The sequence below is a fragment of the Dioscorea cayenensis genome, chromosome 17 (genome assembly GCF_009730915.1).
Source record: "Dioscorea cayenensis subsp. rotundata cultivar TDr96_F1 chromosome 17, TDr96_F1_v2_PseudoChromosome.rev07_lg8_w22 25.fasta, whole genome shotgun sequence".
Lineage (NCBI taxonomy): Eukaryota > Viridiplantae > Streptophyta > Magnoliopsida > Dioscoreales > Dioscoreaceae > Dioscorea > Dioscorea cayenensis.
The window spans coordinates 15,670,398-15,742,486 of NC_052487.1; the positions used below are offsets into that span (position 1 = coordinate 15,670,398).

A 72,089-nucleotide genomic window follows, 5' to 3' on the forward strand; every position below is an offset into this window, starting at 1 on the left:
AGCATTAAATGTTCCATCAATCTTCAAACCAATTATAATTATTGAAAAAATATTTATTTATTTTTAGGATAAAGTATATCAAAATTATTTGGGGTATAGTTATTACAAACAGCTTAAACAACAAAATAGTGTCAGATTAAATGGTTCAATCATCATGGTCATTTAGATAAATGATAGGTTAATAAACAAATTTAAATATTATTTTAGAATTATAAATTACTTTTTAGTTATATGATACATAATATATAACATAATACTCACTACCATTTGTTAGTTATAAAACAACTAATTTGAAGGAAAAACAAAGAAAAAAAAATCTTAAACAAGAAAAAGCCTCGATTATAGTTATTAAAAACCCCTATCATTTTTTTCTTCTTAGTTTACGAAAATGGCATACTATTTATTTTTAACATAAAAATAAAAATAAAAATAAAAATAAAAATGAAAACTAAAGGAATGAAAAAGTTATTTCAAAAAATAAAATTCGATTCGCTTGGGTCATGGAAATCATGATGATTCATCAGTTTTAGCCAATTTAAGATATGTCAAAATATGTTACACTGAGTTGATCGCATAAGTGTTTAAATTAAAAATTTGGACTAATTTAGATGTTGGGTCCCTAGTTAGTCTGAGTTTGATAACTATATAAATTTATTTAATTATACACTGGGGATTATATGGGCTGTATACTTTCATTAAAAACATGGTGCATTAATGACATTTTAATGAAGAAAAAAAAAATATAATTTAAGGCCCATTCATTGGTTTAATTTAATACTCAAAATAATAATTATGGTGAGTATATTATTGCTTAATTACATTTATTTTTTTTCTTTTCTAAATATTATTTTTATTTTTATTTTTCCCTTGGTTGTTCTTCCGATTGGGCATTGTTTCATTGCAGCTATTTGTTTATTTTGTCCTATGTATAATATTATAATTTGGTTAGTGTTTTGAATTATATGTATATATATATTACCAGAATTCTGTGTCCATAATATTAATTGAAAAAAAAAAAAACTGACACAAAACAGAGGCATTTACCAAGTTAAAGATGAAAGCAAAGAGTCAAACCCCAAGATTGACCCCAATATTTGAATTATCGTTCTAGTTTTAAAAAGGGGCTTTTGCAGGTATACCCCTAAAAAATTTTGAAATTGCATATTTGCCCTTAAATAAAAGTTAATTGCATACATACTGCCTGAATAATATACGTAATTACGTATATACCTCGGGCTCAAATTTGTTGAAAAACCATCTATTAACAAACAACAAATATATAAAATTACCATTATACTCAATCAGATATATACCCTCGAAAAGTTTTTTTAAGTTGTATAAAGGGTTATTTTTAGACTTTTTGTATATCTTAATCCAAGTTATAACCATAGTTAATCGAGTTTGATTCACGGAATCTATGAGTAGGCGTATCCGTAATTACCTATATTTTTTTCGGGAGTATATATCTGATTATATTTTTTTCGGAAAGTAAATATGTAATTATAGAATTTTTGAGGGGTATATAACCAATTCTCCCTTTTAAAAATTATAAAATATATCATCTTAATTTTTCAACTTATTTAATTATAAAATAATAATAATAATAATAATACATATAACCAAAAGTTGTAAAAGCAGCCAAACCCAAGCCCAAAAGTAAGTCAATTTCAACCCAATAAATAAATAAATAAACAAACAAACCAACAAAAACTCAATCACACTAAAAGTTTCATACTTCCATTCTCCATCCCCAAACAAATAAATAAATAAATAACAAAATAATAATTAAAAAATCCACGTCATCATCCTCTTCCTCCTCCATTCACATCCCTAAATTTCACTCCACCGCGCACCGCCCTCACACGCAATCATTTCTTAATCCAAATTCCACAAATCCAAATGCACACATACCCGTGAAAAAGCAAACCCTACCCTACTTTTTCCAAGAATTCGAACCCACCCCCTCACAAGCACAACCGCCTTTCCAATCCCATTCTCACATGTGGACACCTACGTGAACCTTGCTTCCATCACCGCTCTCCCCCTTTCCCTCCCACTTCCTATATATTTTTCCACATCCTTGATCCTTGCACACCTTCAGATCCATCCAATTCAAGCCCTAAGCTTCTCCCATGGCCTCCGTCTCCATCCTCGTCACCGGCGCCGCTGGATACATCGGCAGCCACACCGTCCTTCAGCTTCTTCTCTCTGGCTTCCGTGTTGTCGCTGTTGATAATCTTGATAACTCCTCCCAGGTCGCCATCGACCGCGTTGCTGAGCTCGCTGGAGACCTCGGCAAGAATCTCACGTTTTTTAAGGTATTTTGGTTTGGTTTTCTTTTGAGTTTTAGTTATTGAATCGCTCTTCGGTTGTTTCATTGCAAACGATTTGATTCTGTTGTGGTTTGAAACGAAAAGATCTGGCCTTTTGGTGATGTTGATTATGCGGTGAATGAATGAATGAATGTTGTGAGATGAACTGGCATTTGATGTCATCGAGTTGGTGCTGTTTTGCTTCTGATGCCTGGATTTTTTTAAATTATAATAACATGATGGCCCCATTAGTGAAATGATTACTCTTTTTTTAATATATATTTTTCAGAAGAAAGAAATATATTCTTTTTATTATTTTAATCAAATATTCCTCAATTAAAGGGGAGGTATTGTTCCATGGACCATGTTTTTTGAATCACTTTCTAGACTTCGATGTTGGCCACCTTCTCACTTTGCTTTTAATGTTGTTCTCTAGATTCTTTTTGCTGTTAATCTGTTAAAGGTATCAGTTTTTCAAACATTTGTTGATGGAAGTTGCATTTATGCGGTTGGATAAAAACATTTGTTGATGGAAGATGGTAGAGATTTTTATTATATTTAAAATTGAATAATTATAATGCAGAATGTCATCATGATGAAGGAACTAAACTTTGGAATCTAAGCTAGCTGTGTAGCTTTACAACCTGTATGTTCAGTCAATGTGTGTGCAGTGTGGAAAAAGTTGGACTTTTGGTCTAAAGTTTTTCTCAAATGGCTAAAACTTTTCTTTCATTTGCTGTAGCAAACACCATCTGCGTCTCATAAAAGAAAGAAAAATATAAGATAAAATTTGTATTCATAAGAAAAATAAATTTATTATTTTATTATTTTATTCATATTTCTCAATTTAGGGAAGCAGGGAACTACCTTGTTCCATGTTATTTGGATCACTCTGTAAACTTTGATGTTGCCCAACTGATCCAAATTGCACCTTGCGTAATGTTGTTTTGCAGATTATTTGTTCCAATTAATCTGTTAAAAGCATCACTTGGTTAAGCATTTGCATGTATGCATTTGATGAATTCTGGTCTAGTGGAATTATTTTTTAATTGAATAATAATAATACTGCAAGTATCATGAAGAAGGAACTAGTTTTGGAATCTAAGCTAATTTACAACCTGTATTTTCCAATATGCATGGAGTGTGGATAAAGCTTAACAAACGGTATAAAGGTTCTCTTAAATCTCTAATACTTTTTTTTTTTCATTTGAGGTAGCAATTTATTTTGAATAATGTATGCATCTTATTAAAAAATAGATTTGTAAAATAAAATCTGTTTTCTACTACGCCTTTGATATAACCTTTCTTTATCTTTAGTTTGGTCAACAACCAAACACAGATTAAGCAGAAAAGTCATGTCTTAAGCATAATATTTTTCTTGTATGACTATGGTTTCTTCCCTATAGTTTTTTATACTGATATGAAAAATCTTTGTATCAATTTTACAAGCACCTGTTAGACTTCGATGCTTTTATATCAATCACAATTTCTCCTTTAAGGATTTCATTTGTGCAGATTGATATCCGAAATAAAGCTGATTTGGGGAAGATATTTGCTTCAGACAAGTAAGTAGAGTTTTCTGGATGAGTTCCTTTCTTTGTCATATCCCTCATTTCTTTAAATATAATGCAACTTCTTTTTTTGTAAGAATTATATCCCTGTAATTATTTCTTCCGAGTATATATTTTTGCAAAATTTTCCTGTGCAAATAATTTGTAGGAGCTACTTTTCAACCTAGAGTCATCTCAACTTTTTCCCAGTTAGTCCTTTAAGGAGACATTTTATTCCAGTGAATAAAGGGTTGTGTAGTTGGTATTGATATAACAGCCTGAATCACATATATCATTCTTCTATTCTTTGATGCTAGTTTTTTTTGTTTATCTAAAATTGGAGAGTAAAATGATCATCTTCCACTCACATCCTTTATTCTTGGCCTTAAATTCTTCTTACTTGGTGTTTTGAAAAACACTTAATGTTACTTTATTGGGTTCAATGGCTTTTTGTTAGATATATTTTTTCTAGCTCCTTTACATGCAAATTTATAAGCTTGAAGTATTAAATATAGCCCTTGAGATAAATTTGGTTCTGGTTTATGACATTTAGTGTGAAACTTGCGTCTGTTCCATGTTCTATTTCTTTTAACATTAGAAATTGCAAACTAATCTATAATTGGAATCAAAGTGCCATTGGTCTTTTCCATTTGCTTATTGTTATGCTCTGAGGGCCATTGATTATATAATGTAATACTTTCCCAAACAATTGATAGATATCCTAATCTTTTGAACTGTTAAACATATGGTCTTTCTATCATGTTTAATGTCATTAATTATCTTATCCAGCAGCATTAACAGTGCACAAATCTATGAGTGCATGTACATCAATTTATAGGTTGACAAATTGAAGTTTGAGCTGTCATAGTTGCCACTGCAATATCCTTTTTGTTTCTCAAAATGTTTTTCGTTCAGTGAGGGCCCTTGAAAAGTATAAGAGGTGAAGGCCTTTTGAGATGGATCTAAAGAGTTAGGGTTATTGGTGATGGAGGGATAGTACTACGGTTGATTAATACCATAATTGGTCTCTCTCTTCGAACAAATTTTTATCCAAGAGCAGTTGCAAATTTTTTCTTTCCTCTAAAATTTAGTTTTCCCTGTTCAAATCATACTCAACTATGGTGATGGAGCTTCCCTTTTGAGTAAAAATCTTTGATAAAGTTCTACTATACTTTTAACATATTCTTCATCTGATCCCTTGTTGTAGTTTTTGATGCTGTTATCCATTTTGCTGGCTTAAAAGCAGTTGGAGAAAGTGTGCAGAAACCACTGCTCTATTATAACAATAACCTTATTGGTACAATTACTCTCTTGGAAGTGATGTCTGCGCATGGATGCAAAAAGGTATTGTGTTTGAAATCTATATATAGTAAAATTTTATAGTTCCGATAAGGCTAGTCTAAAGTTCAGAAATCAGCACTTTTTTTCGGTTGATTTGCTCGAATTCTTTTACGATGATGTGCTGCTCTAGTGGAAGTACTCTATAAATTTGCCATTTTTGTTTCTCTTTAACTATGCTATTTTTATAGGTAAAATATTTGTGGGCAATTGATGTTTTGCAGGATATTTATACATAATTTTGAGTCAGCCTTATTTACGCATAAAATATTTTCAGTTGTGTCCATGAGTCTGACCAATTGTCCTATCCATGTTCCTTCCACTGCAATTTCTTATTTTTAATGAGAAAATTTAGTGCACTGAGTTTATTTGTATAAAATTTTTTTAATACTGACTTGGTTGCATTGACAAACAATGGTAACCAAGGTTTCTGTTTGTTGAAAAGATGATAGATCTGAAAGCGACCAGCTCAACATCAATTCTTTCCGATGTTATTTGTGGTTGGTGAGCATAACAAGTTACCAACTTAATGTGCCTGTTTATGAACAACTTAATGTGCCTGTTTATGAAAAGATTTGTTTACATGACTTATAATTTTATCTATAATTCATCTCTGGTATTTATACATTGTTCTACTTGATTCTATAAATATATAAATAAGTCATTGTATGCTAGTACCCTTACTGGTGAAAATTGTAGATCATGATCTTTTAATTCCTTCGAAAATTAATTGGCTGCTGTTGGCTGAACTTGCCAGCTTGTGTTCTCATCGTCAGCAACAGTTTATGGATGGCCAAAGGAGGTACCTTGTACAGAAGAATTCCCACTTTGTGCTGTAAATCCATACGGACGAACCAAGGTTTACTCTTGTATCTTTTAGAAAAAGTGTAATTCCAATTTCAATACTCTGTTTCTAGTGAATTAATTCATTCATAACTTGATCATTGCAGCTGTTTATTGAAGAGATATGTCGTGATATCCAACGGTCAGACACTGATTGGAACATTATATTACTTAGATACTTTAATCCTGTTGGAGCTCATCCCAGTGGATATATTGGTGAAGATCCTCATGGAATTCCCAACAACCTCATGCCTTTTGTACAGCAAGTTGCTGTAGGGAGGAGACCTGCCCTTACAGTATATGGCAGTGACTATTCAACAAAGGACGGGACTGGGGTATTGCTACCATCACCTTTTATTATTCAACCATTCTTTTCATGGTTTCTGACGTATTATTTAATTCTCCCCGCTATTAAAATTACAATTTCTGTCACATCCATTTTAGATCTCAAAACAGGACCCAACATACCCTTTTTCTTTTGTATGACTTAGACCTTCTGACTTAAAAACGCGGCATAGGTGTTTTATTTTGAAATTTCCTCTTTTCTTTCCACTTGCCTTTTTTTAATCCTTAGCTATAATTCTTCTTCAGACTTTTCTTTGCATCATCATTGGAATTAGACTTTCTCTGATACTTCTTACAACATGAAGCTGTCTTGGTTGAGATGATAATGTAATAAATCCCTTACAACAGGTTCAGATTATTCTCTTATGGGCATTTTTAAAAAAAATGTTTAGGAGCTTTGGATCCAATTGTTTCTTGTTCCTAGTAATTAATCTCTTATTTTATCTTGTGTTTTATGAGGTCAGTTGGAAGTTCAACGGCATCCCAAACTTATCCTTTACTTGAGGTTGCATGCAGTCATATGAGTATGGTGACTACTCAAGTGTATCTGTATTTGATGGAATTTTATTTGCCATTTACGACTGTTTGTTTGTTGATTGTGTCTCAGACATTTTTGTATCGAAATTCTAACTACTTGCAAAACTGAAATGAGAATTGCTTGTGGTAATGTTTTGTAGCATGCAGCATGGACTTGTAACAATTTATGCCCATTTCTGCAGGTACGGGATTACATTCATGTTGTTGACCTAGCAGATGGACATCTTGCAGCTCTGAAGAAACTCTTTGAAGATCCTAAAATAGGTAATTGATTGAAAATAAATATTTCTTATTCTTGGTTCTCCAAAGGAAGTTCACTCATAGTCTATACAAGTTGATTGCATTGCAGGCTGTGAAGTTTACAATCTAGGTACTGGAAAAGGAACTTCTGTTTTGGAAATGGTGGCAGCTTTTGAGAAGGCATCTGGGAAGGTAGTCTATGCTCCTGTTGAAATTTTGAACTGTAATCATCTTTCTGATCAGGAATTATAGATTGCTCTTTTCTTATGAAACATTCCGTCTTCTCTGGGAACTTTGCTGTTGAAGAGCCTCATACAACCCAAATACAGTTTTCATGAAGCCCAGAAATTCTGCCATTTACCTTCGTTTCATATTCAGTTTTATCTATTTCCATTGTTGTAACTTTTAACCTATGCAATTCCTGCAGAAAATTCCGCTGATAATGTCTGGTAGACGACCTGGTGATGCTGAAATTGTTTATGCGTCTACTTCCAAAGCAGAAAAGGAGCTTAACTGGAAGTATGTAATATACATTCTATATGCAATTGTGTCCATACATGAGGAAGCATGTGCTACCATTTGTGTGCACATGCACATTATATTTTCTCATTCTTATTTTCTATCTTTGATCCTCATTTGATGTCTTTTACAAATCTCACATATTCTTCTATTCATTCCCTTAACATCCATGAGTTCTTCCTTCTATGTGCATGTCGCATTTTGATATGGTTCTTGATTCTGTACCTATTTTATTTTATAGGGCAAAGTATGGAATTGATGAAATGTGTCGGGATCAATGGAACTGGGCCAGCAAGAATCCTCGGGGATACGGATCACCCGATGACGCTAATTGAATGAGCAGCATCTTCTGATTCCTTATTTTCTGATGTGCAGAGTATATACATGTTGATCAATGTATGTATTGAATTGGAACTTAGTCTACCTGATCTTGGTTTTTAACAGCTGATGTCATTTACCATACCCTTAACTAACCAATTATAATAAGACTTTGGTGTAAATGAAAATTTTCAGTGGCTTCTATATTTTATGGAAAATAAGACATGCCTCTTGTATATAAATACATTTTTCTGTACTAAATGATACAGATATTGATTTTTTTCTAATAGTTGGATCTCTCAAGTCAAATGTGTATCTTGATTTGGGTCTAATTGTATATTACTGCTTAATCATTTTTATTTTCTTGTGATGTGTTGAATTTTATTGATTACTTGTTGCTTGCCTAATAATCTTTTCATCTTTGAAGTTCAGCACTAACAAGGCAGGCAATTGCATTCCTACTGAATATTCCTACTTCCATACGGAAGCAAAGCTCAGGATTTGTTTCCTTTGAGGACTTAGGGTTTCCTTTATGCTCTGAAATGAAATCTTGGAATCACACACTATGAACAAGTTTCCTTGTCAATTACATTAGTTAATATAGAGCTGGATTAAATTTTTAAATTTTGTTAATGTGTTTATATCAATTTTTTGTTATTACATTCTCCAGGTACCTTTCATTGTGCACTAATTCTTTAATTGTATATGCTTATGAAAAGTTCAAAATTGTGCTTGTATAACCACCCCTTGCAAATAACTAGCTTAACATAAAATTATTAAAATTGTAAAGATAATTAAGATTTATTTCAAGTGAAATTAATATGCTTCAAATTTTTGTCTGGCTATAGAATTTAAGTAAAATCTGAGACATCTGTTCAAGGGCAGGGGTACCAGCCAAATCCCAAAGGCCCACTTGAAAAATGGGGGTTTGATAAAAATGTGGCTGTCGTGGCCTTTAACAAAAAAAAGAAGGCCCATTTGGAAAATGGGTCTGTGAAAAAATAAAATAAATATATTTATTGTTATAATTATTTATAATAAAGTTAAAAAAAATTATTTTTACTCTTTATTTTAAGAAAAATAATTCAGTGGACTCAATTTCATGCTAACCACCAAAGAACCAAGATGTTGCTTATTCTTAGGCATGGGTTTATAAATTTTGTTCTTTATTTATTATATAATTTAGGGATATATTAATAATTACATTAAAAGATGTTTACCTTTTATTTTAAAAATCACTAAATTGAGGCTATCTAACTCGTGAGAATGACTCATGTCTCGGTAACTACCACGGTTTTGTGTTTGTCGGATCATTTTCTTACTTAGGGTCCGTTTGATACACAAAATTTTGAGGTACAACATAACACAACTTCTTTTGTTCTTTGTTTGGTTTGTTAAAAAGTTTAAAGTACAACACAAGAGGATGTCAGAGTACAGCATAAGTAGTCAAAATTTTTGTACAATCAAAACCTCGGTACAAAAGTTTTAACGTGGTATAGCACAACTAAAAACTAAATTACCCTTAATAAAGAATAAAAAATAGAATCATGTATATCACATCACGACGCTAATCAATTTTAAAAATATAACATTCTTTTAAATGTAAGATCAATATCTTAAAATTAAAATTTTAAATCATATAAATTAACATAAATTTTTTTAATATTTCAATTTAAAAATTAAAAAATTAAATTGTATGAAAAATAAATATAAATCTCTTTATATCTTATATTCCTGAATCATAGATATAATTTTCATAGATATATCAAACATATTAGCAATCTCATATAAAAAATAATATTATTGAACTAACTGATATATTAACGGAATTTATCATGTATTTTCTTAAAAAAAATTAATTTTGCGTATATTTTGAAAATTAGAAAAAAAACATAATTATGATTTACTAAATTGATTAATTATAAAAAAAAAATTAATTAAAATATTGAAAACAATATCTTATTGTGAAATTGTTTATTGTAAAACAAACATAAAAAAATGTAAAGGGTATTAGAAGTAATTTTATAATATTTTTGTCCGAGAAGCTATCCATAGAATATCAAACATGATACTAAGGATGGCAATAATATCCAAACCCGACCCGACTCGACCCTGAGTTTGACGGGTAAAACCCGATTTGACCGGGTTTCAGGTCGGGTTCAGGTAAAACCCGACTTGTATTAAACGGATGCGGGTGCGGGTATGGGAATTCTAATACCCGACCCGAAATTAAAATTACTAAAATATTTATATAATATATATACATATATAAATATATATACTAATATGTTCTACAACTTAACAATTTAGGGTTTTTTATTTTTTCTCTTTGTTTCGTCTTGTAATTTTACAATAATTTTATTTTATTTTATTAAAAAAATTATAATTACTTTTAAGTTATTTTTCTATAAAAAATATATATTTTTTATTAATTTTTTTAATATGGGGCAGGGGCTGGTATACCCGCGGCTACCCGATTACCCATCGGGTGCGGGTGTGGGTTGGGGTTTTTAAAACCCGCACCCGACCCGACCCGACCCGTTGCCATCCCTACATGGTACAAGACAAATAGTTGTGTTGTATCACAATTACTTGTTCTGTTCTGTACTGCTTGTGTTGTACTTAGCTGCGTATCAAATGCACCCTAAACTTGTAAAATTCAAATATAATTTAATTTTTCTATCAAAACTCATTTAAATTTTAATTTGTTATTAAATTACTTTTATTTTAAAGTGTAAATTTTTTTAATAAATTTTAATTTATATTTTATTTTATTATTTTATTTTTAAATAACAAAAACTACTACTACTTCATGCAGGCATGGTGGTAATTTGTGGTCAAATGCTAATAACATAACAGAATCTTTTTTAGAATATTATTTTTTTTTAACTTAATTACGAAAATGCTCATGTCCCTAGTTATTTACGGACATGCGTAGTTTTATTTATTTTTTAATATTAAAGTTTTATTTTTTTAAAAAAAACCGCCGACCCATCTGGTTCTTATAGCTTGTTTTTATAATTTCATATTAAATAAAAAACAGTTTTACATTCAATTTTTTATAATTTCATAATAATTTTTTATAACTTGTTTTTTTCCGTTTCCACTGTCCTATTTCTACTTTTACTAATTTTTTAAACTATTAATAATTTAAATATTTTAAATATTTTTTTTCACAATAACAAAATATTTTCACATATTAAAATTTTAACCAAAAATTTTAACATGTAAAAATTACCCCCGCAACTAAAACAAACTCACTTGATATTTTGAATGGACGAAAAAATTATATATATATATATATAATAATTCAACAAATACAATATTTAGGTTACAGTACAACATACGAATTGGATTAGTTTTATTTGGGCAATTTCAACGACTATGACCTTCATTGCAATATAAACCACAACACTTTGGTCGGGGGTGGAACCAGAATTTTTTTTAGGGGGAGCCAAAAAATTTTTCAAAGGGAGATAGAAATTTTTTTGGGGGGGCCAAAAAAATTTTCAAAAGGAGATAAAATTTTTTTTAGAGGACAAGTAAAAAGTGAATGAGAAAAATATTACATTTTTATAAATATTTTCCTAAAACTATACCTTTTTAAATAGCATATATATACTAATTTTTCAAAAATCAAGTTATCGCATAATAAATTTTACAAAAAAAAATTGTTACTATATGACCAACTTATTAAATATCAAAAGACTAAACAGTAAAATTTGATAAATATGTTTGTCTAAAACTATAATATTTTAGACTATATATACTAATTTGTAAAAAAAAAAACAACTCATCAAACAATAGACTTGTGCCAAAAATACAAAATAAAAAACTATATAAATCAATTTGTTAAATACTAAAGAGCAAAACAATAAAATTTCACAAAAATTTTAAAAAAGATAATAATTTTTTATTATATGCATTAATTTGATATATATATATATATATATATATATATTATTAAAAAAACTGGGGGCCATGGCCCCCCTTCTACCACTCCTAGCTTCACTCCTCTCTTTGGCTCCCTTATATTCATTTTATTATAAATTATTGTAAATTTTGGGTATCCTAAAGATGGGATTTGCATTATACGATCAGGACATAGATGTTAAACTATTATAGAGGTTCCCATATCTCTCATTTGACATTGGTTGAAAATCTTTATGCTATACATTAAAAATTGTAAGGGTTTGAAATAAGAGAGTAGAAATGAGAAAAAAAAAATTATAAAAAAAATTATAAAATTATAAGGGTTTATATGTAAAACTTTGTGGGACTCACGGTTTTTAAAAAAAATAAAGTTTTAATATTAAAAAAAACAGCTCATGTCCGTAAATAGTTACGGACATGCGTATTTTGGTAATTAAATTAAAAATAAAAGTAATATTTTAAAAATAAAAATTAAAAATTAAAACTTAACAAAACCTAAAATTGAAAGATTTAGCCAATCTTAGGCCTTGGCTAATCTTTAACTGGGCTTTGTTGTTTGGCAAGGCCCAAACTCGTGGTATGCTTACAACGGACATATCATCCATGCATTTCACCATCATCATCATGCAAACGCTCTCTTCTTTGAATTCGTTCCATCCAGCTCTGCCAAAAACTCGTTCGTTTTTTTTCTCTATTTCCCCGGAGTTTTGACGGAATCGCCTTCCGAAATCCCAATTTTAGGCTGCAGTTTGAGAGAAGGAGCAAAAGGGCGATATGGAGACATTGATTTCTCTGGTGAACAAGCTGCAAAGGGCCTGCACTGCCCTCGGGGACCATGGCGAGGAGAATGCTTTGCCGACTCTTTGGGACTCGCTCCCCGCCATTGCCGTCGTTGGAGGGCAGGTCTGGTGATCTTGCATTTGTGTGGATCTTAATTTTCTGTTTGAAATTTTGAATCTTTTTTTTTCGTTTTTCTTTATTTATTTATTTGAAATTTCTTGGATTGCAGTTTGAAATATGAATTAAATGATAGAGTCCAATATTCAATGTTATTTCATTGTGATGCTCGATTATTGAGAATTTATTATTGTTATTATTATTTTTAATTTTAATCTTTGGTTCTTGTGTTTGTGTTGAAAGGTTTATATTTATATTTATATTTATTTATTTTCTTAAATTTCTTGGATTGGAGATTGAAATTTTAATTAAATGATCCAATCCAATGTTCAATTTTATTTCATCTCAAAAATATCTATTTTTGAAGTTACCGTGTATAAGTTAACCTTGCAGTGGAAGACATTTAAACGATTAGAGTGTGCTATTGGTATATAAATGTTCTGAAACTGTACTCTATCATGATGATTTGAACATTATTTTCATTTTGATTTTCTCGCTCCACCTTATGCTGTTAGGTGACATGTTGGTGTTAATTTTGGAAATAATGCATAGTGCTCAAGCAGTCATGCTTGTAGGGACACAGTGGTTAACCTGGTCCATAGTCCCACATCGTCTGTGAGAGTCAATCTCCCTAACCTTATATATCCTAAGCCAATCCTTCCCTCTAACTGCAGTTATGGAGAAGTTAGGGTGGTGGTCAGTACTAATACTAGTATCGTAGCTATTGTTCCGATCGGCCATGACTAGGATCTTGGGTCCCACATCCGCTGTGGGCCCAGGGGGTGTAGGGACGTAGTGGTTAACTTGGTCCATAGTCCCACATCGCCTGTGAGAGCCAATCTCCCTAACCTTATATATCCTAAGCCAATTCTTTCCTCTAACTGCAGTTATGGAGAAGTTACGGTGGTGGGTCCCTGTATTAACAATGCTATTATCGGACATATATTTTTTAAGCTTTTTAAATAAGTTTAGAAACTTGCAATTGATGTAGAGAAATGATAACATAAATTTTTTTTTGTCCCCTACATTTGGCTTAAGATCCTGACGGAAAAAATTCAATGGATTGACTGAACATAGATGGTTAATGAAATTTACTTGTTATATGTTCTCTTTGATGAATTTATGGCATCGTGATACTAAAGTGATTTGAAATTTTGATTTTTTGTGTGAAACTGAACCATGTGATATGTCCCTCTTCATTCTTGTCAAATAATTATTTACTTTGTGTACATTACTTCAGCATGGGGCAGAAATCACTGTTAGATTTATTTTTGCTGCGAGTTGTAAATTGAAAAAGAAAGTGATTCTAATGTATGTGTTCTTTGTAATGACATTTGCTTTTGTATAGAGCTCTGGTAAATCTTCAGTTTTGGAAAGTGTTGTTGGGAAGGACTTCTTGCCTAGGGGATCAGGTATGCTTTCATGTCATTCTTTTCTGTCTCTTACTAGTTTGTTTGTTAACAATTGTTTCCCAGGAAATTGAGCACTTGATATTTGATGAAATTTCACAGGAATTGTTACTAGACGTCCTCTCGTGTTGCAGCTTCACAGGATTAATGAAGGCCAGGAGTATGCAGAATTCCTTCATCTCCCAAGGAAGAAGTTCACTGATTTTGGTAATTATGTTTTCTTAGTTGTAAAAGTTTTAATTATATTTGCGTGAAACCTGACAGGAACCACACTTATATGAGTTGAGAAGTAAGGTTAGAAGAGGGGAAGTTGTGAAGAAATGCGTGGTTATATTTCTTCGTCTATTGTTTAGCTTTCTCTGGGTGCTTAAGTCACATAACATAATATTTCACAGAACCGTGTTTACATGCGCATCCATGTTCATCTATGGCTTCTTTTTTGCAGCCCTAGTGAGAAAGGAGATTTCTGATGAAACCGATAGGGAGACTGGTCGTAGTAAACAAGTTTCAACTGTACCAATCTATTTGAGTATCTATTCGCCAAATGGTAATGCATGTTTACAAGCTGAACAACTCACTACTAAGAACAAGAGTTATCTGGAAATCAGAATTATTTATATCTCATAACCTTATAATGGTCTAGCTAATTTATGGTGCTACATAAGGGTGCAAAAACCAATGGTAGTTTATTTTGGAATTCAATTGGCAATAACTCTCACATAATTTGCCCCATAATAAAACCTGATGCCTTTATGAGTCACTGAAAACTGCAGAAATTTGACTATATTACCATATTTTGCACTTAGTGCTCTTTTTTACATATAATACATCAGCCTATGTATTATTATATCTCATTCTATCTTGACCCGTGTTATATTGTAGCATCTTCAAGAAAAGTGATCGTAAGACAATCATTAGATGGAAGCCATTTTGTTGATTGAATATATTAAATTTCTACCTTCGTATCTAATCTGTAACATCTAATTGAACTTCTAAAACATTTCTAGCGCATATAATTGCATCAATGATTTCAGGCTCAGAGGAAATATTTGCGTGGAGCATTTGCATGGCTTCCTAAATGGTTTTTTTATATTCTCTTCGCAATATAGAAGAGAAGCAGTTTAATGAAATGTTTTTTATTTTATCAAAAGCCATTTGAAGTAATCTTTAACTTCTGTAAATTGGTGGACCTGTGTAACACCACAGCTCAGGTCAAATTTAAACATTTTTAGTTGAGTTCAACTAGCCATATGTTTATTAAGTTTTATAAGGTCAGTAATTTTATACTTATGCAAGTTAAATCAACATGCTATGAAAAATTTGATGACTTTTTTCCGCCTTCTGGTTGTTGAACATTTTTAGGCACTAATAATTCCAAATTTGACAGTTGTAAATCTGACTCTGATCGATTTACCTGGGCTTACAAAAGTAGCTGTTGGTAAGTTTCATGCTTATTATTTGAACATCCAAGATGTTCTATTTTCTGTCATCTCATATCTAGAAAAACTGACCAATTTATATGGCTTTCCAGAGGGTCAACCTGACAGTATTGTTGGAGATATTGAAAACATGGTCCGCTCATTTATTGAGAAGGTGATTTTATTTTTGTTGTCAAGTAATTTGCTTACACTTAATGCACAAACCTTCTTGATTAGAAAATATCTTAGTGCTCTAATGTTTACCATCTGAAATTCCTTAAAAGAAGTTTTGGTGAAATGCCTTTTATGCCTGTCTTCAAATGGAAATGTTGGTATGTTCCCCATTGCTTACCTCTAAAGATAATCTTAGTATTTTGCAATTATCGAAACATAGCTAAATAGATCACAAATTATTGAAGAGCAGCTAATTCAAAACTGTGATATTCACAAATTATTCTGAATTTTCAATTTTATCTTTTGAAGCTCTACAACCATAGGAATCTGAAGACATTACTGATTATCAATAGATAGTTTTCAAAGACAGAACATCTTTTGAACTAGCCCTTAAGTTAGACAAATTCACTGCCTGTTCTTAGACAGTGATCTTTTGCACTATTGAATAATCATGATCACCAAATTTATGAGTTACGACAATGAAAATTTACAGTCATGCTTTCCGCCCTTGATTATTTAAGTTAGTTAGAAAAAAAAAAAACATCCTTTACTCTCACCGTTCACAATATTAAAGTACAATCAATAGCCAAACATTTTGATTTATCTATTTTATGTACAAAAGAATGACCATCCCAAGTGAAATGTTTGGTTTAGACTATTCAAATTCAGTTTGGACCCCCTAGATACTATTGAAGTGAAATTCTGATATCTATCAGTGTTTTTTTTTTTTCAAACTTAGTCACTCACTGTGTATATTCCTTGATTAACTTATAGAATTAATGATTTGCATTTAGATCACCAAACACTTCATTTATTTTTTAAAATGAATTAACTTGGGGACTAAAACTTAGTTGTGCAAAGAAAAGAAGACAACATGACTTGGGGGCTCATTTTAATGGTGAGTTCAACAGCAATAGAAATGGGGTGATTCTTCCGTACCCTAGATACCTATACCTATCATCACTTACCTTTATCTGCCGCCCAATATTAAGGGTCTGTTTGGTTACTTATAAATAGTTGTAATGTAAGTGATTTTACATATAAGTAGTTGTTTAGTTTGATGTAAAAGCTCCACTTACACGTAAGTGAATTTACATCTCATCTATTTTTACAGCATTTCAACTTACAACAAATTTTGCTGTAAGTTGAAATGCAGTAAAGTAAGTGGTATCTACTCAACATCATTTTATGTCATGTTTAATTATAAAAATATTTAATAAAGCAATTTTGTTTAAATTTAATATAAAAATATTTTTAAGTAATAAAATTAAATAAATATTAAATATTTTTATAATTAATATTTATATGACTAAATATTTTTAGGACAAAAATATTTTATAATTGAAAATATTATATTAATTTTAAAAATTAATTATAAAAATATTTTTAAGTAATAAAATTAAAGAAATATTAAATATTTTTATAATTAATATTCATATGGCTAAATATTTTTATGACAAAATATTTTATAATTGAAAATATGATATTATTTTAAAAATTAATGATAGAAATATTTTTAAGTAATAAAATTAAATAAATATTAAATATTTTTATAATTTAATATTTACATAATTAAATCTTTTTTTGTGATAAATATATTTTTATAATTGAAAATATTATTAAAATAATTAATAGAGTAATTGTTTTTAAAATTTAATTATTAATTTTTCAAGTAATTAAATTAAATAAATATTAAATATTTTTAATTTATGAATAATTCATATGACATCCGATAATATATAAAATGTACTCTCTTAACACAATAGTAGAAATCATCATTAGGAACATCATCAGGGACTATTGCAAATTTCTCTCAAAGCCAATTCAATCTAACCACTCCAGCGGTGTTGACATATCCATTTTACCCTAAGTAGTGTTCACACATGCCAATAGGGCCATATTAATACTGTAACTAGCCTTCTATCAATAAGAAGTGTAGTCATATAAGCAATATCTTCTAATGTGATGCACAATAAAAATCCATTAAGTAAAAGAACCTATCCTCCTAATAGCATTCAACCTGAAATTTAGTGCAAAAGACACCTTATCATGCAGCATGGAGTCTAACAAGCCCTCCAAATCCATTGTTTTGGTCTTTAGGGGCTATTCTAGGGTCAAACTCATTTTGTGAAGGTTGTAAAATGACTAAAAGATTTGTTCTAACAAAAAACAAATAAAAATTAAGTCAAATTAAAGATTTGTTCAATTTTAATAAGTAAAGATGTGTTCATACTTGCCAATGACATCTTGAAATACAGCACCAAATCTATCAATGAAAACAACATTATCAAACCAGAGCAATTCCATATCAGCTAGATCATTTTCAAATCATGCATTGCAAGGAAAAATTAAAGGAAAATTGCATGAATTGCAAGTAAACATTTGTTCTAATTGTTGAACCATGAGATGTCAATGTGTATTAATGTAATGGTTTTGATGCTTGGTATGGTTTTGGAGGGAAAAATAATTTGAAGTGTTTGTCTAATTCACAAATCTTGCGCTAAAACGAAGATGGACTTTTCTTTTTATACAAACTAAAAGAAATTATTTGTAGTGTTTGGTGTTTCTTGTTTGTAACATGTGATTTCATCATGTGTTTTTTAATTAAACCACGATAGGTCTGTTATACCTATCTTCTAGTTGATCATTGTCAATATTTTTTTTTATGCTACCTGACTATAGTTGTTAATTTCTTAATCATTTTTCTAAATATATGATTTTACGCATAGGTTGAACATGTTGATATCCACTTATGACTATGATTTTAAGTCGCCTTCTTTGCTTGCAGCCTAATTGTATAATTCTAGCAATTTCACCCGCCAATCAAGATCTTGCTACATCTGATGCTATCAAGATCTCTCGTGAAGTAGATCCTAAAGGTTATTTTCATATTTTATAATTTAAAGTATTTATTACCATGTTTTTCTTTGTAGAGCGATTACTTAAAATTGCTCCTGTTCCCATCAAGTGACATTAACCAAAAAATTCTTGATATAATTCTGGGAAAGAGGCCGGTGTAGAAAATTTATGTTCACTAGTTATATATTATCTATCATTATTAAATAGATGACCTTAAATTTCTGTTACTCATCTTTGATTTCAACTTTATTAGGATAATCCTTGTCTATAATGTTCACTAATTTCTCATATGCTTGCTCAAACACTCATTACTTGTTAAATTGCAAAACCTTGGGAAATAGCATGGATACTATTATTATACGATACGTAATTCCTACTTATGCCGAGATTGTTTCAAAGTACTTGTGGTTGCATAAAATTAAAGCTGTACATAAATATCCAAGCCTTAAGGCCATTGCATTAGCAATCCAGCCAACAATTGACCATTGTCTTATTATGTAGACCTTTGTGAGAAATAGTGCTCTTTCTGGCACTTAAATGTTCTTTCTCATTTGCGAAGAAATGTGCTTTCTTGCTTCATTTCCAAGTCCAAAATTTAGCTCTCTATTTGGTCTAAAATGGTGTATTGACCATCATTTAACATTGGCGGATGGAAAACAACTCTTTGTTGATGCTAAATTGGATGCTATACAAGTGGTGAAATGTTGTTTATAGTTTATGATAGGTACTATTCTATCATTCTCTAATCTAAAAAGGTAGCTTCTGTTGAAGTTGTATTTTTTGAAATGACTTTCTATATAAAACAGTTGATGGGATGCAAGTCAGACATAACAGACACAGCCAAAGACTTAAAGATGATCATAACGAGAAAGAGAACTGAACAAGATTTCTCCAGGACATTTACTCTAAAGAGAAGAGGATGGTTGCATGCTGATGAGATAAACTTCTGTGGAAACTGCCTCAACCTAGAAATGAGTTTGTACAAAAGACGAAATCAAAAAAGTCCGAGCAGTCACAATTATATGACGATGCTTATGTTCAGCGATCCCATTTTGCTGATGAGCAACATAATAAGAAAGTTGAGGAAGAGTACCCTCAGATGAGAGAAATTGACGAAAAACAATAGACAAATATTCTCCCTCAAAATCTGAATGAAAAACATGAATGACAGTAGTAAATTGAGTGTGAACTATGCTAGCAAATGACTGATAGATAGATAACAACTGAGATCTATGTTTCATGAAATTGACGCATGTATGTATAGAGTAATCGTCAATGAAAATGACATAATACTTGTGACCACCCTTAGAAGTAAAAGGTGCAGGACCCCAAACATCAGAATGAACTAAATCAAAAGGACAAATAGACTTAGAAGTGCTGGAAGAATATGGGAGTTGTAGTTGCTTGCCAAGCTTACAACCTTAACAATGAAAACTAGCATCAATAGACACACGATCCAAAACACCCTGATTAACTAAAGAGACAAACGTGAGCCACATAAATGATCCAAGCGATGATGCCACTGTGGAAAAGTAACAAAAGCAGGAAAAACAGATCCTTGAACATGGAGCGTAGAAGCAGGAACAGTGGATAGCGTGGGCGTTATGGAAGGAAAAGGAAAAGAAAGACGATCTAGAACGTTGAGTCCGTGAGAATTACTATGGCGATGGCCAGTACTCATCACAGCTTTGGTCCGATGGTCCTGCACATAACAAGAAGAATTATCAAACCCAACAAAACAGTGAAGGCCGGTGAGTTGATCAACAGACATAAGATTTATGGACAGCTGTGGAACAAAGGACACATCAGGAATTGTAAATCGAGAAGTAGTAAGAATCCCCTGATGTGTGACAGAACAAAAAGTTCCATCGGTGGCCTGAATATACGTACCATCAGGAGCATGCCTGCCGGATGAAAGCTGAGAACCATTGGAGGTCATGTGAAATGAAGCCCTTGAGTCTTAGACCCAAGAGGAAGCAATAGTACCTGATGCAAACATTGAGGCAGCGGATCCAAATGCCCAGACAGGAGGATCAAAAGAAGCGCCAGTAACAACTCGCGACGAGATCCAGAGGAGCGCTTGACCCAGAACTTAGCAAGTCGCTCAAGATATAACTTGAAGCAGTTCTGAGCACGATAACCTATCTTCTTGCAGTGGGTGCAAACGATGGCGTCTACAAAAGAAGAAGCCCTGATCTTTCCAGTCCGATGAGGAGCTGCCAAAACAGTGTGTCAAATCACTTAAGTAGTAGTAAGAGCTCGAAGACGTGTCTCCTCACCAATCAATGATGCAAGTGCTTCAGTAAGGGTAGGAAGGGGAATATGTCCAAGAAGTTGAATGCGTACTGGCTCAAACTCGGAGCGGAGACACATCACAAACTGGAACATGAGGTTCTGCTAATGGTTTTCTCTTTCGGCACAATTCTTGCAACCGGAGCATCCCTTCGGTACAATAGCATCCAACTGACCAGATACACGAGTGAAGACCGTGTAGAATTCCTCCACTGATAGATCCCGTGGTTGAAGACTATGCAAGTTTGGTAGTAGCGAGAACTAGAGTGCCTCACTAGTGTATAGATAGCGCTGTTGAAGATTGTCCCAAATTTTCTTGGCTGATAAATGATCGACAAAGCTCATCTTGATGGAAACAGCAGTACTAATGTACAAGATACCCATGACACGATCATCGGCAACCACCAAGCCTTGACAACTGCTGCAGCAGTTGTTGCCTCATCATGAGGATCGTCAATGAGTTAAAAGGCGAGACCAATCAATCGCAAAAGCATGCGTACTGAAAATGCCCACTCACAATAATTATGACCATTAAGTCTAATATCCATGTGAACAAGAGCATCACTGGCAATAACTGGATCAGAGTGCTGAATTGGATTTGTCATGTTTTTTTACTATTCTATGTGCTCCATCACTGTGTGTCTACATGCAGGTTTCACTTTGTGTTTGTCTCCATGTGGGTATCTCTTTGTGTTTGTAAAAATTCTTTGAATTGGATTCCAGGAAGATGATTGAACCTCATAAGGAAGTGGTCGGCGGCGGCGACTTGAGGGAGGTCTGCGGGGAGTCGTGGTGCGGTCGACGGCGGTGACTTGAGGGAGGCCAGTGCTGGCAAATCTGGTGCAGGCGCGGGATCTAATTTGAGGTATAGAGAAGATGTAGATTAATCGGTGGAGATCTGACCAAGATGGCCGGAGATGGCCTGAGATGGCAGAAAGGATGAAGATATTATGGCCGGATGAAGATAATCGGAGAAGATGAGAAGATCTAGACCCGCCGAAGAAGATAGATCTTGGCTGGCAGTTGAGACGGAAGAGGCTGAAGTTTGATAAGATGATGACCGGAAGATGATCGTAGTTAAAGTTTCTCAATCCTTTCTGATACCATGTTAGAAAAGAAGATTGAAGAGAGAATCATCAATTATATTTAATGTCACAATGTTTACAAGTATATATATACAATAGAGTAAATAGTAATAGGCTTCATATGTTTAACATACCTTATATATTTTTAGTTGAAGATTGCATGCAACCAATTTTTTATATGATGAATATAAAATGCATTGTTGATTGGGAAAATTTTGGTGCCATTTTTTTATGTGCATTTTTTGGATATTAGATTGTTTTGGGTACAAGATTTCATAAGCTACAGTGTCATTCATGATGTTTTATCTTTGTTGAGACAAATGAGATAAATTGTGAAATGACCCAAATCTTGTTTGGTACTCCTTTTAGAATTTGAATTAAATGCATTGGGTAGGCTACCATAACCTATCCTTTTGACTATGCTTGCTAAGCAAATGCATCTGGTGATCAACTTGGTATATGGATAGTGGCACCGCAACAACCAAAACCTAGAACATGAGATAACTGTAAGGTTTCTCTCTGCCCTTAATGAAAGCTGGACTAAATTTAAGGTAAGGAAGGCCTAGAGGAAGAAAGGAAAATGAAAATTCTTGTAAGAGAGAAAAAAAAAGGTCAGAATGCTGCATTTATTGTGTCCTCTCATGCCTGGCACATCATAGAGCATTGTAGCCTTTTCGACACGTATCTCTAGCATTATATCATGTGAACACCAGAGGTCATGCTTACTGTGGTATAGATTCTTAGCCAGAAAAACATCTTTAGTTTATAGAAGTAAGATTTTGTCCAAGGAAAGCGGGTTAGCTGTTTACCTTTTGTTTATAATTAATGATAATTCAACGCCCAACGTTGAACACATAATGATTACTTTTTAAGAAGAAATTTTTTTTTCAACTTATTTAGTTTTTTACATTCTTTCATTTCTCTGAAATTTAGCAGTAGCGTTCAATTTTTGTCTTTCCTAGAATTATTTTGTCATTAGTTGCAGTGTATAGGTATCATAAGTGCACCAACTAGCAGGATGCTTTTAATTGTTTATTTATTATTATTTGACTCTAGTCTCAATGGCTCAGCAATGAGAAAACCAGTGTTTTGCCTTCTAATGTTATTTTCCTTTTTTCTTTTGCCTTTATTAAAATCCAGGAGAAAGGACATTTGGTGTGCTGACTAAGATTGATCTTATGGATAAGGGAACTGATGCTGTTGATGTGAGTTGCCTTAATACTTCACAATGTAACTACTGATATATAAGTGTAGGAGTTTCATTCCTTCCATGATTTTTATTGTTATAGGTAGAAAAGTCTCTTGGTTTATATTCTTTTGCCATTATTCATTCCTGTATGATTGTCAGAATTCGGGTTATGTTGTCAAGTTTAGCCTTAACTGACAGTTCTTGTTGAATGATTTTTTTGCTTTGAATTCCTTGATGATCAAATTGTAATTGTTATGGTTATTCAAATTTCAATCTTTTTATTTTTATATCTTGATGCTTACAGTATTCCTTTTGAAAAGAATACTATTGTTCATTGAGCCCTTCTTTTTCATTGAGATAGATCTGATATCCAATGCAGTACATATTGAATTTTTGTTTATCATCTCCCGTCTTTTGTTCAGCTTCCTATATGTGCCTATTTTACTAATCAATCTGGGGTGTAGCGCAACTATATATGAGCAAGCTGATGCTCTGAAATTATATCTATATACAGTTAAAGTTTCATGTATTACTCTTAAGGACAAAAATGCATCCCATCTCAATCTATATCTTTCTTTTAGCTTGCCTTTTAGTATATTTGCCTTTCTTAGTATAGAAGCTTTACTATTTACTGTTTTGCGCTGTTAATGTAGATCTTAGAAGGAAAATCCTACCGGCTACAGTTTCCTTGGATTGGTGTTGTTAATCGCTCACAAGCAGACATTAATAAGAGCGTTGACATGATTGCTGCTAGACGTAGAGAGCGCGAATATTTTTCCAATGCACCCGAGTACAAACATCTTGCTCATAGAATGGGTTCTGAGCATTTGGGAACAATGCTTTCAAAGGCACTTACATTCATTTCTTCTAAGTCACAATGATTTTTGCTTGCAGCTTAATAGAAGATTACTATTGTACTATTCTTTTGTAAGATTGAAACTCTGTTTTATTTTATTTTATTTTATTTTATTTTGTGCAGCATTTAGAACAAGTAATCAAGTCTCGAATTCCGGGTATCCAATCCCTTATAAGTAAAACAATTATTGAACTTGAAGGTGAGCTCAGCCGTCTTGGAAAGCCAATTGCTGCAGATTCTGGTGTAAGTCTATTTTAATAGTCAGCACATGATTTGATCGAAAGTAAGCCATCCTGTTCTTTCAGGTATAAATTGAGAAAACAATGATTTATTCCATAATTAGTTTTACTCACATGCTGCATTTGAATTACATTTTGAGCTTTCAATTAACAAGAATCATTAACGATGGTTAGGCTGAGAAGATACTGCATATATTAAAATTTATAACCATTCTCTTTATATAATAGCTAAATGCAACTTTTGAGGTGATACTATGACCATGTACAAGCAAATGTTTTTCCAAATTTAGAACTGTTCTCGTTATATCATTGTGAAATGCATCATTTTAGCTGCCACAATGATGTGCGTTATCAACTTGACTTACAGTTCATAGATTCACATAGCTCAGGAAGCATTTTTTATCAAGGAACTCCATGAATGCTATGAATGGTCTATGTTTTTTCCAGTTGACCTATCAGAATACCAGATAATTTATTGGAATTTAGTTTACAACTTTTTGTTGTGATCATAATTATTTAACCAATTTGATTTTGTCTTTTTTTTCGTATGTATATGCCTAACCGCTCTAATTTCCTCTTTACAATTTGGATATGTAGGGGAAAATGTATGCAATTATGGAGATATGTCGTGTTTTTGACCAGATTTACAAAGAACATCTTGATGGAGTGTAGGTACCCTGCATTTTGTATTTCCTTAACATTTACTTTCCAGGAATGCATTTGTCATCTATGTTAATATACAGTTTGGAGATTCATGACAAATGGACTTCACTATTATGTGCATATTCTATCACCTGTAGCTTTTGTTGCATACTTTCCTCATCCTGGGTAAGTTTTTCGGCATCAATTTAGGAGTGATACATACTATCTGATTGAGTCTCACAGGTGGCTGCAAAATGGATAGTCAATTTCAATGCTTAATTGCATTATTATGAAGAGCTGTAGTACCTATATTTAGTTTGGGGCATATAGTCTTTCATGTGAAACTGTGTTTAAGTAAATACAGTTTTTGAAGAATATATAAACACATCAACTTTTTGATGGTCTTAAAAATTGAAAGGCCAAAAGGATGCTAATTTGCACATTGCTATGCCTTCAACTGAAGTGAAAAATAAGCTTAATCCCAACGAGCAACATATCACTCTAGTGTTGCCTTTTAATAGTAGATAATGTTATCCTAATCACATTTAGTACACAATGTAGCAGATATTGTTGGATTCAAGAATTAAACTAAACAAAAAATGAAACTTCATAGAACACATTGAACATTCTTAATGAAGAATGATGGAAATGGACATTGGACTATAGACAAGGACAAATTTGGCTTTATCACTTTTAAATTATTGCAACTACGACTAGAGACAATTTTAAGATGTTGGCTGCCTGACAATGCTTCTCTAGTATTAGTTTGGATAGATTAAAATAGGCATGGATTACATAAATATTAGAAATTGAATGCATATATGTCAAATCTATTATATTATTTATTGAAATATGTGTTTAGGTTGAGTAAATATTTAGGTTGTTTTTGGTTTTTTCAAAATTATGATATGTTCATTTGATAGTTATTGTAATTATTTCAAAGAAAATGAACTTTGTTTTGTTAAAGCTATTCAAGTCTGTCCTTTAGTAATTTTGGATTATGTGATATGAAAATGGCCCTTAGTTACTTCGTGTATTAAAGAGTTTGATTCTCATGTAATTGGATGATTGCAGATTGCAACTTGAAAGACAATCTATTGTTTAAATTTTGTTTAAATTATCTATATGGAGTACTGCCTGTCCTTGTTTGGTTTTGCAATGAAATTGTTCTGTTTAAATCTTCATTCTCTTGGACTTTTCAACAAATTGTGTGTGGTGATTTAGTGGTTGTTTTCCTAGTTGTTGTCAGAATTTGGTTTTGCAAAATGCATATTAAACCCTCTCTAGCCTGCTTTTATTTCTTGTTGTCTTAGTTTTATTAGTGTTTAAGTTATGCTTTGCAGGCGCCCCGGGGGTGAGAAGGTTTATAATGTTTTCGATAATCAACTCCCTGCAGCAATAAAACGCTTGCAGTTTGACAAACATCTTTCAATGGAAAATGTGAGAAAGTTAATTACTGAGGCAGATGGTTATCAACCTCACTTGATAGCTCCAGAGCAAGGGTATCGTCGTCTTATTGAATCTTCTTTGGTCAGTATTAGAGGTCCTGCTGAGGCTGCTGTTGATGCGGTAGGTAAAGTATTTCTTGGCATTATGGCTTATATTTTACTGTCATAAATCAACATTTATTAGTATGAAAATAGAAACCATTCAAAACGAATTCTATCTAGTATTTTATGAGCTTCTATATAATAAATCAACTTTATCTTAGGAGGAAGTTAGTGAACCACGAATTATAAAATCACATTATAATATGTAGCTTTTGAATTTCTTTTTTAGTAACTAAAAACAAAAAAGATTTAGCCTAAATCAATAAATTCTTCTAGATTGAGTTAATAATATTTTATTTTAGTTATCCCTTTTGTGACTTCTGACTCTTCCCTAGCATGAAATGTTAATAATATTATAGCATAATGAATTTCTCTTAAGATTAGGACTCCAATTTTATGAAGTTATAGTAAAGTGAAAAACTAGAAAAAATGACTTGGTTTTAGAAAGACTGCAAGGGGTTATTTTGTGCCAATTGCACAACTTTAAGCACATGACAATGATTTCAATGAATTTCAAATTCACTTTTGTATTCTACATCGTAGTTGCTGCATTATGCTGGCCTTACCAGGGCGTAAACTTGGAGGTGTAATCCTCACTATCAATTTTTTTTCTGTTAGGATTTGGATAAACCAATAAAGGTTTTAGATAAAAGGATATATTTCAAGTTTGTGGCCATTAAACCATATTTGTAACTAGAAGATAGATTGGGAGATAACAACATTATAAAAGACTTTTTTTTTTAGCTCAGAAGCTAATTTATTGAAATAAAATCTGATACAAGTAAACAAACAAGAGGAATAGGGAAACGAATAAAGCTAAACAAAGAAGAAGAAAGAGTAAAGAGTTAACAAACATTAAAACTATCAGAAACAAAAGCTTTCATAATCCATCTAGGAAGGTCTCGACCCTGGTGGAACAAACTGATGGTATGCAAACTAAAGCCATGCGTGGCTAGCTTAGCAGTTGCTTCCATCCGACCTTTGGGAATCAAATATATCATAGGATCACCAATAGCGACAAGAAGATTATGAATGATACTGATCCATGGGTCAGCTCTCCAAGCATTATGAGAGTTCCTAGTATTTATAACAAGAAGAAGATCTGAATAAGAAAGAAAAATGTGTTGAATAGAAGCATTATTATTGCTAATGGAGTTAAGCGCCACAGTTAAAGCTTTAGCTTCAGCATCAAGTCTTGAGCTCACAGGGATATGACTGCAATTCTCCAGGAGGATGGGAATGTTCTAGTTTGAGACAGAAACCTGCTCCTTCATCAACTAGCTCCTCAATCCAAGCAGCTGTAGAAAAAAGAAAAAGACCTTTTGATGAGGAAAAGTTGGAAAGTAAGAGACACTTACCTGCTTGAAGGGATGATGTAGATGAGAACTCCTCGGCATGGGGAACTACTTTATAAGCAATAGTATCAAAATCAGGAGATTCATTTTTGAAAATATGATTGCACCTGGCTTTCCAGATAAACCAAGCAGTAGTTGCACTAACCCCTTTAAGAAAAAGGGAATTGCGAAACTGATAGGAATGAAGCCAGTTGCTAGAAGTAAAACCTTGAAGAAAGGACAAACATTTGCCCACAATATTGCTCACTCGGGCCTAGACCAAACGAGTCTTAGGGCAGTAATTAAAGAGATGCTCAACTGTCTCATTTTGAGTCTACAAAAGACACAAGAAGACAGGGCCCTAGGTTCAAAGAATAAAGATAGTCATAAGTTTTAGTTTTACCTTTGAACATCAGACAAATAAAATGCTTAACCCTAGGAGCAACCTTGAGGTACCAAAGATTCTCCCAACCACTCCAAGTTTCACAGTGAACAGCATTATGGTTAAGATGAGAGTAGACCATGGAAGGAATTCTATAACTTGAGTTTTAGGGAACCAAACCTAATGATTAGTCCTTTCCAAATCAATATTGCCACTTTCTAACACCACAGAATTCAACTACTCTTCGAAAAGTTGATGAAGAGAGTAAAGGTCCCAGTGAGCATCAAGCACTAGATCAAAGATGTGCAACGAATTCAAATCTAAGTTCATGTTTAAAAAAGTAGGCTTGAAAGCAAGAGGAACTTCAAAATACCAAGGGTCAAGCAAATATGAAGTATTAGAGGGGTTAAAAGAATTCAGCCAAAGAGAAGGCTTAATAACTTTTAGCAGTATGACATAACCCTCTAAAAGACCAAGAATAGTTAATAGGAATAGAATCTGTCCAAAAATTAACCTTGCCATACTTTTGATAAAGAATGTCAATCCAAAAAACACCATGAGAATTAAGATAATTAAAGACATTCTTAGCCATCAAGGATTATTTAGAAAACTTGACATTACCAATGGAAAATCCCCCCTCAGTATAATCAAGGGTAATGTCATTCCAATTAACAGAGCAAATGCCCTTTCCATTGTGACCTGTAGACTAAAAGAAACGTTTAGCAATTTTGGAAATGCCTTCCAGAATAGAATCAGAAATGGACTGGGAACACGGACACGTCATTTTCCCCACCGTACCGGTGTTGCTCAGACATCGGACATGGATACGTCATTGACACGGGCGGATACAGTATTAGGCACCCTTTGACACGGTAAAATATAGTTAAATGGAATGGAGAACTCTTGACACGACCTGGACACTGATGAGTTAGGGTTCTGTTGGAAAACATTTGTCATTCTACTCAGAGCTTCACCCCTAGCGGACAGAGGTGGAGAGCGCCCCAAGTACCTGATTCTGGATCTCCCCGACAGTCAAAGCTCGCATTGCCTTTATCACCATCTCCTTAGTTGGAAAAGCCAAGGAAGATAGGGGCGTTGTCTTTCCGGCATGAGACTTGTGGAAGGACAAAAAATGGAGAGGGAGGTGATGAGATTTCGAGAGAAAGGAGTTACAGATGATGGAGGTCGCGCTGAGGTTTGGAAGGAGGCTGCTGCAGGTGGGGCTTGATTTTAGGTTTAGGGTTTGGAAGGAGGTGGTTGCTTAGATTTAGGGTTTGGAAAGAGGAGGTGGCTGCTTAGATTTAGGTTTTTAAATTTTTCTTCTTGATGAAGTTGAGCCATTGTTGCTATCTTGTAAATTAGATGGATAAATCCAGGTCATTGAGTTTTCAAATTTATAGTGCATGTATTTTCTGTTTTAATAGGTCTGTATCATGGGCCATGGCATCTTAACGAGTGTCAAATATATCTTGTTTGTAACATACATTGTAAAAATAAATTTATAAATAAAATAATTTATTTTAAATTCAAATTGTCCAATAAATTAGGTACAAAATAAAATTATTTGTATTTACAATATGTATTTTACATTTATATATATAATAATTTTTTATTACCTTGTCCAGTCGTACCCTTGTCTTGAATTTTGAGAAATTGCCATATGGCCGTGTCCGTGTCGTGTCGTGTCCCCGTATCCGTGTCCATGCTTCATAGGAAATGGGATAAATAGAGAGATAGTATAAAGGAATCCACATAACCGAAGAATTAATAAGAATGGTTTTTGCCAACAGGGGAAATTCTGGAATGTTCCAAACAGAAGTAACTCTCTCAATTTTATCCAACATAAAAAGAAATGGGAGACAACCAACTTCTTTGGAGATATGAGGATACCAAGATAAGTAAAAGGGAATGAGCCGGTTTTGAAATTGAGAATGCTGTAGACAAATACTGTTGGCGAGTCTTTTGTTGAAACGATATGGAAAAAAGATTTAGATTTAACACTATTAGAGCGCTACCAGTTAATTTTTCATAAATAGAAAGACCAAGATTAATATAACGGGTAGTCTTCCTAGAAGCAGTAGAAATTAAAATTAAATCATCAACATACATAAGATGATTAAAATTGAGGCAAAGATTGCTGCTAAAATCCGGAATCATTTTGTACCTTATGGCAAAATTCAAGAGAGTTGTTAAATTCTTAGAAACCAAAATGAAAAGTTAAGGAGAGATAGGATCCCCTTACCTAATACCTCTGGAAGAGGAAAACCAGGTAGTGGGATACTTATTAATCAAAAGGGAAAAAGAGATAGAGCTAATACAAGTCTAGATCTAGGAAATCCAAATGCTAGGAAATTTTATTTTAGAAAGGGTGGCAAGAATTGCATTTCAGCTCAAGGTATCATAGGCCTTTTTGATATCTATTTTGACTAACATCCTAGGGGGGAGGTTTAAATCACAATTAAGAGAATGAACAATTTCTTGAAGAAGAATAATGTTATTAAAAGGACTGCGACTAGAAACAAAACCACATTGTTCTCTATTAAAGAGGTGAGGCAAAACATGCTGGAGACGATGAGCCAAAACTTTGGAAATAATTTTATAACTAACATTGCAAAGGGAAATCTGACAATAATCAGAAACAAGTTTGGGGTTGGTTTTTTGGGAATAAAGGTTATTTAAGTTCTACCCCAACTCCTAGACATAACAGTATTAGCAAAAAAATACTGATAAGCCAAAAAGAGTTGATCACCAATGTCATCCCAAAAGAAACGATAGAATTCAACATTGAGGCCATCCGGGCCAGGACTTTTGCTAGATGGAAGAGAAAGAAAGGCTTGAAAAACTTTATTTTTAGTGACTTAACAAGTGAGAAAAACACAATCATCATCAGAAACCGTAGGAAGATCATTAGGAAGAGCATGAAAGATTTCTAAAAAGTTTTTAATACAAGGATCCGACCAAAGTTGAGAATAAAAATTCAAAAAAAGATGTTCAACATCCACATGAAGAGTAAAATTGTGACCATTAGTGGAATTCAAATGATTGCGATAATGAATAATGTCATTAAAAAAACTGGTATTATGGTCCCCACTTTGAACCCATAGGAGCCAAGCCCTCTGTGCTTATTTAATGGAATTTTTTCTTTGAAGAGCAAAGAATTTATGATAAACGGCTTGCAGATTATTATGAAAAATATTACTAGGGGCTTTTGAAGCACCATTGGTCTCAAGGGCCTCAATATCCAATTCAATTCACTAAGTTTAGTATCTATGGAATTCATGCTGGAAACTCTCCAGTTAATGAGCTGAGACCTAGTTCGAGCTAAGAAATGTGAAAAGGCATGCATTTGGTTGTAATGGGGTTTAAAATTCCAAGCATCCTTGACCATATAAATGCAACTCAAATATTCAAGCGAATAATTGTCAAAATGAATAATTTTATTTTTGCGAAAATTGCTAGGAAAAGCAGTAAGGAGAAGAGGAGCATGATTAGAAAAAAGATGAGGAAGAAAATGATCAACAAAGTAAGACTCAAAATCAAACAACCAATTAGAGTTAATGAGGCACCGACCAAGGCGGGCCCAGCACCTCGCCAAACTAACCGGTTGTTGAACTAAGTAAAATTGGAACCAATAAAACCCACTTCCAAAAGATCATTCAACATAATAAAATCTGAAAACAAACGAGCTTTGCGAGAATAGTACTAATGGGGACCCTCTTTATGCTCATCTAAAGAAACCATAGCATTGAAATCCCCAATAACAATCCAAGGAAGGTTAATAGAGGACATACCAGAAAGTTCATACCAAAGTTACCACTGGGCTTAAGTTGGGTTAGAGTTGTAAAGAATTGAAAGAATCCATGCTTCAGAGTGAGTAGGGAAAATAACTAAGTGAATGGCATAGCGGGAGATAGCTGTTACTTGATAAAGTCTGAGATTCAGATGGTACAGTTTGTATATTTTGGAAGAGAAGTAAGAAGAAAGATAGAGGAAGATGATCAAAAAGGAAGTAGCAATTGTTGTTGGAGATTTGATTGAAGATACGAAGTTGTCAGGAGGTAAGGAGAAGCTGCGGTGATGGAACTGAGGCATGGGTGGAGGATAGGGGTATGCTGCAAAAGTTGTGTGGTTTCAGCAATGGAGAAGAGAAGTACCAGTATGGCTCTGTGTTAGCAAAGCATGGTGAACATGAGAGCTGAGAAAGTATCGGCACAGGGTCCTCTATTAAGCTAAGTATATTTTTTGAAAAAGAATATATATTTTAATGTTCTCTATCTTTTGGTGTTTGTAACCAGCCAATGCCTGAGTTTAGCTAGATTGTGTTATGGCCAATAGAACTTAAGTTAAGGCTGCTGGCCAATAGTTGTGATGCTTTATGTTTCCTTTTCTTCTTTACTTTTAATATAATATGGGGTGAGTGTTGTGTGCTCATTGGTTGGAATATCTCTTTTGAATAGTCTCCTTCTTCTTCTATGCATTGACCAAAGACAAATCTGAGAGACATTATCACAAACACCTGGTGAGATACTTGAACCATCATCAAACACCATTGTTCTTTCTTCACGGGTGGCACTTCAATCCTCATCACTTGTAACCAGCTAAGCTTTTTCCAATTCCTTATCCATTACTGGGAGACCAACCCATTTAATACAAAAGACAACTTTTTAAAAGTTCATCATCTCACATGAGTCCCAAGACACAAAAGTAACATTCTCCCCTTACCTCGTACGTAAAAGTAACTAAATCTATTACATTAAAACATAATAATGACAAGACAAAATGCTAAAGAATCTGAGAACCCATTCTTTCATTGGCTAAAGTAAAGTGAGGCAATCTTAGTGTAAAGACTAGCTTGTAGTGGAGAGTATGTGCATTCATTGGCTGGTTGAAAAGTCAACAACTTCTTTTGCATCCTTGATCACTGCTGACTAGTCAGCTCATTCTCCTAGAAGAACATTTTCAAGCATTGTGCAACATCCTCCCTTGCTTGAAAAATCCTCAACACCTAATAACATCCTTAAGTAATTATGTTTCTTCACCGGCAGTGGCTTGGTAAGTATATCTACCTTTTAATCTTCAGATTTATAGTGCTTCAACACAATCATCCCATCTGTTACCAAACTGCAAATGAAGTGAAATCGAATGTCTATGTGTTTAGTTCTTCCATGGTAAGCAGGATTCTTAGCTATCTCAATTGCAGATCTGTTGTCACACCAAATCTCAACAGCACTGTCTTGCTTCGTTCCACAATCCTCCATCATTCTCTTCAGCCACACCCTGACAGGTTGCTGCAGCACCAGCTATATATTCAACTTAAGTTACAGAGAGGGCAGTCACATCTTGTTTCTTAGAGCCTGATGAAATGGCCCCTGAACCTAGATCAAACACTATGCCTGATATGCTTCGTCTGTCCATAATTGATCCTCTTTAATCACTGTTAGTAAAGCTTCTCAGTTTGCAGTCTTCTGTTTTAGTGTACCTTATTCCAAAGAAGCTTGTTCTTGCAATGTATCTTAGTAGATGCTTCACAGCTCCAAGATGCTTTCTAGTAGGTTTGCTAACAAACCTGGACAACATGTTCACTGTACAAGCTATGTCGGGACGAGTATGTGTCAAATTAAGAAGTCTTCCAACTAGACTTCTGTAACTTCTGGAGTCTATAGTTCCTGTATCATCTTCAACTTGAAATCTCTCATTAAAGTTCATTGGGGTGGTGACAGGCTTACACTGATGCATCTTAAACAATTTCAGTGTCTCTTCAACATATCTTCTCTTTGTAATGAACTCATTACCCCCTGTTTGCTTCATTTCCTGCTTGAATTTTTCAACTATTGCCTGTGAGGAGCTTAAATAAACAATATCATCAAGATAAATGCGCACAAGTGGTAAAGGATCACTTTCATCTATTCGTTTGTAAGAGTGTGCTCATTCAAGCTTCTCACAAACCCTTTGCTCTGAAGATAGCCATCAATCTTTGCATACCAAGCGCTAGGTTCTTGCTTAAGGCCATACAGTGCCTTTTTAAGTTTGAGCACCTTGTTTTCTTCTCCATTTATCTCGTAGCTGAGAGGTTGCTCTACATTCACCTCTTTGAGTATTTCTCCATTTAGAAAGGTGGATTTGTGATCAAACTGATACACAGGCCACTTTCTCTATGTTGTTATGGCAAGAAGAAGTCTCACGATTTCCATTCTAGCAACTGGTGCATAAATTTCATCAAAATCAACTCCTGCCTTTTGTGTGTAGCCTTTTGCAACTAAGCGGGCTTTGTATCTTTGAATTCTATCATCTGAGTGGTATTTTGTCTTGTAGATCCACTTCAACTGCACAACCTTCTTGTTTGGTGGAAGTTCCACCAATTCCCAAGTGCCACTTCACCTAATAGCATCCAATTCTTCACTCATGGCTTTTCTCTAGACCTCTGTCTTAACTACTTCTTCATACGTGAATGGATCAGCTACATTGAGAGTGAATGTGCAACTCTCGTAGATGTTTTTCAGCAGTCTTAGTTTTCCCACTGGTGATTTATCACTTGGAATAGACTCAACACCACTACCTTCTTCAGTACTAACCTCAGAGTGAATTGCACCACCACTGTCAAGATGAACAGTTGTTGGCAATCTCAACCCGATAAACACATTTTTCAGATTTTGTGTCAAGTTTTTGGAGTTTGTTGGATGGAATTAGTGAGTATGCAATGCAACCAAATACTTGCAGATGACTCACCTTGGGTTTGAACCCATACCAGGCTTCATAAGGAGTCTTGTTCTTTAAAGCACTGTTGGGTGTGATATTGATGATGTATACTTTTAGTCACAGCTTCTGCCCAAAGATTGTTTGGCAACCTTTTGTCCTTCAACAAAGCTCTAGCCATGTCCATGATGGTCCAGTTCTTCCTCTTTGGAACTATGTTTTACTATGGCGAGTAAGGGGTGTGAGCTGCTTTATGATGCCATGCCTCTCACAGAAAGAATTGAATTTACAACTTGTAAATTCACCGCCTCTATTCGCTCACAACATCTTAATTTTTGACCCATATTGTTTCTCCACCATTTGTTTGAACTTCTAGAAAGTATCACAAGCTTCTGACTTTTGTTTCAGGCAATATATCCGGCACATACGGTTGTGATCATCAACAAACAATAGATAATATCTACTGCCTCCAAGAGAGCTTGTCTGCATTAGTCCACAGATGCCTGTGAGTATCAACTACAGACGAGTATGAGCATTTCCAGGTTTTTTGGTTGGAATGGCTTTCTCACCTGCTTCTCCATCACACGTCTCACAGTGATGTAATTTGCTCATATTGGGCAGTCCTATCACTATTCCATTACTCTTCAAGCTTCTCAATGATTTAAAATGCGAGTGACCAAACCGAAGATGCTACATCTTTGAATTCTCCTTCACATTCAATACCACATTAACTTGTCCAACCCTAGAGACATCAAGAGGAAACATATTATTTCTGGTTTTAGATATAATTACCAGTTTTTCTCTAGATTTGGCATCTCTGATGATACATGAATCTTTAGCAAATGTCACTGAGTATCCACTCGCCTACCATTAGCCAACACTCAAAAGATAATGGGCCAAATCCGAGACATACTACACATTATGCAGAAGTTTTATTCTTCTCCTAGTTGCGGAAAGAGAATTCTTTTTTTGAACAAATCTTTTTATCATCACCCAGTCGCACAGTGATCTTATGAGACTCATCAATGTCTCTAAACAATTCTATGGTTCCGGACATATGGTTGGAGCAACCACTATCCACCAGCCAGAATGAGGTGGCTCTCTTCATCTTCAACTTGAGCTATGAATAGATTGCTAACTTACTTATCTTCTGCAACTAGTAGAGTCCCCTTCTCTGCATTTCTGTCTCTAAACCAACAATCCATCTTCATATGGCCAAATAGCTTTTTTGTTCATCTTGTTGCTGTCTATTATTAGTTCCTCTGCCTTTTCCGCTTCCACGTGATCTTCCCCCAGAGAAACTTCTCCCTCGACCTATGATAGGAGCTTTTTTACTATCTTTAATTCCCAATGTTTCACCTCTAATGTACAGTGTTTTCGCTTCCTTCTCAGCATGATCATCTGCTTATCTTATAAGTCTCACTTCATGAGCCAGAAGTGATCCACTCACTTCATCCATAGTCAGCTTAGCGACGTCTTTAGATTCCGCAATTATAGTAACAACATGGTTGAACTTTAGTCTTAGACTCCTCAGTAACTTTCCAACAGCCATAGCATCAGGTATTGTGTTTCCCAATAACCTCATCAGGTTTATAAGCTCCATGACTCTAGTAATATAGCCATATACTCCATTACTTCTGATCCTGAGAGTTTCAAATGATTATCTCAAGGTCTGCAGTTTAACAGCCACTATCTTGGGATTTCCTTGACACACTCTTTGCAGAGTACTCCAAGGTTCTTTAGCTGTGTTTGCTAATGACATATAAAGCCTTGCTATCCTTCTTTTTATTTTCTCACTTTTGCTTCATCCTCATGTTCCGAAAACCCCTTTTCTACCAACTCCCAGAGATCCTATGATCCTATGATCTAAACAGCTGTGTTTAAAGTCATTCTACTGGTCTTGTTCTCTACTGCTCGCTCTGGTACCACTAGTACTTGTTAAAGTCTGAGATTCAGATGATACAGTTTGTATATTTTAGAAAAGAATTAAGAAGAAAGATAGAGGAAAATGATTAAAAAGAAAGGTGAGCTTGTAATCAGCTAAGCTTTTTCCACTTGCTCATATTTTATTAGGTTGACCTACCCATTTAATACAAAATGCAACTTTTTAAAAGTTCATCATCTCTCATGAGTCCCGAAACACAAAAGTATCATTCTCCCCTTATCTCGTACTTAAGAGTAACTAAATCTAGTACATTAAAGCATAAGAATGACAAGACAAAATGCTATAGAATCTTATAACCTATTTTTCATTGGTTGGATGAAAAGTCAACAATTTCTTTTGCATCCTTGATCACTGCTGACCAATCAGCTCCTTCTCCTGGAAAAACATTTTCAAGAATCCCAGAATAATAATGATAGGAGTGACTCTCTCCTTCCTCCAAATGGTTAAAATGCCTATAGAGTAATCGTCTGCCACAATGGATGCCCAGTTCCAATCACGACCCAGACGCAAGCGAAAGCGACTGAGACGGACATAATCAGCTCTAGTTTCTCGACTAGCTAAAAAATTCCAGTGGAAGTATCGTGACTCTACACTCCATGCAATTCCAACAAATTATTTTGGTCAAATCCATGAACAAGAATATAAATAAAAAATAAGAGCTAGGAAGGAAGAAACATCCTGTAACATGAAGAGGACAGGCAATCAAAGAAAGGAAACACACTAATAGAAAACAACATATGCTTCAATAGACTCCTAAGAGTTGTTGCATCCTTTATCAACCCTTCTTTTCTTATTGTAGACATCCGGAACTTGGGAAACCATGCGAACCATAGCTTCCCTCCTAGCTTCATTCTGGAACTGATCAAGTGTCATAGAATTTTCAAACTCATCAGGTTATGACATATCATCGTCGGAGGCCTCCAACTCACTCATCTCCTCGTCGGAATCACCTGTGGAGTGCCGAGGAGCAAGAAGCCCTGCTGAGACCCTGTCTACCGGCATCAGATGAGCTTCAAAACAATCTGCAGTCTTGTGCTCCTCTTGAGTTGAACCTCAAGTCCAGAGGATTCGAATTCATCTGACGTGAGTCCTTTTGCTTCCCTACTTCAGGGTTAGGGTCTTCTAAAACTGTCATCATGGATGAGGATGCCTTGGAACTCAAAGAGGAGTGTGACTTATGAGAGACGTCTTCTCGAGTGTTGCAACCTATGGCAGGAGCCGTTGGATCATCTTGAGATATCAATATTTTCGAGGAAGCCGTTGGATGCTCTAACACCAAAGCAGTATGTAACCATTCGAAAGATCCGAAATATGAACAACTCGAATCTCACTCCACTTGGCTTGAAGAATCAACTTTACTTGATCAAAGGGTGGTGGCTTACCAAAGAACTTCCCATACAAGGAGTTTTGGAAGCTCATTCTGGCTCTCATAAGAGCATTATTGTCCATACAAATGAAATCAAAGGTGCTACCCTTCAATTTATCCAGCATAGGGCCATCATGGAGATGGGAGGGATTTGAACATTGATGAACTAATAAGGTAATCTTCACCTAGTAAGGCGGAGAAGGAAAGGCTTGCCCCCCGCTTGCCATGGAAAGGGGGAGCAAGGAAACACAAAGGAGGACAAAAGCAAAAGGAGACCGCTCATAAAGGGGCATGTTGCCTTTAACAAAATTTGACTAAAAAAAAATGTATTCCTTATGACACATGTTGAACTGCATCCTTTGCTATTTAACAAAATCTGGCCAAAAGAAAAATTTTAAAGGTCAGTATCTATTATCTATCCTGGCCATTGAATCACCAAAATTACTTTCCTTGTGGCACGTGTTGAACTGCATCCTTTGCTAGGCAAATGAGAAAACTGGCCCTAATCCTCTTGCTCCTAGTTGAACATTTTGTTGTTTATTCATCATGAATGGATGATCCTAATCTAATAAGTTGCAATAGCCAGAATGGTGGCCCCTTGACGTGAAGAATTATCAAATGTTATTTGTTTCTTCCTAGTCAAAAGTCCCACTTTGCTGTTGAGTCGGAAACATCCCATTCCAATAGAAAACTAATGCTATAATACCTTTAAGATCAAAGAGATTCCTTTGTTATGTTCAAATAGAAACTGGTGCTATGAGACATCTTTGCAGAATTATTTTTCGTAGTAGTGTTATTTATTATCTCTTTTCTTCTATTACCTTTTTTGGTATAAAATGGAAAAATGGTTTTGGCAAGTAGAGAGAGATAAAATGTCACAAATAAGTGGAGATAAGTTTTTGAGATGCCTTCTATCATATGAAAATTTATCTTCACAATTATTCCTACTACTATGGATGAAAATTCTTCTCCAACATTCCAAATTACCACCCAAAAACGGAATGGAAAAAATTACCTTCATTGGTCCAATTTGGCTACCATGGTGATACGTGGAAAGGGAAAATATGCCTTTGTGGATGGTTTTTCACACTCATCTCAAGGCGATCCTTCCTATACAACGTGGGAAGTCCAACAACTCTATGGTGATGGTGTGGCCCATTCAATCTATGGAAGACACTATTAGAGAGACTTATTTCTTCTATTCCATGGTGAAAGTAATCTAGAATGCAGTTTGCCTGGCATACTCAAATTTAGACTATTCATCGCAATTGCTCAAGCTGTGGAACAAGGCCAAGAATCTCCATCAGGGTGACCTTAATGTTACACAATATTTTAGCCCTTGTGAAAATTATGGCAAGAAGCAAATCTTTTTAGTACTACTTCTTAGATGGATTCTAAAGATGCTTTCTTATTCAAGAAGTGGCAAGATAAGGACAGAGTTTATAACTTTTTTGTTGGCCTTAATAGGGAACTCGATGAAGTTTGAGGATGATTATTAGGTCTACACCCTTTACCCTCTAGTGACAAGGTGTTTGCTAAGGTTTATCGTGAAGAGCATCACCATCATGTGATACTCGGTGATTCTCAATCTTTTCAAGTTGACTCTCCCACAATCTTTTGCCTATTTGCAAGTTGACAACAGATCTAAATTGTCGTACTCATTTCTCCAAATCCTCTTATGTTTTGCAGGACTTAAAATATGGGATGATTGACAGTGCTAAAGTCATCAATAGCCTTTACTATCTTTCAAGTGATTCCCCTATGACTAAGGGTTTTGGTTTTTCATCTGTTACTACAAACAACCAAATTATGCTATTTCTTTACAGCCTAGGACCTCAAAGTTTTGTTTACAAGAAGCACTTCTTTTCTTATTAAAAAAAAAAGGTTTGTGTTTTCAATGTGATGTTTGTCAGGTAGCTAAGCATACTAGGGTGTTTTTACCATCATAATAGTATTGTCCCTCTAAGCTATTTGCTTTGTTTGATAGTAATATATGGCCCCTCTCATGTTGATTCTCTTACATGTCATCGATGGTTTATTGTTTTTATAGATGGTCATAAATAGGTTTCATGGGTTTATCTTCATACAGATAAATTTGATGCTACGAATGTTTCTAGAAAATTTTATAAAATGGTCCATACTCTATCCAATAAATGATTTAAATTCTCTGCACTAACAATGGCATGGAATATTTTAATTTGATTCTTGCTAACTTTTTTAAGAATACAAATTCTACTATATTGAACCCATAAACAAGATGTTGTTACCAAGCAAAAAAAAAGAAAAGTTCACCCTTTACTGGAAGTGGCGAGGGCTCTTTTGTTAAAGTCATGTGTTTGTTAGTCTGTAGCTTTTGTACATGTGCCAAGACAAGGCCATTCTAACTTTGACCAATAGTTTCACAAACAGAGCTAGAAATTACCCTAAAGCTAAAGAACTATTACCATGTTCCGGAGGAAATAAGTAAAAGGGGTACAAGATATTGAGCCTCGCATCCTCAAGAGTCCAACTCGAAATCAAGTTATAAAAACCATGATTTGGATGTTCCAATTGCTTTGACAAAAGAAACTCGATTTTGCACAAATCACCCAATCTCGATGTCTATCAGTTGTTGCTACCTTTCTAAACAAATAAGGATTTTTGTGACTAACTTATCAAGAATTGATATTCCAAAGACAATGCATGAGGCTATGAAGAAACTAGAATGGAATGCTACCATCATGGAAGAAATTCGTGCCTCGAAAAAAATGAAATGTGGAAAGTGGTTGAAAACCCAAAATTTAAAGCTAACTTAGCTGTATATACAGTCAAATGTAATTCTCACAGAACAATAGAATGGTATCAAGCCAAACTAGTGGGAAAGGGATATACTCAAACTAATGGAGTTGATGATTAGGAAAATTTTGCTTGGTAGAAAAAATCAACACTGTATGAGTTCTTTTGTCCTTGATTGCCAACCTGGACTAGCCATTACAACAACTGGATATCAAAAATGCTTTCTTGAATGGTAAACTTAAGAAATTTTTTGTGGATCTTCCTCCTAGATTCAATCAAGATGGACAAAGGAAGATGTGTGAGTGCAAAAATCTCTATATGGTTAAAAACAGTCTCCTCATGCATGATTTGACCTATTCATGAGTCATTAAAAAGCAATTATATGTGCAAGGTCAAGATGATCACACTTTGTTTTACAAACACAAAGAGGAGAAGTAACCATTCTAATTGTTATGTGGATGATATTATTCTTACAGGTGGAGATGTTGAAGAGATGACTAGAGTAAGAAATGGCCATTTGGCTTAAGAATTTGGAGGATCTAAAGAAACTTTGATAATTTTTTTTTTTAGGAATGGAAGTTGCAAGAAACAAAGTAAGAATCTCTCACACTTAAAGAAAGTATATCTTGGATTTGTTAAAGGAGGCCGACATGTTAAGATGCAGACCTATAGAAACTCATACGGATCCGAATGTAAGGTTGAGTGATTGCAAGCATCCCAGCGGATTGAGGAAAATTTCAGAGATTGATTGATAAGCTAGTTTATTTTTCTCATACTAGACGGGACATATGCAATAAGTTGCATCTGTCAATTTATGGATACTCCTATGAAGGAACATATGGCAGCAGTAAATCGAGTGTTAAGGTTCTTTAAAAAAACCCATGTAGGGAGTTATCCTTCAAAAAGACCTTTAATCATGGAATTGAAGTATTCACAAGTGCAGATTGGGTTGGTTTTATTGTAAATAGAAGTTCAAGTTCTAGCTATTGTTCCTTTATTTGGGGCAACTTAGTCACTTGGAGGAGTAGGAAACAATTAGCATTGGCTAGAAGCACTGTAGAAGCAGAACTAAGATTGCTTGCTCATGGTCTATGTGAAGTGTTATGGCTAAAGAATTAACTCGGAGAACTAAGAATTCTGACACAAAGACGGATGAAAATATTTAAGACAATAAAGAAACAATTAACATTAGTCATAACCCTATTTATTATGATAGAATAAAACATATGAAAGTGGATCGACACTTCATTAAAGAAAAAGTGGAAGATGGAATAATATGCATGGTGTATGTTCCCACTTCAAGTCAAGTCATTGATGTCCTCACCAAGAGCTTTTGAAAACCAAATTTGGAGAGAATGATGAACAAGCTTGAACTATTTATTATGTATAGTTGATCTTGTGGGAAAGTGTAAGAAACCTTGAAAACATTAGCTATCATACTAATTATAATTAGTTTGTATATTTGGTTAGTGTATATTTGATTAGTGTTATATTTAGCAATTGTATATTTTTTTCCTTTCCTTCCTTTTTTAAAGGATCTGACCTAGATACCACACTACCATATAAACCATTATGAGTGTTCTTTATTGTCTCTTTCCTTTCATTATCTTTTATTTTAACATGTCCTTGTCTGGATGAACCTTGCCTTTTAACTATATAAATGGTATAAGTTTTGAGGAAAAGATGTGAATTCCTTCAAGTAGAGTACAACATAATTTATAGGATTTACAATCTTCTAAAAGATAGCTATTGACAACTATGTACAGCTAATAAAATCTGTAATATATTAACTAAGGAAACTATCCTTCAAATATTCCTAAAAAATCTCCTCCAAAATAGGAAAATCTAAACTAGGAAAGATTTTCATAATTTTATCAAAGTAGGAAAATCTAAAGTAGGAAAGATTCTCATAATTTTTTCAAAATTCAAGACTCCCCCTCAAGTTGGTTGAGTTGCAGATATCTTTCAAACCCAACTTGCTAATACAAAAATTAAAACTTGGTTTAAAGAGACCCTTTGTAAAGATGTCGGTTATCTGTTGAGACGTGGGCGCAAAGGGAAAACAAATGCCCCAGATTCAAGTTTTTTCTTGATGAAGTGCCAATCTATTTCCACATGCTTGGTTCGACCGTGTTACACAAGATTATTAGCAATACTAATAGCTGCCTTGTTATTGCAATAAAGTTTCATTAGAGCTTCTATCTTCAACTGCAAATCTCCTATGACTCATTGTAGGCAAATCAACTCACATAATCCATTGGTTGTAGCTCTAAATTCAGCCTCCGTACTGCTGCGAGCAACAACATTTTGCTTCTTGCTTCGCCAAGTAACTAAGTTCCCCCAAACATAGCAACAATAGCCAGTTGTAGACCTTCTATCATTGACTGAACCTGCCAAATCAGCATCAATATAGGCTTCAATACTCTGGCTTTCTTGTTTTTTGAACAATAAACCTTTCCCGGGGGAACCTTAAAGATACCGAAGTATTCTATAGGCTGCTTCCATGTGTGTCTTCCGAGGAAAGGTCATGAATTAACTTATTAAGCTCACAGCAAAGGCAATGTCGGGCCGTGTGTGAGATAAGCAGGTAAGTCTACCATCAAGTCTTTGGTATTGAGAAGTATCAACATTGTCTTCTTTGCTATCTCCCAACTTTTTATTGGGATCAACTGGGGTGTCAACTTATTTGCACCCACTCATGCCATTGTCTTTAAGAAGGTCTAGTATGTATTTCCTTTGATTAACTACTATTCCTTCTTTAGACCTAACTATCTCCATCGCTAGAAAGTACTTGAGACTTCCAAGGTCCTTGATTTCAAACTCATCTGCCAAAATTTCCATCAATCGAGCCATCTCTACTGTATCATTACCTGCCAAGATAATGTCATCTAAATAGACAATAAGAACTGCTATGCTTCCCTCACTTGATCTTCTAAACAACAACATATGGTCTGCTTGAGCTTGTGAATACCCTTGTCTCTTTATTGAACTAGTGAATTTCTCAAACCATGCTCGTGGAGATTGTTTCAACCCGTAAAGAGACTTTCATTCTGCACACCTTAGAACCAAACTTGTCTTCAAAACCCAGAGGGACATCCATAAACACCTCTTCTTCCAAATCACCATTTAGAAAAACGTTTTTGATGTCTAGTTGTTACAATTGCCAATCCAAATTTACTGCAATGGAAAGAAGAACACGAACTGTGTTGAGCTTAGCAATCGAAGCAAAAGTTTCTGAGTAATCAATCCCATAAATCTGAGTGAAACCTTTGGCAACCAAACGTGCCTTGAATCTTTCCAAGGATCCATCAGGCTTAAATTTCATAGTGAACACCCACTTCCACCCAAATGTTCTCTTCTCCTTTGGTCGGTCCATCAACTCCCATGTCTGATTCTTCTCCAAAGCCCTCAGCTTCTTTCTGTTGAATTCCTATCAAAGTTAGTTTAAACTTTGTTGTTTTTTAGGCCAGTTTTTATGGCTGAGAAGCTGCCAGCTTTTCTGGCAGACATCTACCAGCCTTTATGGCAGACAGGTGCCTGTTTTTATGGCAGACACTATTTGCTGCCTTGTGTATATAAATCACATTGTATTCTTCATTTAAGAAATAGAAGAAAGATTTATTTCCTCTCAAAACTTCAACACTTTCCATTCTGGAACTTGCATTGCATCTTTAATACTCTTTGGAATTCCCACATGTGAGAGTTGAGTGACAAAAGCATGAAAAGAAGAAGATATTTTTTGTATGGTACAAAATTAGACAATGAATATAGAGGACGCCTAGTGCATGCTCTGGTTTCTTTTTTGAGTGCAATAGGTAAATCAAGATCATTATTTTGAGGAAGTGGATTCGAACCTGGAATTATAAAGTTTGACAACGAGGCTTTTTCTTGACTATGCTGCAAGTTCTCAGACAATTCTCCCAACTTTAGTTCTCTTTTGAGAAAATTATCCCAAATCTGTTCATAGAATTATTTTTGGTGCTATTTGGATTGATATTAGGTAAATCCATATTTTCATTACTTTGAACATTGGAAGAATTATTTTCATGAAGATCCATAATGTCAAACCCACTAGAATTTTTTCGTAAATCAGACCCATTCCTTGGAGAATCTTGTGTCCCATTTAAAAGTGTTAAAAAATCAGAATTATGCAAGGTAGTTTCATGAGAAAGTTGTTTATTGAAAAATAAATCACTTTAATTTTGACTTTCTAGATTTTCCTCTCCTCTTAAAACCGAATCTGCATGTTCTTTCTCCCCCAGAAAATGAGGCTTGAAATAGGAATCATTCTCAAAAAACTAAACATCAAAGGTGACAAAATATTTTTGTTTTTCAAGATCATAACATTTGTACCCCTTTTGGTTTGGAGGATATCAAGAAAAACGCACTTGTTCACTTTAGGATCTAATTTACCTCAGTTTAATTCCTTATTGTGGATAAAAACTGTGCAACCAAAGGTTTTAATTGGCAAATTGGATTGAAGTCTAGAGTGTGGAAAAATTTCGGAAAACTTTTGTAATGGTGTTGCAAAGTATAAAACTTTTGAGGGCATTCAGTTAATCAAAAGTGTTGCTGTTAAAACTGCATCCCCCCAGAAAATTTTTGAAACTTTATGAGTAAAAAGCAGTGCTCTAGCAACTTCCAAAATATGTCTATTTTTTCTTTCAGCAATACCATTTTGTTGGGGTGTTTTAACACAATAACTTTGGTGAAAAATTCCATTTTGTGAGAAAAAATTGCTCAAATGCTTTGTGAAATACTCATGACTATTATCACTTCTCAAAACCTTAATTTTAGTCTCAAATTGATTACAAACCATGTTGTAAAATCTTTTTAAAATATTTTCCACTTCAGATTTATATTCCATTAGATAAACCCAACTTAATCATGTGTGATGACTGTGATCATCTATAAATACGACAAACCATCGTTTTCCAGAAATTGTTGCAATTCTAGATGGTCCCCAAATATCACTATGCACAAGAGAAAATGGTTTTGAAGGAACATATGGCCGAGAATTATAAGGAGATCTATGCATTTTTGCCAAAACACAAATTTCACATTGAAAGGAAGATGGATCTTTTTGAGAAAATAAACTTGGAAACAATCGTTTTAAATAATGAAAAGTTGGATGTCCTAGCCTAAAATTCCATAACATAATATCATTCTTACTAGAACCGAAAATAACACCTAAACAAGAAGTTGAAACAGAATCTTTCGGAAGAGATCCATCATCCAAATAGTAAAGTCCACCACTTACATTAGCCCGAGGCCAAGTCCTGAAATTCACTTTGAGATGGGAAAAAATTATCACGCCAATTTTGGTTAAGAGTCAATTTACTGATTGACAGTAAATTACATGGCAATCTAGGAACATGTAACACATCTTTCAATATTAGACATGAAGAAATTTTGATGGAACTAGTCCTGGCTATGGCCGAGTATGAGCCATCTGCCACCTTAATTTTGTTATTTCTTGCACAGGGACTATAGGATGAAAATAAATGTGAACAGCTGGTCATATGATCAGTGGCACCTGAATCTATTATCCAAGGATCAGAAATACTGGAGGATAGAAAGGCAATGGGGGCTTGATTACCTTGATGGGCATAAGAGGTAGAAGGAGTGGTAGAAAAATTAGAAAACTGTGGAGTTAAAGAGTTTAAAAAGGTGCTCGATTTGTTCTATGGTGAATGGAGATTGAGACTATCCTGAAGTAGAAGTAGGCTCTGCAGTGGTCTCAAACACAATGTTGAAAGCTCTTCCTCCCTCCTGTTTTTTCTTCCAACTTGGCTGCCAGTTTTGTGGCTTCCCATGAAGTTTCCAGCAAGATTCCTTGGTGTGCCAGTGTTGTTTCCAATGCTCACACCAAGGTTTTTTCTTCCTATTAGAAGCAGCATCAATACCATGGGTAGCTAAGAGCGATACTTCAAGTTCTGCAGGTTGCGAAGAGGGGCATGACCTGACTCGTTTTCGTTCTTCTTCTTGTCTGAGTTCGGAGAAAACCTCACGAATAGAAGGAAAAGGGTACCTACCTAGAACATGCCCTTTAACATCATCAAAACCTGCATTTACACCAGCTAAAAACATGAAAACTCGATCAATTTCTTTACGTTTCTTAAACCGTAAGTTTTTACGTTTCTTAAACCGTAAATTATTGTAATATGTGGTAATATCGACTTCTCCTTATTTAGAGTTCCACAACCGGGTTTTCAACTCATAAGCCTGTGAATGATTCTCCACGTCCGGATCCACGTCCGAATAAGTCTCAAGAATTGCATCCGACATGAAGATGTAGGATTTCCTAATAGACTCCTCCATGGAATTGAGGAGCCAAGTGGTGATAAGGGAATTTTCATATCTCCATTTTCGAAACAAAGGATCAGATTCCTCAAGTTTTGTCTCTTTCCTTGTTAAAAAAACCTAGTTTCCCCTGCCGTCTATAGCTAGTTTCACTGATTAAGTCCACTCTAAAAAATTCCTACCATTCAATCTAACGGTTGTGATGTGGATGGAGGCATATGGGTTCAAGTAAGTGGTAATGGATTGGACAAAGGTTACTGTGGGAGAAGGAGATGAAGAAAAAGGGCTGGTTTTTGAAGTTTTCGCCATGGTTAATAGACAGAATTTCAGCCCTAAACCTTAAGCTCTGATACCATATAAGTTTTAAGGAAAAGATGTGAATTCCTTCATTGAGAATAATTGGTAGAGTACAACACAATTTATAGGATTAACAATCTTCTAAAAGACAGCTATTGACAACTATTTAAAGCTAATGAAATATGTAATATATTAACTAAGGAAACTATCCTTCAAATATTCCTAGAAAATCTCCTTGAAAAGAGGAAAATCTAAACTAGGAAAGATTTTCATAATTTTATCAAAATAGGAAAATCTAAACTGAAAGATTCTCATAATTTTTTCAAAATTCAAGAAATGCCAATGTGATAGTAAATGTTCTCTTAATGGTATACTCTTTGCAATACAATTAACTAATTGTTTTCAATTATAAATGCCAATATGCTAGTATTATTGTTATTTTGCCATTTCAAGATCATTAGACTATTTTCACATGTCTACACTAACTTTGGGTGTATGGTTTATGAAATTGGTAGTGGCCGACGCTGACAAATCAATGCATATATACATATGTACATGTGTGTGTACATAATTGGAAATTATTTTATCTTGAAATTTTGGTAATTAAATATTAATTTTTATATATTCTTCTAGGTTCATTCGATACTGAAGGAGTTGGTTCACAAGGCTATAAATGAAACCTCAGTAAGTTTTCTTTACTGGACACCCATCAACATGTTAATTACTTTGTCATTCTCCTCAAGATTCCCAACTTAAATTGGTTATTATACCATGACTGAAAGGAATGAAATAACTAAAACAAATACTGTTGGGTGGATCGAAATTGCACCTTAAAACCATGTTTTGTTATAGCTTGAATTTGTAGAAACAGCTACTATATCCAGGACACTTAAGCCAACACAGTAAAGAAATTAAAGAAAAACATAGACTATAGCAAGTAGTGTTTCTTGTTATTCTTTTTGTTTTCTTGAAACTTAAATTACCCTTAAAGCCAATTGTCCTGGTGCAAACCCTTTCTTGTATATATATCTGTAACTGATGTAACTTACAACTGCTATGTTGATCCCGAATATGGACCAACTATGAAGGATTTAGAAAAAGAAATTTCTCAGTTCTTTGTCTGAACTGGCAAAATGTGACAAGGATTCTACCTTTTTAGATTTAAATATTTTTGTATAATTGTAGAATCTTTTTTTTTTATTTGGCAGTCTTAGTTTAGTGAAACATCAAATGACTCTTATAGGAGCTGAAGCAATATCCTTCTCTCAAAGTGGAAGTTGGAAATGCTGCCGTTGATTCATTAGAAAGAATGAGGAATGAAAGCAAGAGAGCAACTCTTAAGCTAGTAGACATGGAATGTTGCTACCTGACTGTTGATTTTTTCCGGAAGCTTCCTCAGGATGCTGAGAAAGGCGGAAATCCTACTCATTCAATTTTTGATAGATACAATGACTCGTATCTCAGGCGAATAGGTGAGTCTTCTATTTTGTTTTAATGGTGCTTTTACAAGATAACAACCTCTTGCTAGCGCTGTATAGTTTCCTAAATGAATTTATTTGTTAATCACCTCAAAGGCTCATATGATTTGAATTTGCATGAATCTCTAATCATGATGTTCTCTTAGACATTTCTTTTTTATTAGGAAAAAAAGAAATTTATTTTATTTTATTTTCTCTTGGTAGTTTAATATATATTTGCTATGCTTTTGCATTTAGTCGAATATCATTTCACTGCATTGAGTATATGATTCTTTTCTGCCGACTTGACAGGGACAACTGTTCTGTCATATGTTAATATGGTATGTGCCAGCTTGCGAAACTCCATCCCCAAGTCTATCGTTTACTGTCAAGTGCGTGAGGCTAAACGCACCTTGCTAGATCATTTCTTTGCAGAGCTAGGAAAGAAAGAGGTAATAATAATATTCATGCATCTATGTATTATTTGATCTACCTTTAGGCTCAATCTTATTTCATGCTATCTTTTAAGTCAAATGCCGAATCTTTCTTTAATAGTTAAGTAGGCTCTTAAGAATGTTTTATTTCTTCATTTTTTTGAGACAAACAACGACAAAAGAAATGGTGTCACATCAAATTTATGAGCTTATGAATTTTTACACTTGGACAAGCACTTGTTTTTCAAGAGTGAGCATAAAGTTTGAGTTACCATTGTTGATGAACATTAAGCTGTTATATTGTTCATTAACTCATTAATGTGAGTTATTCCTATATTACATCATTGATTGATAGACTTGTCCACCGTCCTTATTTACCTTGCATGTTCTTGGTAATACTTGGGAAGCTCATAGCTACAAGGATACGCTAAATGATGTTCTTTTTGACATTCTCTTAAATAGCTCCTCATTTACAAAAAAAAAAATAAAAATCTTTATTTTGTATTGTTGTTATTGTCATCTATTAACCTTGTTAGGGTAATAATATATGTTTAAAGTATAAAGGTATTAATGCTTTTTCTGTTAACTTCAAAAATTCCTGATCCTATTTTTATTTAAAGAGAGTGAGTCGTGCCTTTAAAGTTGTCTGTGAAAGACTATTCTCCTGGTTTGAATATTATATTCATAGTTTGATTTGTTTATTTTATATTGCATTTATATGATAACAAAGGTTTGTTTGTTTGGTTTATTTGGTTTGTTTGCAATATGTTTAGTTAATTTGGACTACCACCTATCAAGTGACATATTAAATAGCTAATATTCCCACATTGGTTAATTTGAAAAATATGAATTTGAATATACAAGCTAGGTTTATCATCCTATCAGCTTAAGCTTTTGAGTTGAATCATACCTAGATAATATGTCCATTTTACATCTAAGAGTAATAACTAGAAGAAAATTGATTTGTAAAACTATGTGAGACAATACAGCCTACTACGAAGTTCTGATCAACAAAGAGGGGGAGTTTCTTCTTTTATTGAATTCATCTTGTTACTCATTGTTGTCTTCTGTTTCTCCTGAGATTTATACAAAGGGTTATGCAAATATATTATTGCTTTCATTCTGATTATTTAGATATTGATATTGCAATGTTAATTTAGATGAGATGCATCTCTCCATATGATTATAAAAAGATCTTCATATTGCTCATTATTGTCTTCAGTTTCTTCTGAGATTCATACCGAGGATTATGCAAGTATATGATCATTTTCATTCAGATATCAACACTGGTTTATTGATTCAAATGAGATACATCTGTCCGTGTGATTATTAAAATGATCTTCATATTGCTCATTACTGTCTTCAGTTTCTCCTGAGATTCATAAGAGGATTATGTATGAATATGATCACTTTCATTCAGATATCAACATTGGTTTATTGATTCAAATTAGATACATTTCTCCGTGTGATTATTAAAATGTTTTTTTCCCCGAATTCTTTAGACAAAGCAGTTGTCGTCAATGCTCGATGAAGATCCAGCAGTCATGGAGCGCAGGGCTGCTCTGGCCAAGAGACTGGAGCTATATAGAAGTGCCCAAGCTGAGATTGATGCAGTTGCATGGGCCAAGTAGATAACATGAGGCCACAATTCATTCATTCATAATTATTTCTTTTTATTGCCAATTGCAATATTCATTTGATTTGTGAAGAATACTACTGTTTTATGATCAGAAGATCATTTGTTAGTTACCATGAGATGTTTTAATTCCCTGGTCTGTGAGTTCATTAGATGTTATTTCCTGAAAATACACATTTTTGCTCTGTAGATGTCTCATTGAATGAAAGGATAATATTTTAGTGTTCTATGATGCTTGCATTATGCATGTATTGAATGATATATGATGTGATGATGTCTTTTAATTATTATGTTGTTGAATTATCAGTCTTTCTACCTAGTTTTGTATATTACTAGCAACCATTTTTCTGACTAAAAAACTTTTCTTTTTCCTTTTTAAAATGGCTGAAGCTTGTGTTTTCAGGTTTTTTTTTTGGGGGGGTTAATTGTGAAAGGACGGCTTGATTGGTACCATAAATTATGTGTAAAAACAACCGAAATTATATTTTATTTTTTAAAGAATAGTTTATTTCTTGTGGATAATATTGGCTTTTCCACATTTTGACAAAAGTTAATCATGAACTATTGATGAGTTGGAGGTTGGTGAGTTATTTGTTGCAACAACAAAGATTTAAGGTGCATGCAATTATTACATAGAAATTGTATTGTGATGAAGTTTTCAATTGGGGTTGTGGAAAAAAAAAAAGTTAATAATTTAATACATTCAATGATTTAGAGGAATTTTAAAATTAAAAAAATAATAATGATATGGTTTTTGAAAATAATAATAAACAAAGATTTACTATTTGTGTTCATAGTTAGATTTTATTAAATGAATTTACTAAAAGTTTAGATCACCAGGAAAACATAATGAATACGGATGTCAATAATGTGAATAGCAATGAAAAATACAATTTTAAACTCAAATCTAAATCGATTTAAAAAGTTTTCTACTAAAATCTGCCATATGTCAAATTAATAAATATTTATTTATTGATTAAATAATTTTAATATAATATATAATTTATAGGTTCATAAAATTAATAAATATTCATTTACCATCATCAAATAGTGAAAATAAAGGATGACACATACACATGTAAGGAAAAAGAGATGGAGAAGACAATTAAAAACTAAGTCAACCATTAGTTAGTCCAATGATATGATATAAGAGTCCAATGATATGACATCTGGAACATGTGGCTTTCGATGAGTGAGGTCATATGTCATCTCTTGGATGAAGGACATAATCTTCTCATATGGTATAACCTTTCTGAGAACTTTATGTTAGGTACCTTTCTTGGACAATGTTGACCTGTCTTAGAGGATTGTGTTGGCATTTCTCGCAATCTTGCATTTGCCATCCGAACCCTTTCTTTAAAAGCTTGTTTCTTTTTCTACTTCATACTAATATAAGGCCTTCCATACCGATCATAGAGTTGCTCAATCTCATAATCATCTCCATTTAGGGATGTAAATGGGGCGGGGAACTGGGGAAAATCCCTCCCCGCCTCGCGGGGCGGGGCAGGGGCGGGGAGGGCATTCCCCGCCCCGCTCCCCGCACGGATCCCACGGGGATTCCCTGATTTTTAATTATATATATATATATATATATATATATTGAAAATAACTTATATGATTATTTATTTATTTATTTAAAAAATTCAATATGAATATAAGATTATAAGGACCAAATATTTGGATTTAAAAAATATATATTTTTGGTATTTATTAATAATGTTTTAGACTTTTAGTAATACTAGTGTTACTCTCGTGTGATGTATGAATATAATTATATGAAATTTTTTTAAAAAAAATTAATAATTTTTTTTTATTTTCTATAAAAATTAAGGTAACATTAAGATTAGATAAAATAAACTATTTATCAACTTTAAAGATATAATATTTTTTTAAAATTAATTTTATTATATATTATGAGATAAAATAATAAAAATTAGTTTAAAAATTATATATATATATATATATATATATATATATATATATATATATATATATTGACACATAGTATTATTAGAATTTTATGTAATAAAAAAAAATTGTGGGGGACGGTGATTCCCCGAACCCGTGGGGATCCCCGCGGGGGAGTGAGTGGGGAGAATTTTTCCCCGCGAGAAATTTGGAGGCGGGAATTCCCGCCCCGTGGGAAGCGGGGATGGGGACGGGGATCATGGGCGGCTCAAGGGTAAAGCCAATCAAGCAACCGCTTTAGGCCCCTAGGGGCCTCATCTAAATTTAAATCAATATAGTTTTTAAAATCTTATCATTATGGTTATAATAGTAAATAATAATTCAAAATTTAATTTGTAGCCTCATTATTAACTTTAAATTTTTAAAAATTTTAAAATCATATCCTTGAAATCATAATAATTATTTGTTGTATAATATTTAAACCTTTTTATTAATTCTGCACTAATTTCAAATCTTCCATCAACTAGCTTTTTAAAATAAAACTAATAAATTAAGTTCTTAATTTTTTTACTTTAATGTATAATTAATTATGTTTTTCTCCCAACAAACAAATCTATTTCCAAAAAAAATGTAGGTTCAATACATAATTAATTATCTTCTTCTCCCAACAAACAAATCTATTTAAAAAAATGTAGCTTCAATATTTTTTAATAATTTTTTTATTAACTAATTAAGGTCAGTTTTATGCTTGAGCTTTAGGCCTTTATAAGCCTTGAGCCGCCTCTGACGGGGATCCCATTCCCCGCCCCGCCCCGCCCCATTTACATCCCTATCTCCATCAGGGTAATAGAGCTCAAGCTCATCTTCATCATTATCACTCTCCATCTCATCTTCATAAATGGTGATGGCTCTACATGTCTCGATTATGAACTTTTCATCTTCAGACCCACCTAATGCTTCAAGTATCTCTTTAACTTCATTCGGAAGGTAGTCGCCAAGCGTAATCAAGGCTCTTTCCTTTTGTTGGTAATCTTCCAATGAGTCGATATATTCTTCAATAATCGATTTCTTATAATGGAGTTCTACAGGCTTTATCTGATTTTGCTTGTTTTTCTTGTTTTTTGATCTTTTTATTCTTCTTGGCTTTTTGCTTAGGCTTCTCATCAGGGCCTTGAGCTTTCCGCCACTCGATACTAGGGAGCTCCCCCAATTTCTTCAACATCTCTTTTTATTTCTTTGAGATAAAAATTTTAATAAGCCTTCTGGAACTCCAAGAGAAGCAGGCTCCTTAGGAACTTGAGAACCTCTTTCAGCTTGCATACTCTCTGACATGCCGCATGCATCTTGCCCCCATAAAGCTTCTTCTTGCAATGCAATTGACACATAATTGGTATGCTCCGCTAGTTGATCGAGCAATACACTTTTAGATAAAGTAATCTTCCCTTCTTGATATTGCCGCTCAATCCAATCTTTAAAGACATAGCAGTTCTCGGTCGAATGACCCAGTATTCTATGGTATGGGCAAAAATTTGGGTGATCTTTCTTATTTGCTTCTTTGGGCCGCTTGCTTTTTGGTAGCTGCAGTCCCACCTTCAATGCATCTTTAAATATCTTCATTACTTTGTCTCTTCTGAAAGAATACTTTTTGCTCATCCTTTACTGAAGAGATCTTAAAGGCTTTGTTGGTTCATTTCCATCCCCAAGTGCAGGTGGCTTTGGTTTGTTATAATTTGGTGGTTTTGTTTCCTCCTTCACTTTATCGGTTGCCAATGCCACATGTTTAACACCTTCTGGCTTCTTTGGCTTTCTTTATCTACCCTAGTGGGTTGCATCGTAGACACCACCTTTGGACTAGTTCTTTCCATCTTCTTTACTTGAGAGATCAAATCTTGGAAGGTATGGATATCAGATGAGCTGAGGAAAGGTGCCATCCAATTATCAATGTTTCCCACCAACAGCCCCACTACTTGTATCTGATCAAGAGGCTGCTCACACTTGATGCTCAAGTTACGCCATCTCATCACATAGTCAATAATCTTCTCATCCTTGTTCTGCCTTGTGTTAGCTAGATCAGCTATGGTAATTTTATCAGTGACTCCGCCGAACAGGACCCTAAATGAGTCTTTCATTTGCTGCCATGTTTTGAATAGATTCAGGTTGCAAGTTTGCATACCATTAGAAAGCCACACCAGTTAAACTAGCGGCAAATTGTCTTAACAACAAAGACGGGTTGTTGCTTCTGTCCCCGCTGTTATGAAATGAGCTAAATGTTGATCAGGGTTCCCTAAGCCATTAAACTGCTTAAACTTAGGAACATTATATCCTTTAGGATAAGCTACTTGATCATGAAAGCTGGAGTACGGTTTATCACCATCATTTTTTAGTGTAGCACCCTTGGCTTGCTTCAATTGTACAGCAACTATCTTTTGTATTTATTCTCGAGAAATCATTGGCTCAGGCACTGCCGATGTTCCAGCTTGCTCATGTAACCCCAGTACTTCTTCTTCATCATCTTCTTCCTCTTGAACAACTTGTATGGATGGTGCTTGCCTATGAACCCTTGAATTATCATGGAGAAGATTTTGGACTTGATCACTCAAACGAGAGATCACGCCAGTCAAAGATACCACAGTATGTATTATAGATATGTGATCCTTCTCTCGTTGATCCAATTATTTCTTTAATTTTGCAAACATTGGATCTTTATTTGATGTAAAAATAAGGTGGTCATCTTCTTCTTCACTTGAATCATTATTCCTCCTAGGAGAAGTTTGAAACCCGGCTTAGGAGAAGGATTTTGCCCTTTTTTGTAATGCTTGATTTAAGTCTTCTTCTTATATGCCACTTGTACCAACTACTGCCTTCTTTCTCAGCCTAGTGAAGGGACTCTATGGCTCAGGTGGGTGTTCAGACCCTTCAGCAATTACCCGTACAGTATGTACTTCTAGGTCCTCTGTCTCTTCATCTTGTTGCCTTATCCATTGGAACTTTGAACGAGAAACAAAAGGTGTGGTCTTCTTGTAAGCTTGCTTCTTCGACAATGCAAGCCTATCAAACACCGAAGCTCGTGACTCTGAGAGTAAGTTCTTTTTCCTTAGATAGAACTCCCTCAGTGTCATCTTTTCAGTCTGTAACTTCTTGTAAGAGGTGTAGTTGTTATAAATCTTCTTGGTAAAAGTGCCCTTCAAGTGGTGGAACTTTGGTAGTCTGCCCCCTTTTTTTCATGTCATTCTGTTGGGATCGAAGCTCACCAGTTGTAGAGTTCTCCTTCACCATTCACAGTAGTGCGAAAGAGTTAGTAAATGAACTTGAAGAACCATTCCCCAAGTCTTGGAACGAGACAAACTCGCTTTCTCCTGAGGTGAGGGTATCTTCCTCTTAGTCAATCTTGGGTGCCCCCACCATAAAGGATTTTGTTGGGGTAGCTTTGAGCTTCTTAAAGATACCACTTTCTTCTCCTTTAGTAGTGATTGTGAATGAAGGCTCTTCTTTATCCTCTCCTCCCTTAATGTTCATGACTTTCATTGGAAAGGTGAGCCGGTCAAAAACAGATGCTTTAGCAGCAACGGTGCTTTCTTTGACCTCAGCAAGCATAATCACATTTGAGCGACATCTCCTTAATGGCAAGCGTGGGACATGAACCTCAGTTGGTGATGATGGTGGACTTGGCACAAAGTTGACATACTCCGAGACAGTTCCAAATTGAATCTCAGCTCCAGCAACACCTGTATAAACAGAAGCATAAGGAAGCTTCACCTGAGTGCCTTCCCCAAGGAAAATGGTGCATGATGCAGCTGCATTGTTGGTGTTGTTTGTTGGTGCCATTGTGAAAACCTAAAAGGAAAACGTCACATTAACAACACTGGATGGCTCTTTTTTTTATATATATTTTTTTTTTAATTTCTCATTCACACTTTGTTTTAAAGATGGTAGGAGAAGTTAGTCGCCAACGGGCATGCTAGAATTTGCGGGCTCCTTTCTTTTCTCCCGGTCTTTAATTAGGGTTAGACCGGTTAAAATATGGATCACAAATCAAATTTTAATTTTTTTTAAACTTCAAGGGATTGTGAGTTCATGGCTTCCATAAGAGGCAAGCCTCTAATGTTAATTACCCCAGACTAATGCATGGGAACCTCCGATTAAGAACAAAGTATGAATGAGAGAAAATTAATTCGACCAATTGCATAAATTTGATTGAGAATACAAAGATTAGAAAACTTTCACTCTCATAATTTCATTTCCCTAATCTCTCTCTAGCTTTACATAATTTGAATCTATTTTGACTTTGTTTTATCCTAACTTTTCGATGAAGATCATACTGAGGATGTCTCCTTTGACTTTGTTGACCTTGGTCTTATCTTTCTTATTTGTGTCTTGAATATCAACTGGATTTCAAGTTGTGACTTCTCTTTGTTTGTGAATCACAAATTTGATTTAGGCTTTTAAAAACTCCGGCATTTCACACATGTGAAGCTTTCAGTCTTGGACTCATGAAGCTTTTTAATCTTCGACTTTTGATGTCTCGAGATTTCTAAACTCATTTGTCCCATTATTTGAATTTTTTTTTAAGCCTCAACTCTCCTATGCTTCTGAGCCTTAGCTTGTGCATCTCTGAGTCATGACCATTCATATGATTTGGTCACTAACTTGATTACTTTGACTTGGTTTTTTTTTAAAGAATATTTTGTGGATTTTTGGATAGTGATCCCTATTTATTTGTGAACCATAAACTTGATTTTGGAGTTTGAAGGCTCGGTGTCTCACGCTTTTTGAAGCCTCTTTCTTCAACATTATCACTTAGGGTTTTTCACCAATTGAACCTTTTTAGTCAATTTGAAAGAGTTTTTTTTTTTTCCTTTTTTGAAATATGTGGTGTGAGCATTGTTCAACAGTTTCCTTGCTTGAGAAAGACCCCTATTTGTTCGTGTGGATCCTTAAAGATTTTTTATTTAAGAAGTTTTTTTTTCACTCAATTATTTTATTTCATTAAGAGGGTTTCAAGAATTGATGTTCAACATATTTTTAGTTCACTCAAGAGAGTCTGAAAAAAGGTAATGAGGAAACTCTTGAAAAGAGCTCTCTACCACTAGATGGGGACCTCAGCATGAGTTTATGGTCTTCAACATATATTTTCTTACTCACTCAAGAGAATCTCAAGAGGTAATGAGGAAACTCTCGAAGAGAGTTCTCTACCACTACATTGGCCTCAACATGAGATTCATAGTCTTCATATCATTTTTTATCCACTCAAGATAATCTCAAGAGGTAATGAGGAAACTCTCGAAGAGAGCTCTCTACCACTACATTGGATCTCAACATGAGATTCATGGTCTTCATATCATTTTTTTCATCCACTCAAGAGGTAATGAGGTAACTCTCAAAGAGAGCTCTCTACCACTACATTGGCCTCAACATGAGATTCGCGGTCTTGAAAATATTTTCCACTCACTCAAGAGAGTCTCAAGAGGTAACGAGGAAACTCTTCAAAAAGAGCTCTCTACCACTACATTGGCCTCAACATGAGATTTATGGTCTTCATATCATTTTTTATCCACTCAAGAGAGTCTCAAGAGGTAATGAGGAAACTCTCGAAGAGAGCTCTCTACCACTACATTGGCCTCAACATGAGTTTGTGGAAATGGGCATGCAAATTTACAATAATACCCTCGACTTTCACTAGAATTTCATTTTTTTTTTTCATTTTTTGCATTTTAACCTCTCTCGTGCATTTTTGCATATTACTCCTTTGAATTCCTACGAATTTAAGGATTTATGCAGCTAGACCCTCTAACTTCTCATTTTTTCACATTCTATCAAATTTTGCAAATAAACCCCGAAACTCATCTTCTTTTTTTCATTTTTTTAAATAAATCCAAGATTTCAACTTTTTTTTTTTTGCATTTTTTTTGTGTTAATTTTGCAAATAAGTCCAAAAAAAAATTTCAACGCTTCATATTTCTCTACAATTTTTATATAAGTCCTCCAACATTTCACTTTTCACATTCTCCAAATTTCTTTTTTTTTTAATCATTTCATTTTTTTTTTAAATATTTGACAGCATAGCATTGACATTCCCTAATCTTGGCTAATAAACACCATAAGACAACGGCTTGGCTATTGCATGCGAGATGTGGACCGTGTCACATTAACATATGCACACATGAACATGAATATCCACTAGAAAATAAACACTATGGCTAGACATTTATAGGATTCACGTGTTTGAGGGTGAAGAGAGGATAGAGAGAGAAATCAAAAGAGATTTGCTCATATGAATGGTACCATGTATGCATTATCTTTTTTTCACATACATGTATATAAAGAGCCATGATCATATAATAGGCATTCAATGCGTCCATGAGTGGGCAAAGGATTTGAGAATGAGTATATATACAAATATATATATATATAATTGAATTTTGTATCTGCCATGCATCCATGCATATTAAACCCAGATGCTTTTAAATATCATACCTTGTTCACTTTTTTCCTCCACCCGCTTGATCAAGAGTGTTTCCTTTTTGTTTACTCCGTTCTTCTTTGTATTGCCTCTCCGACCCTCTTTCTTCTCTTCTCTAGTCTCTCTCTCTCTTCCTCTAGGGCTCTATCTTTCTTTCTCCTGTCTCTTCTCTCTCTCCTCTTTTATATATCCTTCTCCACTTTTTTTTTATCTATTTTGATTTTTTTTTTGCTGTTACTTGGTTTTTTTTCTGAAATCCGGGATTTTTATTATATTATATTTTTTTTATTAGATTATAATTATCCTTGTTCATGAATTTTTGCCGATTTTATTTATTTATATTTTATTTTCATCATTATCTTTTCTTGAATATATTTTTTTTAATTAATTAATTTTTTTTAGCATCCGGATCCTCTTCTTTGTTTTATCCGAATCATTAATTAATTTTTTTATTATTACTTTTTTATCCTCACTTTTTCCAGATTTATTTACTTACTATATTTTTTTTTATTTTAATATGTCCGATTTTTTTCCTTGGATTTATTATTTAAAAAAAAATCAAATATTGGAAAATGATTTTAGGGATTTATCCTCCCTTCTTTTTTTTCATTTTTTTATTTTTTTATTAAAAACAATTATTTTATATCCCAACCATCCTCTTGGATAAGGATGGTTATTATTATTTTTTATTCAAATTAAGAAAGGATATTGGGAGATTCTCAAAAATTATCCCTCCTTTTCATAATTATCTCCCTCTTTTATTGACATTATAATTGAAATAAAATCATATTTGGATTAGAACTAGTCAATTAGGATTAAAAAAATCTATATAAGCAGTATACTTGGGCTAATACTGTTTATCAGTATTATTCACAGTCTATGTGTATGTCCCCTATGGGAGAAACAGTGGTTGTAAGGTAGCAGGATTTTTCTAGGAGATCAGTAAGTCACCGTAACTTTCATACATATTTGTCCTTTTGGCAATCTTTTAATTGAGGGGTGTTTGTCACCTATTAGTATGTATATATATATATATATATAAACTAATGATAATTGTTGAATGCAAGGAATATGCCTCTCAACTTTTAGTTGAGAGATGAAGGGTAAACAAACGAATTAGTTCTAAATTTTAAAGTATTTAACACACAAATTATTAATAATTAATGCAAACTTGTATAGTTTTTGAGAATCAAGTTGGTAGGAACCTTTCAAAACATTATAAATATGGGTTCCATACATCGGAAGATCAAATGTCAATAGCTTCTCATTGTTTGTTTAGCTTTCCCATACTTATTGTTTGGATAAGCTGGAATTCCGAACTGTTGGTGGGTGATAAATCCAATGTTTTAATTATTAAGGTATTTGTCAGGGTTTTTCAGCATTGCAATAGTTAAAAAATCTCAGCTAAAGACTATAGCACTATTACGATTTGTTATTACTATAGCAATTGTGATTACTATAGCAATATTGATGTTCACTTATACAATTCGTCTATGGCTGCATGCTACCTGTAAACCTTTCTGTTGATCCTATGCAAGCTCTATGGGGGCCGTAAGGAGCCTGCATGCCTTTTTGCCGATCTTGTGCGACCTCTATTACAACAAATACAAATAATTAAAACAAAACATTGATTTTAGCATGAAAAACTCTCTTAATCGAGGGAAAAACCATGGGACTCTGTAGAGCCACTTGAAATGCTTCCACTATATCAACAATGGAGTTATAAAGGTTTCCCTCTAACTAACTAGAGATATAGAAGCATAATGGCATGGGTAACCAAAAGGAGAAACTATCAACAACACAGATTTATCATCTTCACACAAAAATGAAAACTTTGACCCCAAGGAGAGATAAAAGAGAGATTTGGAGATCTACTTACCAGGAGTACTACCTGAAGTGTACGCGAAATCCGGCACGAAATGCTATCCGTTTCTCTTGTAAACATCAAACCCTAGCCTTTTTTTCTATTTCTCCTTGAGTCCTTTTTTTTCCCCTAATCTTGCTCCAGTGTATCACACACTCACTCACCCACAAATGAAAGACGATCAAAATAAAACCCCTTCTCTTGAGATTACCCTTTTGCGCTTGCCTTTTTATTAATTGACATAGCTTTTTTTTTTTTTTTCTTTTAAGTGGGATGACCTACTTCATTAATTGTTAGGGCCCCAAATATGGAAACACCCTAAAAATATTTAACTTGATATGATTAAAATTATATTTTTATATATTTGAATCTACTCTTTTAGGTATATTTACAACCGAAACTGGTCATGGATGTCTTTAAGTGAGTACACCAAGCAAAGGCGGAAGGAAGGGGGGTCAAGGGGGTGCTTGAGCACCCCCTTGACCCAGCCAAGTATATATATATATATATATATATATATATATATATATATATATATATATATATATATATATATATATATATATATATATATATCCATCCAATTATATATATTATAATATATATTTGTAAATATATATTATACAAATATCAAATTTTTGCATACTAATACGTATAGACTAAATAAATTATGTTTAGGGGAAAAATATTTTATTATTCGACCCAGTAATATTTTATAAATGGGTTAATATAGTATAATTTTTTTTTTTCAAAAATCTATTATTTGACTCATTCATTTATTATAAATTAGTTTATATAGTATAAATATTATATTTTTTAGAAAAAAAATTTGCAAAAATTTATTGTTTGACCACTTGATGTTTATAAACTAGGATATAACATATAGAAAATATATATTTTTAGAAGAAATATTTATAAAAATCTATTATTTGGCCCTTGATTTCTTACTTGATAGTTCCTAAAAAAATTTATAATTGCTTTATAGCCTTTTTTTTTTTTGTTTCCCAAATTGGCTCGGTCGAACCATAATGAATATGTCCTGTAACTAATTTGAATATATATTTTTATAAATTTTTTAAAGGACAATTTTTTAAACCTAGTTTCAATTTTTCGAGTCCGCTCCCCCTTTATTTTCCTTCTAGTTCCGCCATTGACACCAGGAATTGTGAAAGTCTTTTCACAGTAATATAAAATTTAAAAAAAAATAATTAATTTGAGTGGGTAACTGATATCTTTGAGTTAATAAAGTTTGCCCACTCTTTCTAAATTTCTAAATAGATAGTACATGATCCCAAGTGGGTAGAGCTGCAATCTATGTGAGTAGTGGGCACGGCTAGATTAGCAAAGACTTATAATTTTTTGTTTTTTTGCCTACCATCTTAATCATTAAGTATCTTAAATTAGGATTCATTGAAACGGTCACACTACATAAGATTTTATCCCCTCAAATCAGAAGTTGCCACATCAGAATTTTTTCTCTTTTTTTTCCAATTAATTTCTCTTCATTATCTAAACTTGTAAACGGTAAACCGGAAACTCTTCTGGGGTTTGTGCTTTACAATTTAGGGTTCATGGCTTAGGATTTATGATTTAAGGTTTAGCGTTTATGTTTTTAAAATTTTGGATATAGAATTTTATAGTATTTGGATTTAAGATTTTTAGTTTTAGGTAGGGTTTTATAACATTTTATAATTTTAAAAATTTAGTGATTTATGCACTTTGAATTTAAAGTTTATAGAGAAAAAAATGGCGTGAATGCCAAGTTGGCGTACATGTCATTCGAGAAATCTATTTGTAAACAGGAAATTTGTCAGGACCAGAGATGTAGTATTCCTTGAAGGCCAAGTGATAGACGATGGCAACCAAGGTGAATCTCCTAGTTCCTCTATTGGAGTTTCTGACAATTTGGATCCTATATCCCTTCTTATGGTGAATGTAAATCAAGGAGGAGATGTCCAAGAAGATGGTGATGAGGGTAATTTCAACCCATCCAACTAATGAAGTAAAGCTAGTTGACGGGCATCATCAACACAAGCCTATCTGAATGATGGAATGAGGCCAGTTGAAAGGGAAAGACAAACTCATTCAGTTGATGCTATAAAATCAACTGATGAAGAAGAACAACAACCATCACCAACACCACTAGTGGAATCTCAGTTGAGAAGAACTACTAGAGAGCATTGTCCTTCTAGTAGATGTTGTGTGAAGTCTGCCATGCTTAGTAATGGTGGAGAGCCAGAATCCTACCAAGAGGCTAAGTTAAATGACAAGAAGCAGAAGTGGTTTAAAGCAGTGCAAGAAGGAATGAGCTCCTTGCATGAGAATCACAACTATGATTTTTAGTGAAGCTTCCAAAAAGCAAGAAGACACTAAAGTATAAGCGGGTATACAAGAAAAGGATCTTGCCTAAGGAGAAGCTTGAAGCATGTAAGTAAAGGGTATTCTTGGATGAAGCCCCCAAATGGAGCTGAGGGGGAGGTTTGTTCTGTTTTAGCCCATTTGGGCTAGAAGAAATAAGTTGGGCTTTGGCCCAATATAAAATGAAAAAAAGAAGAAAAAAAATGAAGCTACGTCAATTGGTGGAAAGGGCAAGGACAAAGTTGGGTTTTCACATAAAACCCTATTTGATGAATTCTCACATTCATTGGAGAGTGAGAAGGGGGAGGAGAGGAAAGAAGCTAAGAAGAAGAAGCAAATGGGGGTTAGGGAGTTAGGGCTTGAGCAAGCAAGACGATCGGATGGCAAATCAGTACCAGATCTTGCCCAAATCTCGGGTAGAGAATCCCTGCGGGTAGCTCTCCTAACCTACCAAGTTTGATCTTCCCTTAATCTCTTCTTAATGTCTTTATTGTGTGGATCTATCCTAGTGATGTATGTGTTATTGAGAGTGAGCTCTTAACTTGTTATGCTCTCATTCCTCTTGTAAACCTCTAGTTAGCTAGAGAGAACCCCTTGTATCTCCATTAATTGATATAGTGGAAGCTTTGTAAGAGGCTTTAAGGAGTCCCGTGGGTTTTCCCTCGATTTGAAGGGGTTTCTATGCTAAAATCATTGTCTTGCATTGTTGTATGTTTGATCATCTCATTCTAGTAAAAATTGAGGGGTTTGGTAGTGTTTTGAGCTTGTTTTGAAGGTTTGAAGAGTTGTAAAGACTTGGGAAGGCAATAGAAGCCTCAAGGAATAACAACGCCCCTTGTGTGTGTCCCGCAAATGCACGGGTTTATCGAAGTAATAAAATCCCAGGTGAGTGGGTATCGTATCCACAGGGAGTAGGGAGTAAAAAATACTTAAATTGTTTCTTAACTAGCGAAGTATGAATAGTGATTTGTGTGACAAGATGTAATGCAAACAGAAGTAAGAGAGACAAGAGAGAGAGAGCAAGTAAAGGAGAGATAAGACAATCGATATAAATGGGGTACTCGGATATTGATCCACCTAGGACAATCGTTTCAAGTGCAAAAACCCTTTAATATGCTTCCTAACTAATGTATTAATGAGTCGTGGAGATCCTTTAATACATAATCCCAAATCTAAGGTCAACCATGCCTAACCCTATACATGTCCCGGAGGAGAAATTGAACAATCTTTTAACCTCGCACTCGTATAGAATTGCAATGAGTTCTAGGAATTCCAAGTGATAAATCCTCTTCCTATATTTAGACTTAACCCTTTGGTCCAGGCGGAAAGTCCCTAGTCGCAATTAAGCCCTAGATGCTAAAATCACTTCAACGCTTCACTCCATTGCACACGCAACTAAGCCCCAGCGGAAGGTCATCCCTTAGTCCATTCACTCTACTATGACCACAAAGAACTCGAGGAATTGGAGGTAGAATAAATCACACTGGAGGGGAAAGGGGACGCTCCGCTACCTCTCGACTCATCCTCTCAACCCTCTTCAATCTAGTTTTGTCTAACTCTCATGGTGTGTCACTCACTCACAAGGGTTACCAACAAGAACTCTCAACCCTAGTGTCACTCTAAGGGAGTATTCATACAATCAATGCATTCAAGATTAGAACTCAATAAAAGCATCAATTAATGGAAGCATAATAAAAAGGTTCAAAGAAACAATTCCATCCTAGGGTTCACAATCCAAGTACCCACTAGGGAGTTTAGCTCTCCATGGAGCTAATTACAATCAATGAAATCGAATGTAAAATCAAAGAATCCATAGAAAACCTCCTTGATGGTCGTGACGATGGTCTTGTGGAGAGTTCTCTACTCGTCCAAGAGTCCCTTTGTTCCGCCTAGAATACACCTCGTCGGATTGGTGCCAACGAAAGCTCTCCCACTAACCTTCTTCCAAATGGAGCGCGATGTCGGAGCCATAGAACCTCTCCCAATCCCTAGCCAATACCTCTCAAAATCCTAGCTGCAACCCTCTCTCAAGTTGGGGAAAAGATGGAGAAAACAATCCTGAAATCGGGGCTGAAATCGACCTTAAATAGGGCTGGAATCAGGAATCCACAAGCCCATGTGAATATTTCACACGGCCCGTGTGGCTTCTCTGGATAACTCCTTCTTCGGCAGACTATAAACAGTACATGCTACAGTATTTTTACTACAGTACCTTTGTTGTACCCTGTCCTGATTTAGACCTCGGGCCTATTTAGATTTTTTTTTATGCTTGCATTAGGGATAAAATGGTCATTTAGTAGTAGTGGCATTTTTGCATGTTTGCATGGTAGCTTTTATGTGAAAAATCAGGGGCAATTCCGTCATTTGGATCCATTTTATATGATTTTTCTATTAAGAGGGCAATTAGGTCATTTCCTATTTAAAAATGAAATGAATGAGAGAAAAAAACCTAGAACCTTCTTTTTCCTTCTTCACTTCTTGCTTCCTTGCTTCTTGTTCTTCTTGTTCGTCGAGCATACCCCTAGAAGAAAAATTTTTCCGCGAGAATTTCCGCGAACTTCAATACCAAACTCATTCCTCTCTCACTCCCGAATCCGGTGGCGAAGCGTCCTCCAAGGGAAGGAGCTCGCTAATCGATGAGTGCGTCTCGGGAGCGAGGCGAGTCGGGTTACGTGAGTGGTTAAATTTATAATTGCATAGATTTAATAAGAGGACTAAAAGTATTTCTTCATGTGTTTTATCACATAAACTTGATGATAAATTGACTTCCTTTGATATATATATATATATATATTGAGTACGAATTTACTTGAAATGGTTAAAACTAGAATGCTTATACCTATTTATTTGAAAGAAACATGTTTACTTGCATTTCGTATTTATATGCAAATGAGATATGGTTTTGATGTACATTTCAGTATTTAAACATTGTATGATGGATTATTTGAATTGGAAGTTGGAAAGAATTATATTGTGGCATTTAGTTTTGATGGTGACAGCGGACTTTAGTCCGACACTTCAGTGTGGGGTTCCACGGTCCGGCCCGATGGGAGGCGGCGTGGTTAACCCTCGGTTTACCCCGGGTCAAGAGGTGCGCGGAGCCATTGACGAGGGGGTTACATTATGTGAGAAACCCGGGGTCACCACACGGGGATCTCGGTGCCAACACCAAGGAAAGGCACCCTTTTAAATTTTTAAAAAGTTTTAAAAACTCCTTGGTGGTCCCACGACTAGTCGTGCCACGATTAGTGTGGGAGCTGCTTTTTAGGCCAACTGTATTTTTGGAGCTATGTTCATTATGTTTAAAAAAATGTTATTTGATTTTTACTATTGATGAATCTTGTGTTATTTGTTAATATGTTGAATACTTGAACCCGATTTTATATGCTATTATTATTTCTTTTGAATTACCATTGAAATACTTTATCACTCTATTATATCTATGCTCGACACCACTCACTGGGTAACCTCTCATTACTCACCACTCCCCCTTTTTATCTTTTTCGGGATCGCGACGTTGGACGTAGTTGTCGTTTGCAGCGATGAGAGGTTTATCTGCATTTCTTATTTAGGTTTGTTATAGTATGCATGTACCCTCTATGGATCCACTAGACTTGACCTTATATGTGGTTCTTGTATTTATATTTTTCGGGTTGTATCTTAAAACCCACGGTTTGTCTTTATTATTATTTGCTACTTGTGTTTAGGGTTCCTAGTACTAGGGAACCCTATTTGTGATATTTTATTATGTTGTCTTCTAGTTATATAATTGTGATAACAGGTTTATATTGAGCCTTACGGCGACCTGAATGTGGGGTCGCTGTGGGACCCACTTCTTGTCGTCGTGGCGATTGCCACGTGCCCGGTTAGGTTCGGGGCGTGACAATTTTAGTGGTATCAGAGCTAGTGGTTTACATTGATCTTAGTTTAAATTCTAAAATTGTTGATTTCCTTAAAGACTAGTAGATCCAATTACTGATTTGCATTGAGCATAAGTGCATATAGGAGTTAAGCTTAAAAATTTGTCTCTCTTTGTTCTTTTCAGTTAGAATGCCAGCACAACGTCCACGTACGCGTCGAGGAGCTAGTGTTCCTTCTGGGGAACCTACTCCTGCTCAACCTCCTTCTCCCCATAGGCAAGAGGTCAATTCAGGACATGAGCCTGCTGTGGCAGCTTCTGTGCATGCTCCTGGAGTTCCATGTCCTGTACCTCAGACTGTAACCCCAGGAGTAGCACCACCACCTAAAGCTCTCCAAACCTTTAAGGCATATTGGGATGCTCAGGGTCGTCAGCCGACATATCAGGAATATCGTGATTTCCTTGGTTATTGGAGCTTGTTTGGGGGACAGCCCCATACTGAGCCAGTGTCTGTACTACCACCACCACCACCCCCAATGCCTTCAGTTCAGCAAGCACCAGTGGAAGACAGTAAAATCAATCAGAGCTTAATTTTGTCCAAGCTACTGAAGGAAGCAAGACAGTTGGGATGTAATGCTTTTGATGGTTCAGGTGATGCTATGGCTGCCAAGGAATGGTTAAAGAGGTTGCTTGCTACTTTCGAAGACATGGGCATAGAAGATGAGTTGAAACTAAAGGTTGCAGTCATGCTTTTGGAAAAGCAGAGCAAGGATCCGGTGGGAAACTCTCAAGGGTCGATTCGAAATACCACTCGACTTGGTCGATTTTTCTACATGAGTTTGATGAAGAATATTACACTCGATTTCACCGTGACCGAGCGACAAGAGTACATGAAATTGGTTCGGGGAAATAAAGGCGATGAGCAGAATATGAAGCGATTTGAAAAGAATTGGCAAAATTTTGTACTCGAAATTGTTGGTGGTGAAGAAGCTTTATGTTCCAAGTTTGAGGCGGGGACTGAATCTTAGTATCGAGAGAAGATGGCGATTCATCGGGAATCAAAGCTTCAAAGAAGTGGTTCGATTAGCATTGAGGGTGAGAAATTGGTTCTTGAAGGTAAAACGCCTTTCGTGAAAATTTGGCCAAAAGAAGAAACTTAGATTTTTCAAGGTCGTCCAAGCGCAGCAAGAGTGAGGGTACTTCTTGAGTTTTTCGGGATCCGATTCGATCGGACCTCCGTCGAGCAAGTCGGCAATCAGAAGGGTGCTACATCTGCGAGTGGCAGTTATGGAGGAAAATCAACTGGAAATGTTCCCAGATGCCAAAACTGCAATAGATTTCATCCGAGTCCATGTCGTGAACCACACAGATGCTATCGATTAGTGGGCAGGGTCGGTTACTTTAAGTCAACATGTCCGAGTTAGGCCATGGAACACGGTGGTCAAGACCTCCTCCTGCGGGACGGCGAGTCGAGTCTAAGGGTGTACCGCCTACTACTTCTACACTGTTGCCCCTACCGGATCGGGTTCTTTCGCTAGTAATAGTCCACAAGGTGGAGCAGCACGACCTCGGACCCGTTCTCGGACCGAGTTTTTTGCCATGACCAATGAGGGAAGCCGAGGACGGACCCAACGTGATTACGGTGCATGCTTTCTATTTTTTTCGAGCATGATGCATATGTATTGATTGACTCAGGGTCAGAAAGATCTTTTGTTAGCACTGCATTTTTCATGTCATGCCGATAGAATAGCCTCCCCATTAGGCTGTGAACTTCGATACAAACACCTCCGGGTGAAGAGATTATCAAGGAGGTAGTTTTTTTCGGGTGATGTCCTATCAAAGTGAAGGGTGTAGATTTTTGAGGCGGATCGATTCCATTGGAGATGCGAGATTTTTGATGCCATACTTGGTATGGACTGGTTAAATAGGCATAAGGCTTCCATTGATCGCTTCAAGAAGGAAGTAACTTTGCAAAGCTCTCATGGATCGAGTGTTGTGTTTGAGGGTGAAAGGAAGGTTCTTTCGAGGTGTGTAATATCTTACGTGGGAAGCAAGGAAACTTATCGCATAAGGGATGTGAGGTATACTTGGCTCACATAGTAGATACAAGAATTGTTGGACCAAACGTCATGGATGTTCCTATTGTCCAGGAGTTTGAGGATATATTTCTGAGGAATTGCTCGGATTGCCTCGGACCAGAGAGTTTGAGTTTGCTATTGATTTGCTACTAGATGCTTGCTCAATCTCCATTCCTCCAGTATCGCATGGCACCAGCAGAACTTAAGGAGCTGAAAGATGCGGTTCATGGGATTTGGTGGATAAGGGGTTTATGCGCCCGAGTGTGTCACCTCAGGGTCGTCGGTTCTCTTTGTGAAGAAGAAGGATGGTTCTTTCGGATTGTGTATAGACTACCGGCGGTTGAACAAGGTGACTATCAAGAACAAATATCCTCTACCCGAATCGATGATTTATTTGATCGATTCGTGGGGCAAGAGTGTTTTCAAAGATTGATCTAAGGTCTGGTTATCATCAGTTGAAGATCAAGGAAAGTGATGTGCCGAAGACAGCATTTCGCACACGATACGGGCATTATGAATTTTTGGTCATGCCTTTCGGTCTGACTAATGCCCCAGCTGCTTTTATGGATCTAATGAACAGAGTCTTCAGACCTTATCTCGACAAGTTTGTAATTGTCTTCATCGATGATATTTTGATCTACTCAGCAAATGAAGAAGAGCATGCGCAACATTTGCGTACAGTATTGCAGATCCTTCGAGAAGAGAAGTTGTATGCTAAATTCTCAAAGTGTGAGTTTTGGTTGCATGAAGTGGTCTTCTTAGGGCATGTTGTATCTGGAGAAAGAATCTGTGTGGATCGAAAGAAAGTTGAAGCAATCATTGATTGGGAACAACCAAAGAATGTGTCTGAAGTTCGAAGTTTCCTAGGTTTGGCGGGTTATTATCGGCGTTTTGTGGAGGGGTTTTCTCAGATTGCTGCACCTTTATCACGATTGACTAGAAAGGAGGTAAAGTTTGTTTGGGATGAGAAGTGTGAGAAAAACTTCAAGGAATTGAAGAACCGTTTGACTTCAGCGCCAGTACTTACTCTACCTACTAGTGGTAAAGAGTTTGTAGTGTTCAGTGATGCTTCACGACAGGGTCTTGGCTGTGTATTAATGCAAGATGGGAAGGTAATAGCTTATGCTTCGCGACAGTTGAAGAAGCATGAGTTGAATTACCCTACCCATGATTTGGAGTTAGCAGCAGTAGTTTTTGCCCTGAAAATTTGGCGACATTATCTTTATGGAGAGAAATGCTTGATTTACACTGATTATAAGAGTTTAAAGTATTTGTTTACTCAAAAGGAGCTGAACTTGAGGCAGCGAAGATGGCTAGAGTTGATCAAGGATTATGATTTGGTGATTGACTACCATCCAGGGAAGGCCAATGTGGTAGCAGATGCCCTAAGTAGGAAAACTTCCACTTCTTTAGCTTCTACTACAACATCTTATCAGTCTCAACTTGCAGCTCTTCGAGACATGGATGTGAGGCTTAAGATCGAGCCAAAGGGAGTTTTGTTGGCAAATTTTATGGTGAGACCATCATTACTGGAGCAGATTCAGAAATCTCAGAGGACAGATGAAGAGTTAATGAAAGAAATACAGAGACTGGAAAAAGGTGAACCTAGCAATTTTGGGCTTCGCAGTGATGGTATTCTGGTATTTCAGGGAAGAGTTTGTATTCCAAGGGATGCAGGACTCAGAAGTGCTATTCTAGAAGAAGCTCACTCCTCAGCTTATGCTATACACCCAGGCAGCACTAAGATGTATCGTACGATCAGGGAAAATTATTGGTGGTCTGGAATGAAGCGTGAGATCGCAGAATTTGTAGCAAGATGCTTAGTTTGTCAGCAAGTAAAAGCAGAACATCAACATCCAGCGGGACTATTACAACCTTTACCTATTCCAGAGTGGAAATGGGAGCATATTACTATGGATTTCGTGGTTGGGTTACCGCGTACTCTTCAAGGGCATGACGCTGTGTGGGTTATTGTGGACCGTTTGACAAAGTCAGCCCATTTTCTGGTCATTCATACCAAATACCCTTTGGAGAGGTTAGCGAAGCTATTTATAAGTGAAATCGTTAAACTCCACGGAGTACCTGTTTCAATTGTGTCTGATCGTGACCCGAGATTTACATCTCAGTTTTGGCCTAAGTTTCATCAGGCTCTTGGGACAACTTTGAGATTCAGTACTGCATATCATCCCCAGACAGACGGTCAATCAGAGCGTACAATTCAGACACTTGAGGATATGCTGAGGGCTTGTGTTCTCGATTTCGATGGAAGTTGGGACAAGCACTTACCTCTGGTGGAATTCGCTTACAATAATAGCTTCCATGCAAGTATTGGTATTGCACCTTATGAAGCTTTGTATGGCCGTAAGTGTCGAACACCCCTCTGTTGGAATGAAGT

At 34.8% G+C, this 72,089-nt stretch overlaps 2 protein-coding genes across 3 annotated transcripts; both read left to right on the forward strand.

Moving 5' to 3' along the window:
• Positions 1-1,801: 1,801 nt before the first annotated feature.
• On the forward strand, positions 1,802-8,208 carry LOC120280814 (UDP-glucose 4-epimerase GEPI48-like). Its single transcript, XM_039287764.1, has 9 exons — positions 1,802-2,318; positions 3,828-3,877; positions 5,071-5,206; positions 5,958-6,059; positions 6,151-6,378; positions 7,108-7,189; positions 7,275-7,357; positions 7,593-7,684; positions 7,926-8,208. The coding sequence occupies exons 1-9, from the start codon at positions 2,133-2,135 to the stop codon at positions 8,017-8,019; spliced, it is 1,053 nt and encodes a 350-aa protein (XP_039143698.1). The 5' UTR covers positions 1,802-2,132; the 3' UTR covers positions 8,020-8,208.
• Positions 8,209-12,607: 4,399 nt separating this feature from the next.
• Positions 12,608-51,350, forward strand: LOC120280060 (dynamin-related protein 5A-like). 2 transcript variants are annotated; one of them, XM_039286769.1, is made up of 16 exons: positions 12,608-12,838; positions 14,181-14,244; positions 14,344-14,448; positions 14,687-14,788; positions 15,629-15,679; positions 15,773-15,834; positions 18,622-18,712; positions 23,210-23,274; positions 23,912-24,106; positions 24,238-24,357; positions 24,951-25,021; positions 26,339-26,564; positions 48,274-48,324; positions 48,884-49,112; positions 49,410-49,549; positions 51,034-51,350. In XM_039286769.1, the coding sequence occupies exons 1-16, from the start codon at positions 12,710-12,712 to the stop codon at positions 51,160-51,162; spliced, it is 1,830 nt and encodes a 609-aa protein (XP_039142703.1). In that variant the 5' UTR covers positions 12,608-12,709; the 3' UTR covers positions 51,163-51,350. The 2 variants fall into 2 exon arrangements, with proteins under 2 accessions (XP_039142703.1, XP_039142704.1); XM_039286770.1 differs by lacking the exon at positions 48,274-48,324.
• The last annotated feature ends 20,739 nt before the right edge of the window (positions 51,351-72,089 follow it).

What these genes read in the sequence shown, in the direction of transcription:
- LOC120280814 (XM_039287764.1), top strand. Translation starts at nt 2,133, where the DNA reads ATGGCCTCCGTCTCCATCCTCGTCACCGGCGCCGCTGGATACATCGGC. An exon ending in CAACAAAGGACGGGACTGGG is followed by an intron (nt 6,379 to 7,107) that starts GTATTGCTACCA and finishes CCATTTCTGCAG; the next exon opens with GTACGGGATTACATTCATGT. An exon ending in TTGAGAAGGCATCTGGGAAG is followed by an intron (nt 7,358 to 7,592) that starts GTAGTCTATGCT and finishes CAATTCCTGCAG; the next exon opens with AAAATTCCGCTGATAATGTC.
- LOC120280060 (XM_039286769.1), top strand. Translation starts at nt 12,710, where the DNA reads ATGGAGACATTGATTTCTCTGGTGAACAAGCTGCAAAGGGCCTGCACT. An exon ending in TTGCCGTCGTTGGAGGGCAG is followed by an intron (nt 12,839 to 14,180) that starts GTCTGGTGATCT and finishes GCTTTTGTATAG; the next exon opens with AGCTCTGGTAAATCTTCAGT. An exon ending in AAAGAACATCTTGATGGAGT is followed by an intron (nt 25,022 to 26,338) that starts GTAGGTACCCTG and finishes TATGCTTTGCAG; the next exon opens with GCGCCCCGGGGGTGAGAAGG.